Source organism: Lucilia cuprina, chromosome X (genome assembly GCF_022045245.1).
Source record: "Lucilia cuprina isolate Lc7/37 chromosome X, ASM2204524v1, whole genome shotgun sequence".
Lineage (NCBI taxonomy): Eukaryota > Metazoa > Arthropoda > Insecta > Diptera > Calliphoridae > Lucilia > Lucilia cuprina.
In genome coordinates this window covers 6,878,224-6,950,312 of record NC_060949.1, presented here as the reverse complement: position 1 = coordinate 6,950,312, position 72,089 = coordinate 6,878,224, and the positions used below count along the sequence as shown (strand labels likewise).

The following is a 72,089-nucleotide window of genomic DNA, read 5'->3' as shown; positions in this document are numbered from 1 at the left end:
TTAGTCTATTAAAATACGTAAAGAATGTAACTAAATACAAAGTGATTGTTTTTTACAGTAGTAATAACAATTGCCTTAGAGTTCTTCATAAATAAATATCTAACATGGTCAAGTCCTGTAATAAAAACTCTATTACACAAACAAATAACTATGTAAGTAAGTACATATGTTGGAATTTTTATCTCTTTGTAATTATACATACATATATACATAAATTTTTATTACCAAAATAAGAAGAAAAAAAAAACAACAAAACTAAAACTACACTCATACATACGTAACTAAATTTGGTAATGTATTTAAATATATAGTATACATATATACAAGTACAATATTATGGATGTGTAGTGGTGAAATAGAAACAAGGATGTTCTTTGTAGTGTAGCTTGTGATTGTCATAAATTTAAACACATCTAAGATGTGTGAAAGAAATGCTTATTCCCCAGTTGTAAAAAAACCCATTTGTTTTACGGAAATAATGTTGCCAGGCAAAAGCAACAATGAACTTGCTGCATTTACTATTTATTTTTACGTATATAGTTTTATTTTATTTCCTTCCATTTAAATGTTAAAATTAAATGAAATTTGGCCTATATGCGTCTTTATTAATATTTTTGGAATATTTTGTTACGAAGGTTGTATAAAATGTTTAAAACGGATCCGGAATTTATTAAATTCCAGACCATTTTTCGAAAATATATGTCCTCGCTATTTTCAATTCAATATTTTATTTAAATGTAATCGAAAGTTAATTTTTTATCAATTTAAAATTCAAAACTGATAAATTAACGAAATTAAACCCGATTACTATCATATTACAAAACACCTTGATATCAACTACCTCATATAAAATTATTTTTTATACCCTTCACCTTCGTGAGAAGGATATATATAAGTTTGTCATTCCGTTTGTAATTTCTATAATATAATTTTCCGACCCTATAAAATATATGTTCTGGATCCTTATAGATAACGGAGTCGATTAAGCCAAGTCCGTCTGTCTGTTGAAATCAGTTTTTAGAGGTCCCCAGATATCGGCAAGATCCGAATATTCAATAATTCAGTTAGACATGCTTTTAAAATGCTATTTAAAATCAGCAAAATCGGTTTTTAAATAACGGAGATATGAGCAAAAATCCGAGACAACCTCTGAAGATTTAATCAAAAAGCCACATTTTTTTCATGCTTTGTTAAAAAAGCAACAACAACACTGTGAATTGGATAAAGATGTACATGTGCGTGTGGAGATGTATTTGGTTTTATTCAGATGTGTATTTTTTTGTATGTTTGGATGCTGTTCTGTTCTCACGAAGGTAATTGGGTATAACAAGAACAAGGAGATGAAGCAGTAATATGTTGGTAATACAGCTCATATTTGTTTGAGGGTGGTAATACAGTTTAACGGTGGTATTACAGTACAACGGTTAATATTTCTTTCTGCTACAGTTTATATTTGTTTGTGTGTATGTTATGTGTGACATGTGTGCAGAGATACAAAATAAAAAAACTGCTTTTTAAAACATACTTGGTGAAGGGTATATAAGATTCGACACAGCCGAATATAGAAATATTACTTGTTTCAATATATATATGGTAAAATGGTATTAACAAAATGTATGAAAATTTTACATGTTTGAATATAATTACTTTATAATGAAATATTTTTTACACAATAACATGGAAAAATTCACTTTTAGATCCGAAAAGATAATAAAAATCGTTTAATTTATAATTTTCGTGTTTACACGATTGGTATAAAACAATAACAAAATAAGATGAAAATAGCTGTTTCACTTTTTGTAGCCAAATTTTCCTTCCGTATATCTCTCTCTCTTCATTTAGACGATCCCATCCGTACTCTTCTACACACATATTACTTGCGTGATCGTATAAATGTGATTTAGTTTTCATAATAAAGTATTTAAGTTGAATTGTACCTTGCCTCAGGCTTTTATTGTTTAATAAAACTGTGGATATTTAAGTAAAATTTTGAAGGGGGCTTTTTATAGGGGCTAGGGTCAAATGAGGCCCTATAATTATAAAGTTCATCAGCTCATTATCAAGGTTAGTATAGAACACGGTTTTGCAGCTTTTTTTTCGAGATACGAGTATATTAAACATAATTATGAACTTAAAGCCCTATTTGGCGGGTCTGGCCGGGACTGAAAAATTGATTAGAGTCTACTGTTTGGCTTAGTCCTTGCATAGATTGCCAGAGGTCAGACCAGAGCATCGCATAATCTGGTACTACGGGTGGCCAGTTGCCCGCAGGACTATGTTCGGGTTAGTCAGTTGGTTGAGGGAAACACGTTGTGGCTGTGGTTAAACCCAAATTTGCTGGGAGACTAAGTGGCGGTTAAAAGACTGATGCATGATAAAGTCAATATTTCGGGATAAGTTCGGTGCTATTGCCGAAAACAACAGATACCCCACAGAAGACTGACTGAGAGAAAAAATTGCCACCTGAGTTCTTCATTGAAGAAAAAAGAACGATGGTAGACCGTTCTCAAGTCTACCCAGTGGATAAAAAAGACCACCGTGAGATAAGGCCGTCAAGGCAGGTGCTCATGTTAAAACTCTTGACAGTCATATCCCAATATTATCAAAACTCCTTTTAAAAAATTTTACATCATATAAAAAATACATATTTTAAAAATTTTCTAAAATTAAAATTCTATAAAAAATGTGTCGAAAATTTCCTATAAAGAACCGTAAAATTGTGTAATTAGGTAACGGTACCGGAGGTCGTAAATTCCGTTCCCACCAGAGCCATTGGTAATAGAGCACACAAGAGGCTTTATAGGTGTAATTCATAGCCTTAGATGCAACATAACCATCATCCATTAAAACTGTGATACACTATTGTCGGATATTATAACGTTCACATCTATTAAAACTAACTAAAAGCTGTAAGACACGATTGTCAGATCTTACAAAATTGACAAAAAATATCTAACAATTGTGTGAACTTACAATTTTTATTGTGAAACGTTTTCAGAAAAAGCATTTCTGATTACGTTGCAAGACCAAAAACGTAAGTTGTTACGATTGTTAGACATTTTCTAAAAATTTTTTTTGACAATGAATGTGAATGTTGTATTCACTTCGATTAAAACTAACAAAAAGCTGTTATACACGGTTGTCAGATCTTACATCCATTAAAACTAACTAAAAGCTGTTATACACGGTTGTCAGATCTTACAACTTTGGCAGAAAAATGTCTAACTATCGTGTGAACCTACATAAATCGTACATTGTTACGATTCTTAGACATTTTCTAAACATTTTTCTGACAATATTAAAAGATCTAACTTGTTGGCATTTTTTTACCAAAAATACAATTGGTGTATTCAATACTTTTAAGTAACTGTAGTTTTTGCATATAAGCTGTTGTTTTATTGTAACACACTTGTAAAACTTAATAAAAACATCTTTATACCGTGTGTTTAAATCGGAGGTGAACACGTGACAGTAAAGTGTTTCAACATTAAAAGCTCTTCTATATAGGACTAGAGTGCATGATAAGAGAGAGTGGATGTTCTCCTATTTCAAATTTCAATCACTTCGTCTTTAAAGTTACTCACCTACCCATCACTTTTAAGAATCACTTATTCATAAACTTTATGCCACTCATATGTGTATTTGTTACTTATTTGAGGGTTGTTCGTGTTATTCCAGGCGATTGTAGTTACATACATTTATTAATACTATATATACATGTTTTTTTTTGTTTGTTGGTAAGTATTTAAATTGAATTGGTGTATGTGGGTTTATTTATGTTCAATTAGAGTGCTCCAGATATTCAATTTAAAACTCTGCAAAAACTTACCATTGAAGGTAATGAGTTTATTGCTTAATTACTTTGAATACTTACTCATTACTTACCATATTGCTTACAAATAACTACTTAAATAAGTAGCGATTTAATTTTCATTATAACGTTTGTTCAACAATATTAGCTTTCTAAATAGTTATTATCTTAAGTCACAGCCATTACAACTATTCTACAAAAGTCGTTGTATGGCAGTCCAAACTGATTTATAATAGAGTGTGTCCGTACGTAGCACTGATCCTTTTTCGATATATTTTGTTACCTGTTTTTAATTTGCCTTTTATCGAATTTATGTCTCATGGTTTTTACCTTCTACGTTCATGTGTAATACACTTACACGAATGTCGAGTGCTTAACGTGAAAACCTGCCTTGACGGCCTTATTTCACGGTGGTCTTTTTCGTTCACTTGGTAAACATGAGAACGGTCTACCATCGCCCCTTAATCCTTCAATGAAGAACTCAGGTGGCAATTTTTGTACATGGTTGTAGCGGTCCATGTACAAGAACTTTGCTAAAGTACTCGAGCTATCTAAACTCTTGCCATAGTAGCCCCGTTCCGTAATGACAGGCAGCGTAGGATCAAGCCCAATGTACACCCCGACATTGAAAAAGCAATCACTGGTCTAAAGTCAAGGGGAAGGGGAGACCAACCTCAACATCGGGTTAAATCAATCTTCCGGATATACCGGACTATGAGCACCCTTATGATGTCATGAAAGATGGCATTATTTAAAATGTAATCCATAACATATAATGACCCATTCAAGTGCATTCCTTAACCGCTTTAAGCCCGCGAAACCACACTACTGAGGTAGCTCTGCTGTTTCGGCAACAGCACCTTCCCCGAAGCGTAAAAAGGCAAAAAGATCGTACCGATCTTTCATAAATTTTCGCACCAGATCTATTCCTATGATCATAAAGATCACTCTACGGAATGATAGGCAATTATTAAATACTGTCCAGAATATACTGACGTCCTACTACGCGACCGGTAAGAAATACTGATCGGGTTCAGAAATCCACCATATGCTGCTTTGTACACAGACCTGTTCGAAGAAATAATTATGAAACCCATTAGGTATAGGATATATCAGTCCTTAAATAACATTCCCTCCCAGCGATTTTGGGTATTTAACCATAGCCACTACGTGTATCCCGAAGGAACATCAACCAACTAACCAGTTAGGACAAGTCCTGGCCATCCGTAGTACCAGATTATCTGGTGCTCTGGTTAAACCCCATTCCAATTGATTAAATGGTAAAGTCCTGAATACATTTGACATTACCAATTTATAATCCCGGCAGACTATAGGTATTGGTAACACCCCTTCCCCGGTAATTTCAATAACACCAAGGTGGAGATTTCACCAAGGTAACATGCCCCCAGAACATGTAGTACACATACAAGCCGATGCAAAATAATCGGCGGCGGCGCAACTATGTTTGGTCGGTTGCGGCGGCTAAATTGTCGGCTCTATTTAATTACCATTTACCATAAGATTTAAAATAGTGGCAACTCTGTTCAAAATGGTAAACGACTATAGACTAGACTATAGACTAGAATTATAGACTAGACTATAGACTAGACTATAGACTAAACTATAGACTAGACTATAGACTAGACTATAGACTAGACTATAGACTAGACTATAGACTAGACTATAGACTAGACTATAGACTAGACTATAGACTAGACTATAGACTAGACTATAGACTAGACTATAGACTAGACTATAGACTAGACTATAGACTAGACTATAGACTAGACTATAGACTAGACTATAGACTAGACTATAGACTAGACTATAGACTAGACTATAGACTAGACTATAGACTAGACTATAGACTAGACTATAGACTAGACTATAGACTAGACTATAGACTAGACTATAGACTAGACTATAGACTAGACTATAGACTAGACTATAGACTAGACTATAGACTAGACTATAGACTAGACTATAGACTAGACTAGACTATAGACTAGACTATAGACTAGACTATAGACTAGACTATAGACTAGACTATAGACTAGACTATAGACTAGACTATAGACTAGACTATAGACTAGACTATAGACTAGACTATAGACTAGACTATAGACTAGACTATAGACTAGACTATAGACTAGACTATAGACTAGACTATAGACTAGACTATAGACTAGACTATAGACTAGACTATAGACTAGACTATAGACTAGACTATAGACTAGACTATAGACTAGACTATAGACTAGACTATAGACTAGACTATAGACTATAGACTAGACTATAGACTAGACTATAGACTAGACTATAGACTAGACTATAGACTAGACTATAGACTAGACTATAGGAGACGGGAAAACTCCACCGAGAACATTATGTTTAATTGTTTTTGTAATAAGACTATATTCTATATAAGACTATATTCTACCTGTACTTATCATTTTAATTACAAAGAAAACGATTTTTTTAATTTCACGGAACTTTCTCCAATTAGAAAACGCATACGAGCTGCACTTGCATCAAAAATTTATTTATTTTTAAAAAATATTGTTTAGAAATGCACTTTGATAACAGTGTGCATTAGTGGTAATATATACAAATTAGAAAGAATAAGCACAGCTACAGTATTAGATTGTGTTTTCAATCGACAAAATCCGATATAAACTCTTAAAGTTATGAACCTGTTTTCGAACAAATTAACCCATTAATGCCCACAGCGATTTTTTCTATCTTGCCTTGTTTGGATTTTAGAAGACGTTACTTATAATTAACAGTAAAACAAAAAATTATTTGAAAATATAAAATTTTAATTTGTGGAATTTTGTAATTTATGTAATATCAATTTAAAGAAATTTGTATATTTTTTGCAGCAACAGATATATTGACTAACGTTACACATTTTGCATACATTTACCGAAGGTCCTTACCGCTAGTATCCTTGCAATTTCCCTAATAACCCGAGAAAATTTTCATAATTTTAAACCCATGTTTAATGTTTGAATGATAATTGCAATTATATTCCGATTTTCTAGTAAAAATATATATTTAAGATTCGCCAACTGCGCCTTGAACAAGTTCTAATACGGTCAAATGGCATATCGTTTACAGAAATTCTTAAAAAAATTATTTTAATTTTTTTAAGAATTTCTGTAAATCCACGAAAGGACGATTTAATAGAAATATTTACATTAAAAATATATTGCTTGTCATCAAATATCAATATTTCAAGAAAATAAATATATTGTTATACCCTACACCACTTTAGTTGGGAGGGTATATTGGGTTTATGCCGTTCTTATCTAGAATTGTTCTCTGTGTTGTAAAAATATATCAAGCAAAAATTGGGCATAAAGATAACAGATGACGCAAATGCTCTGAAGTTTCCAAGTGCATTTACAAGGGGAAAATATATATATTTTTTTCAGTTTTTACTATAATTTTGCATTTAGTAATAAATTTTTCACTTTTATTAAAGGAATCGTCAAGAAAAAAGAAAGCGTCAAATCGCGGGAACAGCTTAACTGTAAGAGTTATTGACCTATTTTTTTCACTGTTTTATTCCATACATATCCTGGTGATATTTTAAATTTGTTTAACAAAGATTTAAAATTTGTTTAACAAAGATTTAAAAGAACTGAAAATGGAGATTTGAAACTGCCGTGTAAACATGTTCATGATATATTTTAAGGTCGAGTAAATACAGATATTTTTTATGCAATAAAAAAAGATTTATTAGATTATTTTCCAAAATAAGTTAAATTATTTCCACATTTCCTAATCAAGTTATCTGAAACATTTTAATTTTTCAGTTTAACATCTGTTTGAAATGCTAAATCTTTGTACATTATGATTATTTAACAATAATTTCTAATATATACAAGGGGAAAATATCGATTTTATTCAGTTTTTGCGAAAATTTTGCCATTTAAGCCGGTTTTACTTGATCACACAAGTAATATGATGTGTCAAAATTGTTATCTTACTTTATTACACAAAAAGTATAAATCATACGACTTGTATTACAATCTTATTGGTTAAATTTAATAATAAGTATACAATATCTTCTTTTAATAATAAATATTTTATTATTGAAAAAAGATATAATAAATTTGTTTATTAGGTACATAAACATATGTACATTAGGGAGGATCCGTTTGTTTGATAGAAAAATAATCTGTCAATGTTCCCAAAGTTTTATTCATTCTAAGATACTGTTTTCAAAAATTTGTTGTCATGTAGTCAATATTTGATAAAATAGTCCTTTTTGAGGTTTTTATGATATCATAACTTTTCGGTTTTTCAAAATTCGATATAGATCGATTTTTTTTATTTTAAATAATTATTTTAAAAAAATAAAGCATTTAATTATTTCCGAATATTTTTTCTTATTGTTGAGATTTTCTAAAAGAGAGCTCATAGATCAGTAGGGGTAAATATGGGTCTATCCTTATAAATATTGGTAGATAAATTTACGTCTAACTTAAAGTTATTTATTTACGGTTTAATTCTAATATAAATAAAATTTTTTAGTCATTCTTAAATATTAACACAATTTATCATAAACATTATTTGTTATGCTTGCTTTGTTAATTACGGTTTATATGTTTATATTCTACACCACTATAGTAGGTAGGTATTATGCGTTTTTGTGTTTGTATGTAAGTATGTCTATATGTATGTATGTATGTATGTATGTATGTATGTATGTATGTATGTATGTATGTATGTATGTATGTATGTATGTATATATGTATGAATGTATGAATGTATGTCTGCATGTATACATGTAAATAGTTGTTGTTTGTGTATGTATTAAATGTATCTAATAGGTATTCAGATAATTAACAGTTAATCGTTTAATCGTTACAATTTAAGCGATTAACAAATGAAAATAAAAATACAATATAAATAATTATACATATGTCTAATAGATCTTTCTATAAAAAGTATTCATTCATTAATTTGTAATGGTTTTTGAAAATGTACCCTTTGTAATCGAGAATGAAGACAGTCGTCACTTTAGTGCAGACGTCGGCGCTAGTATTGTTCTGACAACGAAAATTTTCGGCAAATTACATGTACACAACACGATCGCATACGAACCTCTAAACAAGAGCATCAAAATTACAAATAATTAATTTAGTTGCTTGACAGCATTCAACAAAGCAGGTTTATGTCGCTTTGTTAAAGAAATTGCAAACACAACTTGAAAAAACAAAAACAACTTGCAAAAGCAAGAGCATAATTTACAAAAACAACGTACACTCTAAATAATTTTCTAGAATGCATAACAATGAAAGTAAATAAGTTAATCTTGTTTCATACATTTTTTGTACATTTTAATTAGAAATGTTGTTTCTATGTGAAGAAATTATCATTCATTGATTACACATTGTTTATAAATATTCGCATTTTACAGTAATGCAATTTAATCTTCAAAATTAAAAATAACCAAATATTTTTTTCAGTGCAGTTTCAATGAAAAAATGCCAATAGTGTGTGTGTAGTGGTGATTTTTTATCTGCCTCTCTATCCGCCGGTATATGCTTTAGTGTCCTCTTTGTAAGCGGGAGCGGAGACAGTCGTCTCTTTACTATCCTCAAGTAACCTAAAGATTATACTCTTAAAAGTAGTTTTTTTTTGTTGTACTTCCGAAAGTAGATATTTTACCCATCTTTTGGAGAAATGATTGTTACTTTCTACTAATATGCCACCATATGCTTGACTCATATTTATGTCTTTCGGGTCAATCGTCACATTATTGTCCCATAGTATTCTAGAGAGTAGACACTTGAAATTTTTAAATTTTATTTTCATTAATATCTTACCACCTGGCTGACTCCAATTCGTATGTTTTTGGTCTTTCGTCACAAATAAAATCTTTGTAATCGAGAATGAAGACAGTCGTCACTTTAGTGTCCCATTTGTAAGCGAGAGCGGAGGCAATCGTCTCTTTACTGTCTCTTTGTAGGGTGTTGAGTGACGATTGACTTCCTCGTAGGACAAGCCCATGTTAAAATGGTCGGTCACCTGGGTAGTCAGGTGGCTAGGGGCCACCACAAGTGGTAGGTTAAGTGGTCAGTTCGGGGCTGTCCCGTCGAACTGCTGGGCAAGGGCATGTTTGGCCAACATAGCTTTATACCCCGTTCACACGGTGCAATTATTCGTAATTCACGCTCTCATTCATCATTCAACCGCCAATTACGTACTGAATGACTAGGGTTCTATAGTTGAAACGAAAAGTCGACTTTTCGACTTTTTTCATTTAGTTATAAGTCGACTTTTCGATTTTTCGGCTTTTTTCATTTAATTTAAAGTCGACTTTTCGACTATAAGTATTTTATAAAGTATTCTATAAGTATTTACAAATTTTGATTATTTTCGACTTTTTTCCGACTATTTTTTAACTTTTTTCGAGTTTTTCCGACTATTGTAGAGGTTTTGACTTTTTTTCTCCTTTTTTTAAAATTTTCGACTATTTTTGACTTGTTTCTACAATTTTCGAGTTTTCGACTTTACGACTTTTTTGACTTATCGACCTTTTACGACTTATAGATGTTTTTTCGACTTTCAGACTTTTTTTTGACTTCTTTTAGACTTTTTTCACATTTTGGAACAAAATAGTCGACCTCGACTTTTCGAAAAAAAGTCTATTTATAGAACCCTATGAATGAGATGATTCGCCATACAAAATTTCAGCTGCGAAGATATAAATTTCACATAATGGTTTATTTGACTACAATATTAAAAGGCCATAAAAACCATAAAAAAGGACCTTTTTATCCTTTGATCCAACTCACCAAATATTAGAAATCTTACATATTACGAAAACGGTCTGTGATAGAAAAAATTTTATTTGATACCTGTGTACAATATTATTTTAATATGAAAAAAGTTCATATGACTACCATTGACATCATACTCATAATTATGAAAAATACTAGCGTTGTCCGTGATTTTAAATGATTTATTATATTAAGTCTATAGATCAATGCATTCAAATTAACATTAAATTAATATGCCCAAATTAAAATATATAATTCAGAACAACTTTTACAAAATTTACCAAAAACACACATTTTATTCCTTTTCAAAATTCGTTAGTTTTGAATGTAAAAAATTCCATTTAAATTTTCTAATTTCATAAAGATATAAAAATATTAATACTTAAAATTTCGGATTTTTAATCATTTTCTTCCTTCTCTCTTCAAAGCATTTGAATAGGTACCCTTACTAAAATTGAGAAAGCTAAAACCAAAATATATTTCCTCAAGAAAATATCACACTTTAGTCTAATGAAAAAGTAAGATAAAATTCCATCCGCATTTTTGTGCTTACATGGTATAAAACAATAACAAAGTAAGATGGAAACAGTTGTTTCACTTTTTTGAGATTACATAAAAATACATCACTGATCTAATGGGTCGAAAAGAGCCATGAATGTAAAATTGTTCATCCATATTTTCTCTCAATATGTTAAGGTTTCATTACATATTGTGTTTAGACGACCCCATCCGTATTCTTCTACACAAAATTTTAACGGATAAAACATATAGATGTAGACCAAATTTTGCAGGATTCCCAATAACACCCCATTAGCATATTTCGCGTTGATTTATCTAAAATTTTATCTAAATTGGCTCTTTGTGTTTGAATAAAATCAAATTTCCCGTTTTTACCCTCTTTTGGTAATTATTCCTCCAAAAAGGATAAATTCATATTTTTAGTTTTTCATTAACTGCCGGTTAATAAAAAATACGTAGTATCTGAAACAAAAGTTTCTATGTGTTAACATTAAGGAAACATCAAAAGAGAATTAAGAAAAATTGTCTTTAAAAAAGTTTCCTAGTGTGGACGAGGTCTAACTTATGAAAGAATTAAAGATGGGGTGCAAAAAAGTACTAAAATACAACTTTTACCCGTTTCTATGTGTTAACATTAAGGAAACATCAAAAGAGAATTAAGAAAAATTGTCTTTAAAAAAGTTTCCTAGTGTGGACGAGGTCTAACTTATGAAAGAATTAAAGATGGGATGCAAAAAAGTACTAAAATACAACTTTTACCCGTTTATTCCCTAAAGGGTCCGAATTTGGAAGAAGTACCAAACACCTGTGAGCTTGTTTTTTTACATTAACGACGATAAGCTTTAAACTGTTTTAGTATCTTTAATAGTTTAAGAGATATGAGACTACCGAATTTACACGATTTTACCGTTTTTATCCCCTAACCATTCGAGTTTCCAAAAAAGTCACATCTTATGCTATGTATACACTGTTTAAAAAGAAAAAATACACACGTTGCAAAATAAAAATTGGAAGTTCAGACGATTGTTAGATATTTTATGAACATTTCACTGACAACGTTGTAAGATCTAACAACCATGTATCACGGCTTTTAGTGGATATATTTGGTGGGAGACCAACCAGCTCTCCTCCGTAGGATGTGAGATAAGTGAATTTTTAAGCATTTTATAATAGATTTTTAATATCGATTATAAAATATAATATAAATTTAAAACACAAGAAAGGGTATAATATGGTCAACATTGCCCCACTATACATTCTTACTTGTTAGACATACATATCTATGATGTTCCACACACTTACCCTATTGACAAAATATTAACTAATACTTTTTATCGATATGATATTCCTACAGCTAAATTATTTACTTTTAAAGCATAATTTCTAAGTAGTTAATTTGATTATTTCAATAATAATAACCAGGGATACCAAAATATGCTAACAGTTTTTTTGAATTATGAATGAGACAATTTTCAATTTAATTTAAGAATTTTTGCATCGATTTGTTAGATCTTTTTTACATTTTTGGCAAATTTTGTCGTTTAATTTTTGATTTTTTGCATGTTATTTAATGGTTTTTTGAACGTAACACGGAATTATATTAAAGTAGCTAAATTCCTCTTTGAGAGAACATTGAAAATTAATGAAAGCCCCTTACAATAAGGGGCCGAAAAAGTACCGAAAAGTCGCCTTTTATAGATTCTCATTAACTCCGGGGTCTGAACATTTATTTTTTTTTTTTAATTTTAAGTTCCATATTATTAAAAACACAAAAAAAACTCAAAAGGTACCAATCCAAGATGAATTTATTCTGGGGTAAACATACTTAATTACATATTTTTAATTTAACATTATAGAAAATTCAAAAAGTACCTTCTTGGTATTCTTTGTCTCCCCACTTACGAAGTACACCTCTTGGTATTCTTTGTCTCCCCACTTACGAATTAAGAATTATATTCCAAAAGGTTGTAACATTGTAGTTAGTATGTATTCACATGTATAAGTTAATAAACCAAAAACAATGTTGTGTGAAAAAAGTACCAAAAAATATGTACAATATTAACTTAAACGTCCGAATATCCAAAAAGTATTAAATTTAAAAAGACGAAGTGCAACAAATTCCCAAAATACAGTTTTACTCGTTTATTAACTAAAGGGGCCGAATATGAAAAAAGTACCAGACACCTGTCCATTTATTTTTTTATTTTTTAATGAAACGAAATTTTTAAAACGAACTACGATAAGCTTAAAACTGTACTTGGATCCTTTCTAGTTTACGAGATATGAGGTTATCGAATTTACCCGATTTTACCCCCTAAACATTCGAATTTCCAAAAATCCAGTCTTAGTGGATCTATTTTTATACCTACAATCAAAAAAGATGGGGAGTATATCGAAATATTGTTCACAGACCCCATAAAGTATATACATTCTGTATATAGTGTCCACAAAAAACAGATATTGAGAATAAATTTTCTCAAAATATATTTTATTAATCAGAAATGTTTGGTAATGAAAATGGTCATAATCGGTCAACGATTTCACATCGCCCCCATTAAAATGTACCCCCCGGAATATTGTATAAAGAGCTTCAAACATTCACCAATTCGTTGTTAATGAAGCAAATACCACAAGTCAGTTTTTTAGACTTCTGATTTAAAGTTCTATCTATCTATTTTTATACCTACAATCAAAAAAGATGGGGGTATATTGATTTTGTCATTCCATGTGTAACACATCGAAATATTGTTCACAGACCCCATAAAGTATATACTTACCTTCTGTATATAGTGTCCACAAAAAACAGATATTGAGAAGAAATTTTCTCAAAATATATTTTATTAATCAGAAATGTTTGGTATTGAAAATGGGCAAAATCGGTCAACGATTTCACATCGCCCCCATTAAAATGTACCCCCCGGAATATTGTATAAAGAGCTTTAAACATTCACCAATTCGTTGTTAATGAAGCAAATACCACAAGTCAGTTTTTTAGACTTCTGAAATAAAATTCTGAATTATGGCGGACAAAGGACCATAATTGGCCCTGCCCCACCATATAAGGTCCCATTCTCTATACCAAATTTTATGTGGATCGGTTTATAATTGATCCTACCCCCCAAATAAGGTCCCCTTCAAAAACGAGTAAAGCGATGAAATCAGATATAAACATGACCTGTATGAACTAAGATCGTTCTACAAAATTTTACGAGGAACGTTCTATAATTGACCCTTCCCCATATAAAGCCCCTTCAGAAAATGACTTTAAAACAAAGTACTGGCTTAAAAACAATAGTACATCAATTAAATTCGACATAAACTAGATTTGTATGAGCTACCATCTCTCTACAATATGTTGAGGGGGGTCGGTCCATAATTGAACGTACCCTCCATTTAAGGTTCCCATCAAAAAAAAAAAAAAAAACACTTTAAAGTTCATTACTGGCTTAAAAATGCTTAAAAATAAAAATCGTTCTACGAGATTTAAGGATGTTCGGTTCATAATTAGTCTTAACCTCCATATAAAGTAATCTTAAGAAAATTACTTTAATTGGCTGGTATTACGAATACCCCATAAACCAATTTTAAGCTAAAATCTTTCTACCATATTTTATGAGGATCGATCCATAATTAACCCTAACCCTGTATAAGGTCCCTTTCAGAAAATGACTTTAATGTTCATTACTGGCTTAAAAATATAAGCCGAACTATGAAAATTGAAATAAATAAGGATCTTCTTACCGTCTAATCCAAAATCGTCGCTGTCGATAGTTGAACCCCTATTAAGAGAACTATTTGAAATATTAACCTGATGTTCACATTAGTATCGATATATAATAATAAAATATTCAAAATATGTATCAAAGTTTATTTATATGGCAGTGATTTGATGGTGGGTATATAAGATTCGGCATAGCCGAATATAACACTCTTACTTGTTTGATTTTTTATTGCATATTCAAAGCGCTTACAACACTTTTTTAGTGCATATTTTCGGTTTCCCTGGTAATAACAAAATGATGTGTAAGTAATTTATTGTGTAAATTTAATAAGTATACAATATCTTCTTTCAATAATAAATATTTTAGATCGAATTTTATTTTAATTTATGAAGACTTTACCAATGCATTGCAAAATAACATAAACAAAACAAATATGAATGTATAGTCGACCATGAAATACCATATGATAACCTACAACAGTCAGTATGTTAAAAATGTGGAATATTTTTTAAAAAATGAATATTAATATTTTTTCTTATTGTTAAAAAAAATCTACAAGAGGAATGACTCATAGCGTAGTAGGGATAAATATGGGTCTATCCTTATAAATGTTGGTAGAGGAATTTACGTCTACTTCAAAAATGCTTCCTCATTGCCTTGTCGGGGAAGGTATTTCACAAGCACTTTGCTTTCCTTTTTGAAGTATTCTTGCACATTAAATATTGCATTGCAAAACAAGTCCAAACAAACAATGGTATAAATCTCCACTTCGAAATAAATAAGAAGAACCTATATGTCTGCGATTACTTATAAGTTTTCAAAAGCTATTTTGTAGTTCGGTATACAGTATAAATATTTCACGCAAGTTTGATCCAAATCCACGTAATGGTTGTAGGCAGAATTTTGACCTTCAAGTTTGCATTGGCGAGGGTCAAATGAGCCCCGATCAGAACAAAAATTGGCAGTATTTTTTAAACATCTATGTTTTGCAGTTTTTTCTGATATAACATATTCTAACATAATTGTGAGTCCAAAAGCCCTACTCGAGGAATTTCTGCAAATAATCTTGAAAATAGCGACCTGTAGCGTGCACGACTCGGAAAGTGATTCTAAGCCGATTGGAATACCTAAGGGTGTAGGGTCAATATTTTTGGGTGTACAAACATCAGCACAAACGCCTAATACCCTTCTTACTATGTGACCCTTTAATGTTTAATATAGGCTTTGTAGAATGTCTGTTAAAATATATTATATATATTGGAAATTGAAATTTGGTAAGAATAAAACGACAAATATTTTTTTGCAGAATTATATACAGACTTCCGAAATATAAAGTGCAAAATTGTAAAACTCTAATAAATTGCCGAAATTGAGGCTACAGTGGCTAGCTACTGTAATTATACACGGTATGGTATACAATATCTCGATGACGCCCAGAATAGTAAATGCGTACAACAGACAGTTTTTGGAGCACCACACTCGCAGTTATCCTAATATACGTACATTATAAATTTCTTTGTAAGATTGAACCAATTTTCTTAAAATTTGGAACATTGAAAGATATATGTCTGGAAGCGTAGGTGAAAACGATGGTACTTTTGTGCATAAAAACTTATTTTTGGGTATTTTAATGCGAAAATATTTTCGATTTAGCATTCTAAAATGTCTGAAATATGTATTAGTTGCGTTGCGAGAGTTGGAACAAAACTGGGAAAAATGCGAGAAACTGGGAAAAATTGGGAAACGGATTTTTTATATTCTAACGCGAAATTATTTTCGATTTAGTTATCTAAGTGTAAAAGCCGTGATACACAGTTGTCAGATCTTACAAAGTTGGCAATAAAATGTCTAACAATCGTCTGAACTTACAAAAGTACTGTTTTTCCCCATGAAAAGTTATTTTGTCCTTAAAAAGATAAAAATACTCTCGATTAAGCTCTCGATTAAGTGTCACAAAAATTTATTAGGAAAGATTAGTTGCGAAAGTTGGACTAGGTGGATGGGTAAAAAGGGCAGTTTCGTGTTTTTCATAAGAAATTTTAAATAGAAATATGTCTTTATTTGGAAGTTTCAATTGGTTATATCATTATTCTAATACGAAATACGGAACGCGGTAAAATTATTATTTTTTTAATGAAGAAGCAAAAGTAATTTCTACTCATATACTTAAAATTTTAAAAATTTAATAAACTAAAAATTTACAGATAAAAGGAACGAATTTTGTTGTGTAATCTCAAAATGATATAAAGTTTTTAAATTTGTGTGAATTTTCAATTTATAAATATCAATATTTTTGACAAATTAAACTGCAAAGAAAATATTTGAATTTTTACTTCATTTTGTGATGCAATTACATCTTATTATGACAACGACTGAACAGAAATTTATGAAATTTGAACCACACACTTCAAGACTGTTTTGGTAAGCATTAATAGGCATTTTATAAAACATCAGTCAGAAAGGGAAACAGGTAAGAGTGTTATATTCGGCCATGCCGAATCTTATATACCCACCATCAAATCATTCTTATTAATAAATTTTGATATTATCGATCTATGTTGAATCATATGTCAATATTAGTATGAACATCAGGGAAATATTTGGAAGAGAGCCTTTAATAAGGGCTTAAGCATGGACCGTACTTTTCCGATTTAAAAATTTTAATTTTGTTTGATCCAATATTTATAACCATAAACAATTTTTTTTTTATATAACCACTCATATGAAGGGTAGAGTCAAAAATGGTCCTATCCTCGTCGGTTTATACAATAATTGTTTTGTGTCTAATGTCGCTGTACTCGTATTTTTAATTCAGTCATGAGGTTTAAAGTAATTTTCTGGAGAAAACTGAATATGGGGGTTTGATAGTTATCGACCGATCCTCATCAAATTCAGTTGAAAAATTTCAGCTCTATAAAACTACTGTAATTTGGAAGAACTTTTGAGCCATAAATGAGCGTTAACGTGATTTTCGGGAGTGAATCTTATATAAGGATACTTCTAAAATTTAGAACGATTTTTGTTCATACAAATGCTGTTTATGTCGCATTTTTTGAGCCAGTAATAAGCTTTAAAGTAATTTTTTAATGGGTAATAGGGGCATATGGTAGATGCTCATACAAACATGTTTATGTGGAATTTCATCGCTGTAGTAAGTTATGAGTCAGTTATAGACCTTTATATTTGAAAATGAGTTTTTGGCTAGTACAAAACTTGTTTATGTAGAATTTGATCGCTGTACTAGCAGTGCAGTGAACTTTAAGGTGAACTAGTAATAAACTTTTCAACTTTTTATTGTTATATGCTTCTTAAGGTAGATTTGAGCATTAAAGTCATTTACTGAAGGGGTCCTTATAAGTGGGTAGGGTCAATTGTGGACCGATCCTTATAAAATTCTATGAAGAGATTTACATGTTTGTGTCGAATTTCACCGCCATTGATGCTTCTCTAAGCCAGCTATGAGCGACAAACTCATTGTCTGAAGAGGACTTTACATGGGGGTAGGGTCAATTACGGACCGATCCTTATAGAATTCAACGAAGAGATTTATGTTTCCATAAAACATGCTTGTGCTGAATTTCACCGCAAGGCCTTATATGGGGGCTAGGCGAAATCGTGGACCGATATTGTCCATTTTCAATACCAAACAAACTGCATCAACTACAAGTGTCTGTGCAAAATTTTAGCTCGCTAGCTACTTCCATTTGGACTCCATCGTGTTTTCAACAGACAGACAGGTGGACAGACGGACGGACAGGGCTAGATCGTCTTAGAATTTAATAAGGACCCAGAATATATATACTTTTATGGGTCTTAGACGAATATTTCAATACGTTACAAACGGCATGACAAAAACAATATACCCCCCATCTGTTTTTTGGGTATAAAAATTAGTACACACTTTTTCTCTACGTCAATGAATATTATTTATTTTAAAGCCCCTTCATACGAGCACACAATATGATCTGTCAAAATTTTATGTAGAATGATACGGATGCGATCGTCTAAACACGATGTGTAATGAAACATTACTACATTGAGTGAAATACTGATGGAAAATTTGACATTCGTATGGCTCTCTTTGTCGTATTAGATCAGAGATATATTTTTATGTAAACTCAAAAAAAGTGAAACAGCTGTTTCCATCTAACTTTGTTATTGTTTTATACCAATCGTGATTTATACACAAAAAGTATAAATCATACAACTATTATTATCTTTTTTGAAATACGAATGGAATTTCATCTAACTTTTTCATTAGACTTAAGGTACATAAAGTGTGATCGTGTGAAGGCTTCTTGAGGAAATATATTTTTGTTTTAGCTTTCTTAATTTTTAGTGAAGTACCATTTCAAATGCTTTAAAGAGTTTAAATCATGCTTTAAAGGAAAAAATGATTTAAAATCCGAAATATTATGTATGAATATTATTTAATGCTTTGTTTCTAATTTAATCTAAAGGTAATTTTTTACTACTCAAGCCCAAAAATTTTTGAAAAGGGACAAAATGTGTGGTTTTGATAAATTTTGTGATAGTTGTTCTGAATTATATAGTCTGAATGTAGATTTGAATTCCGACATTTAAATTTTAGGAGTAAAAAGCTACAAAAAGCTAGTATAGAAAAAACTTTGAATTATTGCGCAAAAATATTTTCTTTATTTTGAAATATAAAATCGGAGGAGCGTGCAAAAATAATGTATTTTAAATTTGGTTGTATACTGTAAAAACGTCACTTTTATCTAAGCAAGATCCATTGGATTTAGGTGTTGGATTTTGGTAGTTTTTTTTGAACTCCATACATCTTTTTGAATTTAGTAATTTTTGGATATTTTAAGGGGTACTTTTTTATACAACATTGTTTTTGGTTTATTAACATACACATATGAATACATATTAACGGGTTCCCACTACAATGTTGCAACCTTTTGGAATATAAGGCTACATGGTGCACAAAGTTTGACAAAATTGCAAAAAAGATCTAACATATCGATGCAAAAATTCTTGGTTATTATTATTGAAATGATCAAATTAACTACTAAGAAATTATACTTTAAAAGTAAGTAATGTAGCTGTATGAATTTAGAATATATTTACAATAATATTTTGTCAATGGGGTAATCATATGTATGTATGTATGTATGTATGTATGTATGTATGTATGTATGTATGTATGTATGTATGTATGTATGTATGTATGTATGTATGTATGTATGTCTAAAAAGAATGTGTAGTGGGGCAATGTTAACTATATGATACCCTTTCTTGTCTTTTATTAAATTTATATTCCATTCTATAATCGATGTCAATTTTTTTGGAAATTGTAATGTTTAGGGAGTAAAAAAGGGTAAAACTAGTACAGATACAACAGGTTAGAGTGTTATATATCTTATATACCCACCATGAAATCACTGCCATATAAATAAACTTATATATTCGAATATTTTATTATTATATATCGATACTAATGTGAACATCAGGGTAATATTTGAAATAGTTCTCTTAATGGGGGTTCAACCATCGACAGTGACGATTTTGGATTCGACAGTAGGAAGATTTCAATTCCTTATTTATTTAAAATTTTATAGTTCTGCTTATATTTTTAAACCAGCAATGAACAGGGCTAGGGTTAATTATGGACCGATCATCATAAAATATGGTAGAGAAATTTCAGCTTAAAATAGTTTATGTCGAATAGCATTGGGTTATTCGTAGTTAAAGTAATTTTCTTATTGTTTCCTTATATGGGGGGTAAGACCAATTATGAACCGAACATCTTTAAATCCTCATAAAATATGGTAGAGAGATTTTAGCTTAAAATTAGTTTATTTGGAATAGCATTGGGATATTCGTATTATCAGCCAGTTTAAGTAATTTTCATAAGTTTACCTTATATGGGGGGTAAGACTAATTATGAACCGAACATTTTTAAATCTCGTAAAACGATTTTTATTTATATCATATTTATGTATAATTTACAACCAGTAATGAGCGTTGTAGCCATTTTCGGTAGGGTAATAATGGACTGATCCTCGTAAAAATTGGTAGAGAGACTGCGGTTCCTATATAACTTATCAGTGTCGAATTTCATCGCTGTACTCGCATTTTTAAGCCAGTAATGAGCGTTTAAGTAATTTTATGGAGGGAACCTTATATGGGGGTAGGGTCAAATATGGATCCACATAAAATTTGATGGAGAGATATTGGCTCGCATGAAACTTATGTGTGTCGAATTTAATCGCTACATTCGCATTTTTAAGATAGTAATTAGTTTTTTAGTCATTTTCCAAAGGGGACCTTGTATGGGGGGCAGGACCAATTATGGACCGATCCACATAAAATTTGGTGGAGAGGTATTGGCTCGCATGAAACTTATGTGTGTCGCTTCATAAACAACGAATTTGCGAATGTTTGAAGCTCTTTATACAATATTCGGGAGGTATGGGGGCTATGTAAAATCGTTGACCGATTTGCCCATTTTCAATACCAAACATTTCTGATCAATAATATATATTTTGGAAAAATAATGGAAAATTTGGCACCCTTTTTGATTTCGGACGTTTAAGGGGTGGGGAAAATTGTACCTATTTTAGGTACTTTTTTCATAAAACTTTGTTTTTGGCTTACTATCTTATACATCCACCACTATGATGTAACATTTTGGAATAGAATTATTTTTTCGTTAATGGTGTGGAAAATAGTACTTTTTTTATTTTATCTAAGCACAATGAGCCAATTTAGATAAAAGTTTTAGATTTAGAAACACTAAGGGCTAATATTTAGGCGAAGGACTAGAGATTAAATTAAAATTAATTTTCGAAAGTTGTTTTTGAATACTCAATCATCTAATTTTGTTTACTAGTTTAACCCTCTGGGACCGACGTGGATTTTCTATAACTATTTTACTGATGTGGTATCTGCTAGACACAATTTTTGGAAAGCTTATATTTTCTAAGATCTCTTTTAAATACCTATTTAAACTATTTTTGTTTATAGTTTAAGGGACTATGTTGTTATATTATAATATTTTTTATCTTCGAGTCAACAATACATGTTAAACTGTGTTTATTGACAAGGTACAAATTGAATAATCGAATTTTTCTGATTTTTTGGTGTCTGTCAGACTATCGCGTCAGTCCCAGATGGTTAAGAGCCCAATGGATAGGTTTAAACTTGAGCAAGAAATGCAAAAGTTTAAACAGCTGATCCTCAAAAAATTAATACAATTTTTATTAAAATATACATTAAAATGATTGATTTGTCGATTAGTATTATAGGGATTTTACAATATATATTTTTGTTTTAAATTTAAATATTCATTAACATGCATTGTTTTTTATGGCAACACTATTTCATTCTCCAACTGGTACATTTTGAGTTGAACATGAAATTAATAATAAAGAGATGTTCGGTGCTTTTTCCTTCTTCGATTGGTACTTTTTGAGTTTTCTGTAAAATTAAACTTTGAAACATGAAATTAAATATGTATGTAGAGCCCGTAGTAAATTGATATTTATAAAAGGGGACTTTTAGTACTTTTTCATTCATCGACTGGTATATTTTGAAATTTCTATAACATTGAACCTAAAAACATGTAATTAAGTAAGAGCCCGGATTAAATGGGACTTTTTCGTTATTCTAAAGGTTCTTTTTGAAATTTCTGTAACATTGAACCTAGAAACATGAAATTATTTAAAAAACAAAAAAGGGACTTTTTTGCACTTTTTCGTTCTTTAAAAGTTACTTTTTGAAATGTTTAATATTCAGCCTCTTTAATGCTAATTTTAGTTTTTTATATACAATTTAGCCTCAAAATGTATGTTTTTGCTTCTGGCTTACTATAGCCTTTTTCTGCTTTCTTAGTTATCCTTAAAAAGGGTAAACGTTTTTGTAAGAAATGGGTTAATTGTTTTTCATATTAAATTTTAATTATAATTAGAGTAAATGTTATGTAGATGAGCTACTATTTTAAATAAACTAATTTTAGATTTTGTAACAGAAATGAATACACAATTAATACAAGATTATATAAGATTCATTATTCGCGCTTGACCGAACATATAAGTTAAAGCAGTTATAAGCAGAATAATATGCTCTAAAAAAGAGTTTTAGCGCTTAAAATATGCAGTAAAAACTCAAAATAGGGTCTTAAAATTTTTTAAATATTCTCTAAAAAATTTTCAAAAAGACTGAAAATGTAATGAAATATTTAGTATTTAATAGAGTATTCAAACGATTAATCCTCGTTCGGTTAATCGATTAATTTTTGACGATTAATCGTTCGAATAAGTGAAAATTGACAAATTTCAAATAACGAATAAACCGATTAATTTCTATCCATTAACCGATTTAGAAAAACTCACTATTTAGCAGAAAAATTACCAGAGTAGGCATTTTTTGCACTCGTGATTACAATTTTATTTATTTCTCTCGTTTTACAACTCAGTTTCACGAGATTTATTTTTAATCTCGCGAGATCTATTTTTTTAAACTCTTCATTTTTATGCTCACTTCATGAGCGATATTTATATATATTGTTTTTTTAATTTCTCTCACAAGAGATATCAAAATGAATAGAATTTGAATAAAACTCGCACACAGAAAATGTGTGCAAGAAAACCTGTTTAAGAAGGATGTATGTCAGACGTCGGCGCTAGTATTGTTCTGACAACGAAAATTTTCGGCAAATTACATGTACACAACACGATCGCATACGAACCTCTAAACAAGAGCATCAAAAATACAAATAATTAATTTAGTTGCTTGACAGCATTCAACAATTCAGGTTTATGTCGCTTTGTTAAAGAAATTGCAAACACAACTTGAAAAAACAAAAACAACTTGCAAAAGCAAGAGCATAATTTACAAAAACAACGTACACTCTAAATAATTTTCTAGAATGCATAACAATGAAAGTAAATAAGTTAATCTTGTTTCATACATTTTTTGTACATTTTAATTAGAAATGTTGTTTCTATGTGAAGAAATTATCATTCATTGATTACACATTGTTTATAAATATTCGCATTTTACAGTAATGCAATTTAATCTTCAAAATTAAAAATAACCAAATATTTTTTTCAGTGCAGTTTCAATGAAAAAATGCCAATAGTGTGTGTGTAGTGGTGATTTTTTATCTGCCTCTCTATCCGCCGGTATATGATGTATGTACGTACATATGTATGTGAAAGATGGATGTGTGTGCGGAGAAAAATGTTTATTTGTAAAACAAAAACTTGCATATATTTCTGAGCATTTTATTTGGGTTAAACACTAATTTATAAATATTTAATAAAGATATTAATGGGTTATTGTAGGAATTTTGTATGGAAACGGGTATAATTGTATTAGTACGGGGATAATTAAATAGCTGTCAAAGTATTGATATTATTATTATTATTATTATTATTATTATTATTATTATTATTATTCAAATACTCTAAAATATTTTATTACATTACATATTTATTTTAAATATGACTATGCAATTATGATGATACATTAGAAAAAATGCTAATATTAAAATGCCCTTTCAACAAATAAATAATTAAATCCAATAAATGCAAAAAACCCAATTTAAAAAAAATGGAATTCAAAAAATTCAAAATATTATTGACCTGTAAATTTTTATGAAAAAACAAGTAAGAGTGTTATATTCGGCTATGCCGAATCTTTTATACCCACCATCAAATCACTGCCATATAAATGAAATTTGATATTTTTAATATTTTATTATTATATATCGATATTAATGAGAACATCAGGGTAAAATTTGAAAGATGTCCATTATTGGGGGTTTTACTATTGACAGTGCTAATTTTTATAGGGAGTTTAGCCCAGTAATTAATTTAATTGATGGGGACAGTATATGGGGGTAGGTCAATTAAGACCCTACCTCGTAAGAGGTTAAAGTCATTTTCTGAAGGGGACGTTATATGGGGAGTAGGGTCAATTATGGACCGATATACATAAAATTTGATTGAGAGATATTGGCTTGCATGAAACTTATGTGTGTCGAATTCCATCGCTATATTCCCATTTTTAAGCCAGTAATCAGCTATTTGGTCATTTTCTAAAGGGGACCTTATATGGGGGGTAGGGCCAATTATGGTCCTATGTCCGCCATAATGCAGAATTATTTTGCAGATGTCAAAACACTGACCTATGCGAAATTTTGTGGTATTTGCTTCATAAACAACGAATTTGTGAATATTTGAAGCTATTTGTACAATATTCCGGGGGGACATTTGTATGGGGGCTATGTGAAATCGTTGACCGATTTTGCCCATTTTCAATACCAAACATTTCTGATCAATAAAATATATTTTGGGAAAATTTCATCTCAATATCTCTTATTTTGTGGACGCTATCGTGCCAACAACCGACAGACGGACGGACATGGCTAGATCGTCTTAGAATCTTACGAGGTCCCAGAATATATATACTCTATGGGGTCTTAGATTAATATTTCGATGTGTTACACACGGAATAACAAAATCAATATACCCCCCATCTTTTTTGATGGTGGGTATCAAAAACAAAAAAAATTGCATCAACAAATGTTTTTTTAATACAAAAACTTAATTGACACATCGTATATCCTATTTCTTACTTCAATTACAATAACAATTGATATTTCTATTTGCACACGTGCATAAAGATCGTAAAAAGACATAAAATCACCCTGCCAGCAAATTTGAGTTTAATTTTGGATACATGAACTGAATAGTCACTATAAAGGCTCAATTTTATGTTTCTCAGTGCTAAGTTAAAAAATTTACAAAAAAAAATACAGTACTTTCTAATTTTGATCATAATTTTGTTAAATTTTAGTGCGTTTTAATATACTAAAAGCAAAATTAAATGATAATAAGTAGATAGAATAAAAATTTCAAAAACTAACACTTTTTAATACTCTAAGAAGATAGTTTAATGCAGAATCATTCTTGCTCTCAAAATTCAGAAGGAAAAGTGTTTGCACATTTCAGTAAATATATTTATTTCATTGTGATCAGTTGTGTGATATATTGTGAAATTTAGATTTTGTAATAAATTGTGTTAATTTAAAATTAATATATCTAAAACATAGTTTAATATAAAATAAGCATCAGTGAGAGATTAGTGAGTGCAAAACAGTATAATAAAGGAGAAATAAAAAAAATATTATAAAGTCGCTTTTATAACATAAAAGAGTATAAAATCATAACACTTTCCAGCTTCTCTATTGTTATGCCAAAACTGGAAATTTACTACATTTACGAAATTTTATGTTATAAAAAAGTGACTTGAAACTGAAACGAAATGGGCACATCAAGTAAGTATTAAACAGGCGGAACAGTTTCTTTCAAACGGGGTCACTTTTCATTCACTCAGATTATATCAAATTAGATTGTTTTAAACATTAAGCTGTAACGATATGGTTACAATTTGGATATAAATTGTTGGCAGGGAATGCACATGTATGCTTACACACTCACACATAAAAAGTTAATTTTCATTTTCTTAAGATTTACAATATTATAAAACTCATGAAATACTCTTTTGTACTCGTTTCATGAGAGAAATATATTTTCCGCTCTTTAAATTTAAATATCACTCGTGAGATTAATTTTTAAAAGTCACGAGAAAAAAGATAAATTAACAAGAAAGTAAACAATTTATTTTGCTCGAATTAATATCACTCGAGAGAGAAATCAATTTGAACGCTCTTCCTACTCTGAAAATTACTATGTATTTTCTACAAAATTTAATATTTTCATAATAAATTTTCTTCTTAATTTCTTAATCAATTTTCTATAATAAAGAAAATTTATTTGATGATTTTTGAAAAGAAAGCATGGAAATAATTATATCGCTTTTATTTTTACAACCAGTTTTTTTGGGTACATTGTTGTGTACTTAAGTATTTCTAATAAGTTTTTAGCAACAGTTACAGTTGAACTAGCGTTCAATGGAAAGTATGAATTCTAGAACTCTTTAAAAATCTTAAAAACAGTACTGTCATTATATAGAAAAGCATTTCACATAAACAGGAAAAATTTGTAGTATTTGATAAAAAGCTAAACAAAGAATTGAAGTGAAAGAAGTGAAAATAATATTTTTGTTTATAAATCGTGCAAATGTTATTTTCGAACATAAAATAATCTATGCGTACAGGAAACTGTGGACCATTAGTATTAACTCTGTGTACTCAGTTTTTCATAATCAGCTCTTATGCTCCTGTAAGAGGACTTTAAAGATTAAAAGACATCCAATTTCAAAAGATGGAATTCCAAATTAATATTAAAAAGTTGGTATTAATATTAATTTAAAATGAAGCTGAGTTAATCTGCTTCGAAATAATATAATTTTTTTCAAATCATCAAGAAAGAATTGGAAATCTTAAAGAAAATTGTCACAAAAAAGTAGTTAAAGGTTTTTGATTCGAAAATGAAACCATTTTAAATTTAATTTCTTTTTCGTTTTTTCTCTAAGTGAGACATGTAAATAATATTTGATACCAATATTAGCATTATAAAATACATATCAATATTTTAAATATTCGTTTGTAGTCCTTTAAACTTTGAAATCCTTTTATAAGAACATAAAGATCGGAGTACGCAATTCTATAAGTGGAATCTATTTTCACATGCTTATCAACTTTTTCATGTGTGAATGGTTTTTTCAAAATTGAAATGAAGAAAATTATTGTTAAGAGCAATAAAAACATCTAGTTTCCTTTTTTCGAATAATCGAATAATTTTTAATTATCCGATTATTAACCGGCTAACGTAAAACCTCAAATAATTATTTGTCGAATAAACCGAATAAGACAAAAAAACCGAATAATTGAATACCCTAGTATTTAATGTCATATATCATGGTAAAAGATTTTGATAATTGATTTATTTTATAGTTTTAAGAACTAACAAAAACAAAATCTACGTCTCGTCAATGTTTACCAGCAATGAATCAGAGTCGACCGGCTTCGAGTCGAAGCTTAGCCGCCGCCGAACTATATTTAGTTGCTTGAGCCGCCGCCGAAACATTTGGCTTAAATCGACCCAAATTTTTTTTAATGTTTTTATTAACTAAACTGTAAGATCAATTATGTTTAAAATACACTATGGTGAAGGGTATATAAGATTCGGCACAGCCGAATATAGCACTCTTACTTGTTTTAATTAAAAGAGTAAAATATGCTCTAAAAACTCGAATATATGCCTTAAATATGCTACAAAAATCAGATCATGCTGAATTATGCTCTTTTGGGTAAAATATCCTCTAACGAATCGATGCCAATTTGCATAGTTTGGTTTCCGTGGTTGTAAATATAATTAAATACAGCTTTTATGTTAATTTGTTTAATCCGATACATTTAAACAATTTAGTGACGACAAACTATTTTTTTTAATAGAAGCTTACTGTGGGGTCTAGGGCCAAATATACTGAATTTTGTTTATAAGTGAATTGATATTCTAGTACTTTTCGGAAGGGCGCTTTGTATGAGGGCTAGGGTTAACTTAAATGATTATTAACTTTTTGCATTGGCCTCGTCTTATTGATACGTGAGAAATTTCATCAAATTATATTGCGATGCACAGTGGGGCAGAATTGAAATTTTTTGGAAATAAATCTGGCATTTCTAAACGGCTGATCCGATCGGGATAAAATTTGGCGTGAGCGTAGCCAAGGAGTATTCGAGTTTAAGTTTTGAAGATGAACCCTGCAGATGCCCCAGGGACGGCTCAAAGTAAGGTACCTACGACATGTAAAATTTTTAAACTCGTGCCAATTTTTTGTTTTTCACAAATGCGCTCGACGACATACTACTTATCTCTCATAATATCCGAGTTATAGGCATTTAAAAATTTAGTTATACACAATTTACCATACCTTGGTCCGCCTTTTTTGAATACAGGGCGTAATTTTGGACCAATAATATACAAAAAATTTCAGATCAATATCATTTACAGATCCAAAAATATACGTTTTTTAATTTAAAAATTCAAAAAATTTTAGATTTTTGCCGTTTTTTTTTGCCAAAAATGTGTCTTAAATCTTTTATTAATAAAATAAAATTTTCTTTAAGAATATATAACAATTTTATAGTTTTTTAAAAGGTATCTTTACGCAGAATGCTTTGGCGTAAAAAAACTTGTCCTATTTTTTGAAAATGTTGCCACTGCGTTCTTCCGAATATGACCTATTTTTTATCAAAACTTCAAATCTAAAATCCCAAAGCTGGTATCAGAAAACTGAAAGCAGTTTTAGAAGCCTCAATATGTTTTATATTTACTCCAAAAGTATTTTCTCAGCCCTGAAAAAATGTGGACCCTATGGGCAAAAAAGTAAAAAATCCCATTTTTTAGATTTTCATTCCTATTTTTGGGAATTGCGGGATGCCCTTTGACCTTTTAATTTTTTTTTGCATTTTCTTATTTGAAATGATAAATTTAACAAGCGTTGAAAATTTCATTGAGTTATGTTTATAAATAAAGATTTTGTCATATATTATATATTTGTTAAATTTCTAAAACTATATAAGGTCCCCTTTAGAAAATGACTAAATAGCTGATTACTGGCTTAAAAATGGGAATATAGCGATGAAATTCGACACACATAAGTTTCATGCAAGCCAATATCTCTCAACCAAATTGTATGTATATCGGTCCATAATTGACCCTACCCCCCATATAACGTCCCCTTCAGAAAATTACTCTAACGCTCATTACTCGTTTAAAAATACAAGTATAGCGATGAAATTTCATATAAGTAAGTTTCTTATTAGCCAAAACCTCTCTATGAAATTTTATGTGGATCGCTCCATAATTGACCCTACCCCCCATATAAGATCCCCTTCATGAAATGACTAACGCTCATTACTGGCTTAAACAAACGAATATAGCGATGAAATTGGATATAAATAAATGTCTTACCAGCCAAAAAATCTTTATGAAATTCTATGTGGATCGGTCCACCATTGACCCTACCCTCATATGAAGTCCCCTCCATAAAATTACTATAACGCTCATTACTGGCTTAAAAATGCGACTATAGCGATGAAATTTAGCAGAAGTAAGTTTTATACGAGGCAAAATCTCTCTAACAAATTTCCCAGAAATCAGTTTTATACTAGGCAATATCTCTACCAAATTTTATGTGGATCGGTCCATAGTTGACCCTACCCCCATAAAATTTCTTTAATACTCATTACTGGCTTAAAAATAGGATTATAGCAATAAAATTATACAGAAGTGAGATTTATACAAGTCAAAATTTACCAAATTTTATGTGGATCGGTCCATAATTGACCTTTCCCCCCATAAAAGGCCCCCTTCAGAAAACGACTTTAACGTTAAAATTCGACTCAATTAAGTTCCTTGGTAGTCAAAAGCTCTTAACTTAATTTTATGTGGATCGAGCATTAATTGACCTAACCCCAAAAAATTTATTACTGGGCTAAAAAACGAGTAAAGCGATGAAATTCGATATAAACCTGACCTGTAGGAACCAAAATCGTTCCACAAAATTTTACGAAGATCGGTCTATAATTGACGCTCCCCATATAAGGCTCCTTCAGAAAATGACTTTAAAGCTCAGAACTGGCTTAAAAATACTAGTAGATTAATGAAATTCGAAATAAACTAGTTTCGTGTAATCTCTATCTCTTTTATAGGAACCGAAATCAATTTTTATGAGGATCAGTCCACAATAACACCACCCCATATAAATTCCGCCCCAGAAAATGAGGCGAAAAATACGAATACCACAGTGCAATTCGACATAAAACAATTTTGATTTACAATCTCTCTACCATATTGTATGACTTTAATGCTTCTTAATGGCTTCAAAATACAAATAGATCGATGAAATTTTAAACAAATAAGGAACAAAAATCTTCCTACAGATTTTTATGAGAATTGGTCCATATATGTATGTATGTATAAATAACCCTATTCCCTACAAAAATTAGCACTGTCAATAGTAAAACCACCATTAATGGACCTCTTCAAAATATCAAAGTTCATTTATATGGCAGTGATTTGATGGTGGGTATAAAAGATTCGGCATAGCCGAATATAACATTCTTACTTGTTTTAGTTAGATATATAAATTCTCGACCCTTTACAAAAAATTTCAAGCCAATATCTCAATTACATTCAAAAATATGTTAATTTAAACCTGTGTTATTTAATTTCAGTTCATTCTGTTTCGTTTAAGATCATGTAGGTAAAAATATACAGGTAATGATAATTTAAATAATCCACTAAATCTTTTGTTGGTTTCTTTGACTCCTTTATATATTAAAATCCAATGGGTCTACAAAAATTTTTTGAACCGGGAGTTATATTGATCCATATATCTTCAAATGAATTTCCGATGCTTGACGATGATGAATTCGTAATGGCACTAATGATGACATAAATACACTTTTGTAATCTGCTAATGTCCGACTTCTACAAGCTTGTTTGTATTCTGGAAGTGCTGATAAACATCCCCACTTACACATTAAGACAATATCACAGTTATGAATTTTCCTTAGTTGCTCTTCTGAAAAGTCTGACACAATTCTTGATGCTGTGTTTTCGAGCAAAGATGATATATCAATACAAGCTTCCACATCATTAACAGCAATAGGTGATGGTAGGATAATTTTTTTTTCCTGGATCGCCTTGTATGATGGTAATATATTGTGTCCTTTTTCATGCAGAGCTTTCCTTAATATTTGGTACTTATTTCGACTGAGACCCAGTTCCAACATAAGCGCTATTGCTCCCTCTTCAGTAAAATTTGATTGTGATGTTGGAGTTGGTATACTTTCCACAATTCGCTTAAGTCGTTTTGGTGATGCATTAGGAAGAATAGTTGCAATATGTATGGCATCCATAGGTTGGTTTTCCTTTTTCAGCATTTCGTTAAATGTATCAGCAATTTCCTCATTTGAAATTGAAAAACGTTTTTGTGTGACCCTCTTTTTTTATGTGTTGTAAGTTGAGATTTCCGTAGTAGTTTCCATCCAACTACAACATTTTAATCGAAATTTCTTTTGATTTCCATCCACATACTTACTTTTTACATCAAAAAGTTTTCAATTTTTGTAATGCCTGTTTTGTCTCCATAAAACGGAGCACAACTCTTCGTACTTTAATGTAATCTTTATTGTAGATTTATTAAATATGGTACTTAAAATCTAGAAGTCTTTTCCGATACAGGTATTCCAAAGTAAAAAAATTACGAATTGTCTACCTATTAACATTTGGGACTACATTACTATAACCTGTAATTCAGTCATTGATATTTCTTAATAGTGAATGAATGTATATTTTTACCTACATGATCATAAAGGAAAAAGAACGAACTGAAATTAAAGGATACAGGTTTAAATGAACATATTTTTTAATGTAATTGAGATAAGTATTTGGTTGAAATTTTTTGTAAAGGGTAGAGAATTTCCATTTCTAACTAAAAAAATATTAAGGGTTAAATATGGACTAAATTGTTGCAGCTATCTGCGACCCTATTAAAATTTTGATATAAATAATAGTTTTAGAAATGAAACAAATATGTAATATACGAAAAAATCTTTATTTATGAACAAAACTCAATGAAATTTTCAACGCTTGTTATATTTTTCATTTCAAATAAGAAAATGCAAAAAAATTTGGGATTTTAGAACATGTCGCCCAAATTTGAAATTTTGATAAAAAATAGGTCATATTCGGAAGAACGCAGTGGCAACATTTTCAAAAAATAGGACAAGTTTTTTACGCCAAACCGTTCTGCGTAAAGATACCTTTTAGAAAACTATAAAATTGTTATATGTTCTTAAAGAAAATTTTATTTTATTAATAAAAGAGTTAAGACACATTTTTGGCAAAAAAACGGCAAAAATCTAAAACTTTTGAAATTTTTAAGTTAAAAAACGTATATTTTTGGATCTGTAAATGATATTGATCTTTGTTGTTCAACTGTTGTCCAAAATTACGCCTGGTATTCAAAAAAAAAGCGGACCATGGTATGGTAAATTTTGTATCACTAGATTTTTAAATGCCTATAACTTGGATATTATAAGAGATAAGTAGTATGTCCAAGCATGTTTTTCAAGATCTCGTCGAGCGCTTTCAAAAATATACAAAATATTTGTATTTGGGTGAAAAACAAAAAAATGGCACGAGTATAAAAATTTTACATGTCGTAGGTACCCTACATTGAGCCGCAACAGCGCCGTCCCTGGGGCATCTGCAGGGTTCATCTTCAAAACTTAAACTCGAATACTCCTTGGCTACGCTCACGCCAAATTTTATCCCGATCGGATCAGCCGTTTAGAAATGCCAGATTTATTTCCAAATAATTTCGATTCTGCCCCACTGTGCGATGTTTTTACGCAAGCTTAACATGACCTTTTATTCAGTAAGTCGGACAGATAGACTTAATATGTGGCAAATGGTAGTTTTATATCATGAACCTATTCTAGGTCTTTCTGAAGTCATTGGTTTATGGTCGGGAATGCACAACTATTGGTCACTTGTTTTAATACAGATTTTTTAACAATAAAAGTTTAGCCTTTTTATGGCGTTATTTTTTAATTCTTTTAGCTTTTTCTTTAATGTCCCATTACCCTTTTATTTCTGAAGCTCCTGACAACACAGATTATATTGAACCCAAAAACATGTAGATCCCGGATTATGTAAGAACCTGTAAAAAGGAATCTTTTTATAAATTCGGCCCCTTTATTTTGGTACTTTTTTATACAACGTATCTTTTAAAATGTTTTTGTTTTTGATTCCTTCATAACATAATAAAAAAATATGAATTTAGTACTTTTTGGATATTCGGATGTTTAAGTGATGAAAATTTGGAAATTTCCTTAAGACATCTTTTGGATATTCTTTATGACATGTCATAATCCATGATGAATTCGATACACACAAAAAAACTTCATGACTCCTCCTGACATTTTCATATATTTAGTCAAGACAAAATCATCATATTGTCAACAGTAATGACAAATGCTTAATATCATAAAGATGTCCAAAAAAAGATTTGACTTTCCCAGGAAAAACTTACATTGAAAAGTAATGAGTTAAAATGCTAATAAAACCTCTTTTCACTACTTTTACTTTATAATATTTTTTTATTGAGTTTTGTTCAGTTGTTGTTTATTAACTTATTTCCTAATTAAACAAAGGTGTTATGTAAAACTATTAGACAATGTACTAATAATTTATTTTAATATATTTATTTTAATATCTATCAGAGTCTAATGCAGAGAACATTTTCCATTTGTAATCGTAGTGACATTGTTCTACTATTCTCTACAGTATTAAACCTAGAAGTTTGAAATTAGTTATGTAGAGTCTAAATTAAATAAGAACCTTATTTTTTGTTTTTTGGTGTTTTTTTTTTTGATCTTCAAAAGGTACTTTTTGAAGTTTCTAAAATATTGAACCTAGAAACATAAAACAGGGAAGTTTTTTTGAATTTTCTTTCCTCGACTTGTTAACAACTTTTTACTTTGCCATACAATTTTCCATTATTATATCCTTCCCAACCGTCAGTGGTGGTAGAGGGTATATATAAGTTTGTTGTTCCGTGTGTAACACCAAGAAATATTCATCTAAGACCCACCAGAGTATATATTATGTGTCCTTGTGAAATTTTCAGTCAATCTATGTTCGTCTATTTGTCTGTCTAAAGATATCAACCAATTTCGTCGAAAATATTTGTTATCCTAAGAATTTTGGTAATGAAAATCAGTTCACGACATAAAAAGTAATAAGTAAAAATATTGAACTACCTCCAAACAAAATTACGGTTTTTAAGGAATTTTCTCAGAAAATACAAAATATAATTCGATGAATTTTGTCACACAATTTTTCTATCAGGGATCAAGTATGTTGAACATCATCAAATATATCAGTATAAATACAAAATTTTGTAGATGTAAATATCATACGAAACAAATCATACTACCAAACAAGATTTGTATCGGTCCACAATTGGCCATAGCTCCCATATAAGGTCCACTTCCGAAAATCACTTAAACGCACATATTTCATTAATTAATTTATTTGGATATAATTCGACTTAAATATGTTTTATGTACACATTAATCATTCTTCCAATTTTTTTTTCCGGATCGGTTCATTATTAGTCATAGCTCCTAATATTAGATCCAATTGCGAAAATCACTTAAACGCACATATTTCATTTAATCATTATTGGTCTACTTCCGACCAATTCGAATTGAATTTATTATGTATGCATATAAATCATTATGCGAAATTTTTTCCATTTGGTCCATAATAATCTAATATTGACTATACATATACAGTAGAGTGCTCCAAATAAATGAAGTTGCGAACTATGTCATGCAAAAAATTAGGCTGATAGAATAACGTTAACAGGTGCCGCAACGGCTCTGTAATAAATTTTGAATTCTTAACTCCTAAAATGTGGAGTTTAAAGATCAAATTAAAATTGTCAAAATATTAATTATTTCATTTTTGTTTTGGGGGGTTATTTCGTGGGGAGATATTTTTTGACGCTCGAAGAAAGTTTCTACATATGTATAAATATACTTCGGCGTCATTTTAAAATTAGGAATTTGTTTCATATGAGATAAATCCCCAAAAAAATGGGGTGTTATTTCATTTTAATTTAGGAAGTTATTTAATTTCGTTGCGGCTTTTTTTATTTTTAAATTGGGAAATTCATAATGAAATAAGTTCCCATATTTGAGGACTTATTTCATTTTTGTTTTGGGGTGTTTTTTCATGACGCCGTAAAAAACTTACTTGTGCAAAATTTTGGCGCTAGACCGGTATATTTTTTCTTGTAATGGGCGTTAAAGTAATTTTTTGGAGGGGACCTTATATGACTTAGATATTAATGGCGAATTTTATTGCTATACCTGCATTTTTAAAATAGTTATTATCGTTTAGGGATGCCAATCGGGACTGGCTTTTACAAACCCCGGGATTCGGGATTTTGAAAATTGCAATCCCGGGATACCGGGATTTTACGGGATTACAATAATTTAATTATTTTATATATGAAAATCTTCAAATCATCATGTTTGTAAAGAAAATGTTTTAGTTTTTTGAAATTTAGTTAACAAAATATGTATTTAAATTAAATCAATCTAATTAGTTATAATTTTTAAATAAAAACTTTTAGAATTTCATATTTTCTTAAATTCGTTAAATACACACTTTCTAATTAAAAACAAGTAAAAAATTATAGTCGGAAGAGGCTGACCATATAATATCCTACACCTGTTACAAAAAGTAAAATGTGAGTTGGTTTTCATAATAAAACAATTAATTTTAATTATACCTTGCCTCAGATACTTAAGCCATTTATTGTTGAATAGATTATAATAGGCTTTTTGTAGGGGCTACATGAGGCCCTACAATTATAAAATTCATGAAGGTGGTAAAGGCTAGTATGGAACTTGGTTCTTTTTGTCGAGACACGAGTATATTAAAGGTAATTATGAACTTTAAAGCCCTTTTCGGCGTGTTCAGTTGTATGGGGGATAGTTGAAATAATGGACCTATGGTAACCATTTTTAATAGGCTTCATCTCCGGAACCATAAATGATCGGACAGGTGAAAGGACATAGCTAAATATAATAATATGATTCGTCGCTGGGACAGCGACCTGTAGTTTGATTACATTCTAAGCCGATTGGTATACTTTAAGGTGAATATGGGACCCTCCCACTAAAGTGGTGTAAAACCTCATACGGTTCCACGCGTACTAATAATTATAACAGAACCTATTTCAATTATTCGAACATCAATATTTTTTTATGAAAAAAAAAATAGAATTTTACATAAATATATATTAGTTTTGGAACATAACATATTTACATAACGTATTTATTGAAAATTTTTACTCAGATCAGTAGAAAGTTTGAAATGCAAAATATTGTAATATATTGAAACTAATTTTTTCGGAGGAGGTTCTATTATATCTTCTTGCCTCATTTTTTGTCCAAATTTGCAGCTCAAACTCCCATTTTCAACTTACAGACACAGAACGTGTATAGTTTTTGGGTCTATTGCCAACGAAATGAATAAATCAATTTATATGTACTATGAGTATGGAAAACTTTTAAATAAGTATAAAAGCTGAGCTGAATTTTGTATTGCATAAATCAGAAATAAAATAAGATCGCAATTTTATAAAAATTTTGGCTTAAAAAAGAAGCAAATCCCTTGATTTATTTTGAAAAATCCCGGGTTTCAGGATATCCTAATCCCGAAAAAATTACGGAATTTATTATGCAAATCCCGGGATTCGAGATTTACTAATCCCGAAAAATCCCGGGATTTTTGGGATCGGGATTGACACCCTTATTATCGTTAAAGCTGTTCTTCGGTGACCACTCGTATGGGGGTATGCGAAAACGTAGACCGATATTGCCCATTTTCTATTCCAAACAAACCTTACCTATAGAAAATATTTGTGAACAATTTCAACTCACTAGCTCATTCCGTTCGGACTATATCAACAGACAGACAGTCGGACTTTAAAATCAAACTCAATTTTGAGTAGCAGCCATACACTAGAAAACAAGAATTTATTATAAAAAAACAGTGGATACGATTTATAAATAATGTTTTTATATTCTTGAGGTCCATGACTAATTTTTAGTTTTTTTCGTTTCTTCACACACAAATCTATGAATTGTTTTTTAAGGAACAGTTCTAGTATAGTTCTAGTTCTACTTTAGTTCACTTGTAGTTCAGTTGTAGTTCAAATTATAATTAAAATTATTGTGTATATTTTTAAACATACATATTTAATTTTACTTTTTTTAACTTTCACTAAAAATTTCTTTTAATTTAAAGCAAGATAATTAAAAATATTTTATTTAAAAACTTCGTTAAATCTGTGGTCGACTTTCGATTAAATTTGATGAGAATATTTCTCTAAGACTGAGACTAAATTCATTAACAATTATCCACATTATGATGATAACGAATGAATATTTACTTTAAAAATTAAATGATACGCAACCATTTAACTATCTAAAATTCACAGCAAATATACATACAAAGAAGTTGTTGCAATCTGGAAGCTTTACCGATTCTACAGATTTTTAAATATTGATTACCTATATTACTCGTTAAATTAGCTAGCAAAACTCTTTCTATTAGTTTAATACAGGCAGTATGGAACAATAAAACTAGTCAATAACAGAACTAAGTAATGTTATATTTCATCAGAACTACAATCATCACTTTAAAATTAGCCTTAGTTAATTTTTTAGTTTCGGTGGAAGTGACGTTGAATAACTTCCATGTTAAATACATGTAATTCATAAGTTGATACCAATCAAAATAAAATTTTGCAGTTGAATAGCTTATTTCAATAAATAAATTTTTTTGTTAATTTGGTTTAATAAATATGAAGCTTAGAGCTCTTTCGGAGAAAACGGATATGATATACCAAAAAAGTTAAATAGAAAATAAGGAGGAAATTTCCAAAAATGACCTTGTTAAGGCAGAAATTTGTTCTTTTATTCTATTAAGAGTGGTTAAATCAAAGGCGAAATTCATGGAGAATAAATTTAAAATGGGATATTACTATTTGTATGATTTAACACCACGAACACGTTATTTTTTCCAGACATATCCATTTGTCATTATTCTAGATAATAAATCTTTGAAATGAAATGAGTTAAAATGAACAAAAAAATCGACTATGTAAAAAAGGAAAATAATTCCTCAAATTAACCATTAATATATCCCATAAACATACATATATTGGTGGAAGGTGGGTCTTCAAAAATAAGGTTTTCAAAATGAAAAAACACAAATGATTAGGGATTCTGTATGTATAGGATACGTTTTACTTCAAAATTTTAAGTGGCGACATGTCACGTCCACATTTAAAATAAGTGTTAAAAGTCGGGTATCTCAGAAACTGCAAAACTTAGAGTCATCAAATTTTGTATGGACAACTTTGACATCCATAAAAATATTTTTGGACAAGATGAGCGGAATGGATATAGTTGTTTGAACTTTATAGAACCGATTTGTCTGAAATTTTCACAGTATGTTCCTATATGTCTGAAGAAAATATAGGATACGTTTTACTCCAAAATTTTGAGTGGGCGAAATGCCACGTCCACATTTTAAATAAGCGTTAAAAGTCGCATATTTCAGAAACTGCAAAGCTTAGAGTCATCAAATTTTGTATGGACAACATTGACATCCAAGAATATTTTTAGACAAAATGGGCGGAATGGATGTAGTGGGCGTGGCACCTTTCATGTAAAGAAAATATTAAATCAGTATATTTGAAAAAATATAACAGATAGAGTCCTACAATTTTGAAGGAATTACTTTAGTGTCAGTATGATTACTTAAGAAAAAGAGAGTATAATGGGCGGACTTTCATGGAGGACTTGGCACCTCCTATATGAATTAAATACAAAATTTCGTTTATCTCTCAAACTAATAGAACTAGATTGTTCAAATTTTTCACAAATTTATTTAATATTCATCTGAACATTTTGGAGTAAAAAGGGCTGACTTTCATCTAGGGATCTCTTAAAGCCCATATATGAATTGAATAGAAAAAATCATATATCTGAAAAATTATTAGAGCTAGAAACTTCAAATTTAGCATAAAGAACTTTGACATTCATGTAAACATTAGAGAACAACGGTCGAGTTTTCAATGGGAGTGCCCTCACATATATGAATAAAATACACAATTTCGTAACCGGTATCCCTAATATGTACATCTGAAAATCTGTGAAGTTTCCGCAAAACCAATATTATGGGAATTATTTCATAATGGAAAAACATACAAAACATTAAATGTGAAATAATGTCCCAAAATGTTAATTTAATCCTCAAATTTCGTTCCTGTTGATTTTTGAATAAATTTTTATGGAGTTATTTTATGACGGCAAATATGTATTTAAATAAAATAGAAAATGGTTTTAGTTTTATTATTAAATTTCACATTTTCACATATCTCCATTTAATAGTGCATATTATAAGCACATATTTTGCATTTTTAGTACATGAAAATCTTGACTTATATTTGATGGTTTTCGGAAAATGTTGGTAAATTTTTTTAGGATCAAAATTGCTCTTTTGGCAACACTGGTTATTAATTTGAGAAGCTGTATATTGTAAGATCGCGCTGTCGTGTTTTCCTCTTATTATTGCTGTATTAAGACGATCATTAAGTTGTTACTTTTCGTTTTCTGGTTGTTCCCACTGAATTTAATTGAGAGATTGAATGGTTTGAAGAAACGGTTGAAAGGTTCGATGGTGTGTGTACAATGCTCAATGTTTGATCAACAAACTAAATGGTTTGACGTTGCTATTGATCAACGACTGGATGACTGAGCGACAGTCGACTGACCGTCCGACCAACTAGCTTACTGTTTAGTAAGTGTGTGGGTTCTCGTTGTATTTTTATGTGTGCGTGTATGTATCTACAAATATACATATTCATCCGTTTATATTTATGTTGTTTGTTCTCTGCTGCTCTAGCTACTTTAAGCAAACCATTGCAAGTTGTTTGCTCTTATGCATCCTTGATTAACACTTTAGTACGGAAATAACTTACTTACTAAACACACGCGTTCATTGCTCGTTACATTATTACTTTTAAGAAAAAAAATTAAAAAAATAAATAAGAGATTTATTAAAAATAAATGATTTTACTTTGCGGAAAGTGCCATGCCGTTCTGTGTATATATAGTAAAGATCAAAAAGTCATAACAAGTTTAAATAAAGTATTTAATGGATCAATCATTTAATTGATTTTTCTTCAGTCATTATAGTTTCAATTTAAGATATTATCACCACTTTAAATAAAATAATGTATTTAAAATAACATAACAAATAAATGTATCTATAAATGAAATGTAATTTTTGAGTTTCATTGCTGCACGTTACATTGTAACCAAAACGATCTTTATATTTATTTTTAAGTCACTTACAAAACACAACGCCGACGGTTAATCAACAACAAGATTCTTTAACATCAGCAACAGAAACAAATATTTATCGATCAATATCGCAATATAAGTGATAAAATATTAAGAAAATAATAATTTAATAAAATAAATATTAAAAAAATACAAAAATATATGATGATGAATTTGAAATAAATAAAATTATAGGAAACTAAAACGAAAATAAAAAATACTAAAAAAAATAAATGTCAATAAAATTAAAAACATATTAATTTCATTCTAACCAAAACAAAGAAAAAGTTAAATAAACTTTTTTTACATGTGTACATAGAAGTGTGTGTGTTTTTTTGATATCAAAAATTTTACTTCAGAAATTGGGGAATTTTATTTTAAACCAAAAGCAGACATGGATGCCTATGCTTTGCCGCCGTACTTTCCCCTAGCGTAAGTAAAATAGTATTTCAGCTTTTATATAAATCGATTTTAATAATTTGTTATGATCATGCTTATTTGGTCAGAAAACAACTGCCGAAAAGCCCTAAATAAAAAATATCACAGGCAGTGGCTTTCAACTGTTGTTGACTGATCGATCAGTTTTTAAACAAAATGTTTTATTTGGGCGCGTATTTTGGCAACGGACGAAAAAATAGAATACTGTTTTATTTAGGAAACGTTTTCCTTCAATGTAATTTTATTATTAAATACAGAAATGATTAAATCATTTTCCACCATTACACTGTGGGATCAATTCCAAACTAATCATGTAAAATTTGCTGTATTACATACTACATAGGTACTTTTAAACTTTCTTTAAAACCTTAATTTAAAAAGAACTTGTAATTACAATTTTTGTTAGTTTGAAAGAAGGATGTATATACATCAAATCTTAGAGACTGTTGTGCGATCCTTTATCAGTGCCTCAAGTGGGAATCGAACCCTAGGTCTACCATACTAGAACACTAACCTACCGGATGTAAGCGACAATAATAAAAAAAAAATCATTTAACTTTATATTAAGGCATTTGAGCAATTTTATAATATAAATGTATGAATGGCTTCTATAAGTTTTTATGTGCTTTTTATAAAATTTTATTGTAATTAATTTATATAGCGATAAATAGAATTTGTATTTTAATAACAAAGGTGTAAATGTGATGATAAATTTAATTTTTATTTATATAAGTAATACAAAAGTTTCAAATGAATATAAACATTTATTTTTAATCGGCCCACTGGGAATTTTATAACTTTAACAGTTTCATTAACATTCAAATTTCGTATATACATATGTATTTAGTTAGGTTAATTTCAATGGTTTTGATTGTTTTTGTTGAATAGTAATAACCTGGGATGTGATTTTCAGGTAATTGTTAATCCATGTAAATTGCATTTCAATACAACTTTGAACAAATATTTATTAAAACTTGTGTTATTTTATTGTTTGCATTATTCTTTGTGGTGACACGAAACCTATTGTAAACATTTTTTATATTTAATTAGAAAAGTTTTAAAGTCCCATTTTTTGAGGATTTCTTTCATATGAAACAAAATGAAATAAGTTCCCAAAAACTAAAATAAGTCCTCAAATTTGGGGAATTATGTTATTATAAAATAACTCCTCAATATAAAAATAAAAAAGCAGCAACGAAATGATATAACTTCCTCAAATAAAATTAAGTAAAGTCCCATTTTTTGAGGATTTCTTTCATATGAAACAAATCCCTAATTTTAAAATAAAATAAGTTCCCATTTAAAAACTCGAAATCTGGAGATAAAAAATATAGCAAATTTTGGAAGAAGTCTATTTAGTGACATTTTTTTGAGAGAGGCTCAAAATTTTTATACATTTTAGTTTAATCGTATAATAAAGATTTTGTAAATAGCCGGGACTTTAGGCAAAGAATTATCCACTTGCTTAAAAATGATTGTTGATATTAACATATAATGGTAACAGTTAAAGGGCTGAATAGGTATTTTAGCAATAGCGGGAGGTAACGATAGGCAAAGACGAATACAATCAAATTATTTTAATAAATATTTTAAATACTGTAGATGGTGTTCTAGTCTGTCACACTAGAGGTCGTGGTTTCTATTTCGATAGTGGCCTAAGTTTTGATATAGCATACACTTTTTTTTTTATCTTGACGTGAGGACAAAATGATAAGGCCAGACTGGTATACAGCGCTGCGCAATCCTTTTAATGAATATTTTGTTCTGTGGATTTTTTATTTTGTTGAACTTATTTTTATAAAAATAATAATTTGACATATATGTATGTATTGAAGAACTATTTTCTCTGTTTACGGGCTTTTATTAACATGTTTCCCTACAAAATTCATGTATGATATTTACATCGAATGATATGGTCCAATTATTTAAATGGAGTATAACATTATCCATTTGTATGTATATCTACGTGGTTTAGAAAAGATGACATTACAGAAGGAAATTTTGCCGCATACAGACTTTCTCGTCACTTGGTAAACCGTAGCCAAAATCAAAGCCCGATCAGTTACTTTTGTTTATTTTTATAAACTCTTTGCTAAAGATTTCACATTTGTTAAAATTGCAAATTTTAAAATGTTTATTAATTAAATTATAAAATACCATCATGTTGTAGTAGAGAAACCTGTAGAGTAAATATATATTTATTGCAATAATTAAACTTTTGTTCTTCAGATTTTAAACCGTCATTTTTCTTATGATAACTTCCGGCCATTTAATGAAAGTAAGTTTTGAAGCATAGGCCGAATAAAATAAAAATATATACAAAAAGTAAATGTTTTTTTTAATGCGAGGTTGACTGGTTGATTGGTAGTCAAAAATTTATTTACATACATACACATGTAAATAAAAATGCATGTAAAAATGTGTAAATAAAAGTAAAAACATTGTATTTATTTTCTAAAAATTATATATATTTTTATATTTTAAGGTTGTGCACATTAGTGTAGAAATATTATTTATAAAAATAAATATAAATTAATTTGTTAATTTTACAGTTAAAATGTGAACTGTATATACATATATTCCCTAAAAAATATTACCCTAATATACGTATTTACTTTGTATTTATATGCAAACAAACAGATCGACAGACATGCGTAAAATTATGGAGAATATGCAATGTGTCAAGTTATTAGTTGACACAATCGAACGTCGCTTAAACACACCAACTATAGACACACTAATTGTCTGGTCGTTTGTCGATCTTTCTTTACCTTTACTTTTACATGCCTCTTCTTATTTATTTATTTAAGTTTCTACGTCTCTTCTGTATTGTGTCTTTGCTCGTATTGTATGTACATAAGTATGTGCAGAAATGTCTGCTACTTAATTTGAATCGCTCAGCAGTGGATTAACAGAATATTGTATATCTGGATGTTTAGATCACATACAGACAAATGCGTGCATACATATATAACAAATACAACAAGGCCGTGTTTTACTCTACAAATTTTAAAAATTTGTAAATATTACACAGTGGTTGACGTTCTCAAGATAAGTTCATGTTATGAATTTAATACAAAATCACCTCATTGGGAATGTTTAGAAATATCCGCAGACGCCAGATATGTATATTATTTATCTGAATCATAACATGTATGAAAAATAAACTCAGGAGCATAAGTTAAATATTTATGAACACATGCTTACATTGTATGTTTATACATGAAAATAACTTATGTAGTTCGTTTTCGCCCATCGCAGGGCTTTTTTTATAGATATTTGTATAAAAAAATAAAAAAAAACTAAGGAAGAGCGGAATAAATTTTGATACATTTTGGTTTAGAATAGAAAAGTATTTCCGACTATTTAAAAAATATATACCTATGTATATCATTTGAATTAGTTTTCTTGATTTGTTTTTTAAATTCTTTTGTTTTTATATCAATTGGCAGACAAACTTCTTGTTCATTTAACATAAATGGTCTTTCTCGAGTAAAGAGAGGATCATGTGTATTTATATATATATGTATATACTATATCATACACATGCATAAACGTAGTTCATAAATAATTTTTTAATTTTCTTTACAAATTTCATAGAATTGTCAGCAGTATATCTTTCTTCGTATATGTTTATAAATTACAAAAAAATAAAGAACAACACAAAAACGTAATGAGGAAGAAAACACAATTAACAAAAACAAAATAACTCGAAACACATTTGTTTGTAGTAGAAGCAGGTACCTTTACTCAAACCAACGCTGTCATCATCCATCCCTATTTCGAATATATAGATGTTTTCAAATTACATTTATATACCTAAATATGTATGTATATATATATTACATGTGACTATATGTATGTACGTACTTACAATGTTAAAAGCATTTTATGTAAAACAACACACAAATAAAAATTAAAATAAAACAAATGAAAACAACACATTTAACTAAATCTATAAAATTTCAACTACCTATAGGGCCCTAAAGAGCGGGGAATGTATTCCAAGTAACCGGATTGAAAACCAACACATTGAGAATATATAAACTGCATCCTTTTCTCGACATTGTTCGGCGTTTTTGCAGAGTTAAAATATATACATTACAAATATTATTAGTAAACACAAAATTTTCAATTACCAACATTCCAATAATATTTTTGTATACTTCTAAAACATTACGTTGTTATTTTGGCTTTAGCATTCGTTCGTTAACTGGATAGTTTTCAAAAAATCTGTTATGATGATTCTCAGAATATTTTGAGTCTAAAAAATATATGTATATTTTTAGTTTATTTTATTTATATTTTAAGTCCAGCTTAAGATTGAATGTTGGATAATCAGATATTCTATTTAATATTTTTAGATGTCTCTGATAATGACTTAATTATGCACTATAAGGATCTTTACAGTGCATCATCTACATCATTTGAACGTATAATATATATAAATATAGGAAAAATTAACGTTGTGTTGTAGGAGCCCTTCTGTGTTTATACTTTTTTACACTTTTCTTTTTATTAACCTGCAGAGAAGTGCTGTTGTCGGCTGCTGCAATGGGACAGACAGAAACTAAATATTCTACGGGTATACTCAGAACATCTCTCTGTCAAACTGATAAAATTGTGCTCTTGTGCTAATGAAGTTTAAAATTTATCTTTGTGCACACAGACACCAACACATTTTATATCTTAGTCAGTCCCGTTGTTGTACGTATTTCATGGAATGCCTTAATAAAAATAACAACCATACAAAACTATGATTGTCATAAATTTGACCCTCAATAACAAGAAACATAAAATTGAACAGAATAGAGGAAAAAACAACCAATGGAGTTGTTTCTTTAAAGTTAATAGCACAATTCACGATTTGAATTCTCATGATATAATAAAAACATTAACACATCTACTATGTGTATATTTCTAAAATTTCAGCTCACAAATATTTCTAAAAAACTAAAATTTTAATACTTGAACAGTTTCCCACTATAATATGCCTAAAGTATATATAGACATTAGAGGCACCCAAAAAAGATAAATTTTACTTCACATTTTCCTCATTAGTATCGAAAACTAACAGGTGTAATATGTGTGTAAAATCGCATAACGGAATCCCGTACCGGAAATAATGTTTTATTAATAAGACTTTTTAAAATTTGCAATAATTGTGCAAATTTGTTTTTGTTAACAACAGTATATTAGGGGTGTCGAATATAGTCTTTTTTCTCGGATTAACTTCTAAAAGTGGAAATATGTTGTATTTTTACCTCAAATGGAAGAATGTAAAATATTATTCAAATATTTTGAAGGTAAAAGAACTTTGTAAATGCGTTTATATGGGAAAAATTACACTTATGATGTTAACATCATCATGCTCTTATTTCTTCAAGAACATAACATATTCAAATTTTTATTGACCAAGGCTTTTAGAGGGTTAATGATTTTTAGTTGCGGAACTTTAATTAGATATACCTTTCCATGGATTTTAAAATAATAATCGCAATTTACTTGATTAAAATTAAGCAACAATTTGTAATAATATAATTTTTACTTAATTATTGACAAAAATTGCTTTTTTCCTGAAATCCTTTAACTACACATCGGATTTTTGGATATGACTTTCAAATAATGGCCCGTTTTCACCACAGACTAAGCGTTATCGAATTTGAACAAAAATTCGTACTAACACATTTATGAATCATATAAACATAATAAAGTCTTTTGTTTTGGAAATGCAATTTTGTAGACATTACGAGTTTGCTATAAAATAGTGCAATAAGTACTCATTTTGTGAAAAAAAACTCTAGAAAGTATCATTATCAAAAGGATATTTTGTGTAACAATATGGGTTTATAATAGGGTTGCCAATTATTCTTGTTTAAATATTAAAAATTTTTAAAATTAAATAAAACTTTCCAAACAGCACAAACATCTTAAGATACAGGTAAAATAAACTTTATGACTTATAACTTAAGTGAATCTCAAACTATTTTAAATATCTCAAGCTGAAGCCTTTAAAATAACATATACGACGTTTAACTTACGTTGAGAAATATGTCTGTATTTCGTCAGTTAACTTATTATAAATATTAGATTTGCACCGATTTCCATTTTTGCGGATGATTAATATTTGATTCCAGCAAAAATAATTGTCCGATACTAGATTAAAATATTCATAAAAAGTATTTTTAGAATATTATTCGAATATACGATTAAACGACAATCATTACTCTAAATCGGGAATTTTTTTATTCATTCGAAGAAAAACCAAAATTTTTTATCGATTAATCCAATAATATTATTTCAAATGACAGCCCTAGATAATAGCGCTATGTACTCATGTTCTGTTAAATCATCATATATATCATCACGCACATTCTCAAAACAACTTCATTAAGCTTTTTGTTATTAATCATCAACATCTTAAACATGCAGATACGCAACTGTTTCTTTGTTGTTTTTCTCTTTTTGTACCCTGCAGTTCGTCATAGCTACCTCGAACTAGAGATTTTACAAAATTTGTGTATGTAGTCTTTTGATCTTGAAGATACTACACAATATTATAGATTACTTCTGTTGGGTAAAATAACTACTTTCTAGTATGTAATATAAGGCACATAAATATATTTGTATGTATATACTTAGGGTGGCCCATAAAAGGAAATTACTAATGCACTAAATTAATATTTTGTTTCAAGGTTTTCACTATTTTCTTCATATTTCTTATAAAGGAAATATGTATACGCAAATTTAATACCGCATAAAAGGCGCGATTACATGATGTATGCGATTACAGCATATAATTTAATCGTTGTTGTTCACTTTATTAAGTCATGTTTCGAAATGAAATAAGTTTTGAAAATATTGCATCTCTTAAGGTCCTTCTTATATTAAGTTTCATAAAATTTTTTTGCTTGGAGTATTAAAAAATATTTTAATACTTGGAGTATTAAAAAATATAATATATATACCAAAGTATAATAAGTAGTTCGACTCTTTGATAGTAGTACTAACTTTAAATATGTGTTAGTAACAGAATTGTATTTGGATTGGTGCATTCTAAAGAGAAGAGTTTTATAAAAAAATAAAATTTTAAATTTGTTTGAATTTCCAGTACAAAAAATTTAAACTCTATTTGTCAATTAAAATTCAACAATAACAACAAACGTTAAATGAGTTTAAGAAAATTAAGCAAAATTTTATTTTAAAAGAGTGATAAAACTTTTTAAAAAATTACAGATTTGCTGTAGGTTATTGTAATTTGCGCACGATCGTTTAAAGTGGTAAAAAAGTAAGGTAAACATTTGAGTGTGCTGACAAGTTTAAATTTCTCACAGGAGAGCCGTATTCAAACAGCACTTGTACATGTGAGAGAATAATTTCCTATATGTGAAGGTCGGACTACTCGTTGTACTCTGATATATAGATAATATATACACACATTTCACAAACTCAAATCATTGAATTTTTTAAGATATCTGAGAAAACATAGCCTAGAAGATACATATTAACGCCTTGTAAAACTGCTGGATAAATTCATACATACATTTCAAATATGTATGTATGTATGTATGTATGTATGTATGTATGTATGTATGTATAAATGTATGTATGTATAAATGTATGTATGGATGTACTACGTTACTTACATTACAATAAACACGGACAGAGTATACAGTGTAATTAAGTTATTATAACTATATTTTGACCCTTATTTGTGTTAAATGTTTTATAAATTCTGCAGATTATTTAATGCAGGTATTAAAATAATGCAAGAGAGATACCGATAAAGTACCTGAACCACAATTTGAAGTAGATTTTGTAAAAATTTTAAAATACTTTCATCCCTCTTACAGCCTTCCTTTGGTATTAAGTACAATTGCTATTGATCTTTTTTCTTTAAGCGTTTTAGGAATATTGTGTTGTTAAAACAAAATCTGTGTTAACAACGATCAATTATTTATTACAAAATGTATATAATTCTAATATAGTTTTTACATTTTCCTGAAGAAAAAATATAATAAAATATTACTTTTATATATTTAGGTATATGTAATAATATGTAGCTATTTTTCAAAATTATATAAAATTCATACTTGTAATTTTAAATACAAATGAAGGGCTTATTGCAGTAACTCAATATGCCAAAACAATAAAATTTTGAGTAAATCGACATTAAGTTTAAAAAATTCTCAAAAACTTTGTTTTTTTAAATACATATGTACTTTAAACACGCTTAATATTCATATTAAGGCGATCACTATCGAATGAATATCATAAATAAAGTGGAAACCACTATTTTAGCAAAAAATTGTGGCTTATCAAGTTATTGTTAAGTTAATTGAACATATTTTATTTTCAAAAACCAAGTTCTAATACATTTTCATAGAGGCTTGTCATGTTCTTGAAGCAAAAAAAATATATAAGTTTTATTTTCAATACTAAATGTATATTTTGTTGTATTTTTAGTTATTTTTTCATATGAGAATAAATTTGGCAAAATATAGCTTATTATTCTGCAGTAAAATACAGGTCCTGCAGTATGATTTGGTATAAATAGACAAAAAAATATTTTAAATACAATGACAAAACACATTGGTTTGGGGTTTGCACTGAATATTCAGATTAAAATTTGAGATAATCTTGCTTTTATTCATCATTGTTGATTTTCTGCTTCTTGAATATCATTTTGAACATCTAAACCAATTTCGATGCATGTTGGATTTTAGAAAATTCATGTACATTATTCGAAAAAGGTTTCGATATGCACTTTATATGACGGGCGCTATAATTTGTATAAGCTGATACTTGTGTCATGTTTTATAAAGATTATTGGATATGCTGCAATGTCTTGGGCAATTTGGTACATTATAAAAGATAATAAGAGTTAATTTATAAACAAAATCGAACATTTATTATAAATGAAATTGTTTTTGTGCAGTAACATGGAAAGTAAAAAATTATATCTCGATATTTTGGCCAAAATAATTTTTTCTTAGTATAATGATACTTGTCTTACCTCGTTATATCACAACAATATAAAAAATTATCAATTCCGCTTTTATCGTCATCATTATAAAGGACTTTCTTAAAAAGTGTAAAAAATATATGTATATCAAGTTAACGAAATTAAAATTCTTACAAATAGTTTAAATTTAAAAAGGGGCATGACTCTTATATCAATTTACAAATTTACCATAATATTCTAAAAATCTTTTTAGGGACAATAGATTCCTAGCAACTTAAAAAGCTTAAAAACGAATAATGATGGTAGGTGGCTTATCTAGTTACTGCAATAAGAGATAAAATATTATAGATGTCGCAACTGCATTGTAGCATACTTGATCGAATAAAATTTATCGTAATTTTTCATTTTATTATAAAAACATTTAACATCGTCAACCGACGGCCCTTACGATGCACTGCTACTAAATAATTATAATAATTATATAGAAATATCTCTATACTTATGGGCCACAGGGATCATAAGTATATATAATCTGTTTTTAATACTAATTTATATTATAATATATATATATATATATATATATATATATATATATATATATATATATATATATATATTATATATATATTATATATAATATATATAATATATATATATATATTATAATATATTATATATATATATATTATATATATATATATATATATATATATGTATAAGATTCCAGAGACATAAATTACCTCAAGATTACCAATTATATTTTATATCCTTAAAGGTCTGTTAAAAGCATTAAACTCACCAACTTTAAATAAATAGTTCTTTATATAGTATACTTCAGCAATGAGTGCTTTTATTTTCTTCTGTGAAACAAAAGTGGATTAATCATTTAAAATATTCTATAGTGTTTGGTAATGAGATTCGTTACACTGGAACTGAATTGGTTTCCTTCTTTAACAAACACTGTTAAAACGAATTTTTAAGTATTAAGGAAACAGCAACAATAATTCGTATCATTTTAAACAGTCAATTATAAAAGAAAACAGGTCATCTCCTTAAAAAGTATGTATGTGTAGATATAACATCAATTCATAAACATGTACAGAGAATCATCTTAAAAAAGTGGGAAAGGCTATAAAATGTTTTAGCCAGCAAGGCAACCAACCAAACTATACTAGCTCTAAATCTGGTTAACTTCCATTTGTCGATACCCATTCAATGGCAATGAATGGTAACATTGTTACACTCACACGCACATAAAGTATCTGAATGCAGTGTATATGTATTGGTTGGACATATAAATCCATCGAACCATCCACATACATACATTAAACGAACATGCACCGTAAGTATTATATATAGGCCTTAATGATGCTGAGATGCTTAAAAACAATTGGTGGGCTTTTAATGCTGCAAGACAAACTCGATTCGCAATTGGTTGATCATCGATCTACCACAGAGCTAAAACAAACTAAAACACAAAAAAGGTTTAATAGTGGAAGCATTTATTTGTTTTCAAAATCTGATCAGATGTTGGAATATAAATGTCCATTCTAATAACTTAATCATTCAATTTTTGCATGTTGTAATTAAGTTATTAAACATGACAGAACAAAGATGTTTACAAACATTTTATGTTTTTCTTCTTTAAACTTTATTATACTTTATGCGAATATATACATACATACTTATTTATATACACATATGCTTGTATATACATACCAATGTATTAGTGTATATAAAAAGGTAGATGTAAACTATGTAAGAGATTTAATTTAATGTGTATATTTGTGTAGGTTTTCTTTGATATTTTACCGTATAAATTTACTGATTGAGATCTCAACAATAATCACATTGAATATTTGAACGTAAACGACTTAATCATCTTCTAAATTATCATGCATGTCCAGTCATTCAATCAACCAACAACTACAACGACAACATCAGCAGCAACAATAATAAAACACACAAAACCAGGCCTACAGTAAGATATACAAGTATATCAAAAGATATAGACACACAACCATACTTACCTACATATAATTAATGATAACCCAGCAATCAAACTGTCATAGTATTTTTCTTAAACATTTTTAACAGCATAAGACAAAAAGAACATAATTTTTCTTCGCTCTAGTTTTTTTAATAACTAAAATAACAGCATATACAGGTGGCTACGTTACTACAATGATACAAAAGCAACACGTACATAGTTATTTAGTTTTTGTATTAGAATTGGCTTAAACAATTAAAGGCTCAGTTATTTCGTATATTTCGCAATCTCAAACCGAGAGAAAGGCTTAGTTAGTCTCTACGTTGTAAGTTTGACCGTAACATTGATGTTGCATTGCGAACCTGTAGAAAATATAATAATATGTCTGCTGGGTTATACTAAAAATGTATACATTTTTAATCACAAAAACAATAATACATACATATGTAAATGTACAACAATACAGTCAAAACGATTCCAACAATTAACAGCGTCATGATCAATTTTTATACTTTTTTATTTAGTTTTAATTTTATCCAAAAAACCTGTTTTTGGTTAGTGTGCTGTAGCAGTTGTTTCATTATACTTTATTCAGGTACACAAATGTATCAACTTGATCTCAACTCGGGTTAGTGTATCTTCCAAAAATGACAGACCACGCTAAAACTCGATCGAGTGTGTAGCTGAGCAACGGAGGGAAAAATTAATATTATGTTGATAATGTTTAATAAAGCAGTCTTCAATAGAAAGCAGAGGCCTATCGCAATGTCCTGAAATGTTTTCCAGATTAAACCTTTTTAGTCGGGAAAATCTCATTAAAATCTCTCAAATTTATTTATTACAGTTTAATAGTTTAACGATTAATTAATTAAATAATTTGCTAAAATTATGATATATCAACTATTCGCAAAATCCAATAGTAATACTAGAATCTAATGTTACTGATCAAATGTTCTGTGATTTATTGTATATATTCCATATTGTATCTAATTGTTGAATTTATGGTTTAGACAGATTTAAAAGTCAATTGCTGTAGACCTTAAGTGTTTTTGAGCATTAAAGTGTGAATTAAAGCTCATGCTTCAATATCTATAAAATATATATTTTTTTTGATCTGAATTAGTTAGTATACATGTAGATTAAGGAGTATGAATTCAAAGACCTAAGTATGTTATTATTTACGATTTAAAAATATATATGTAACATATGTATGTATGCATGTATTCATCTGGCAACATTTTTTGAAATCTTCTATATTGACAGGTTTATATTAAGACCTAAAATCTTTTGTACATAAGAAAAATTTAGTTTTATTGCCCCTTATTCAGTCAACAACAACAAACAATATAATGAAGATATTTAAGGTTTTTTACTGTTGTCAAAAAAGTAAAATAACACACACATATAGAAACTGTCAGACAGACAAACATCTGTCTACAGCATGAACCAATAAAATCCAAAACAAAGAGGAGTAGGGGGTCGAACAACAGGTATGGATGAAATTACTGAATAAGACACAACAAAATACCTATAACATCACCACCATCACAATTAACTGTGAAAATTATGTTGTATGTAGAAAAACTATATTTTGTATTTTTTTGTATTTTATTTTAAGCAACTTATTTGTACAATAAAATCAGCATAAATTACAAACAGTTAAAACTTTTAATATAACTTATGATCTAGAATTAATGACATTGGCACATAACTAGTGCGTCGACTAGTTCTTTTGAGTATAGAATGGTTCACTTTTCCCGCCAATACATTTTTAAATGGTATTTCAAATCCACTTAAAGTACAATAAAAAATAGTGCCTTTGTGTCAATAACAGTTAGGAACTAATCACAGCAGATTCGGTAATATTTAGTTTGAGTTATAAGTGCAATAAAAAATTCCACGGACTTAAGGGACAACCTCCGCACATTTGTAATTGTATTAGCTGGAGTCAACAATATTGTCGTTTTATGATCATGGATTCTACATTGAAGTATTTTATGCCTTTTTATGCTGTTTTGCAGTTGTTGTAGTTTTATTTTTCATTCCCTATTAATACACTATGACAGATATTTTAAGACATACATTTTCGCGTTTGTTTTTGCTTAAATGATATAAATATAGAGAGCAGGAATGGAAAACAAATAAGAAATGGGACGTGTAGTATTTTAATAACATTAAGTAAATTGACGAGAAATATTTAAAAACTTTCTTTGGATTCTTTATACACTATTTTTTCCTTAATTGAACATTAAGAAGTTTTGTTATTTGTTACAAATTTCCAGCTCTGATACAGCCACACATACATATATACATACGCTAGTGTTAGGGATGCCAATCCCTATTCTTATATATATATATATATATATATATATATTATATATATATATATATATATATATTAATTATATATATATTATATATATATATATATATATATTATATATATATATATATATATATATATATAATATATATATATATATATATATATATATATATATATATATATATATATATATATATATTATTCTTATACTTTATATTTTAAAAAATTTTCTTTGTACCATAATTTTATGAAACTAACTTAAAAAGTTAAGACATTATTAACATGTTCGACTGTCTGTTGATAACACGATAGTAACAATTTTTATGATCTAATAATCTGAAAACGATGGCGAGCATTTTAATCATTCTAAAAAATTTAAGAGATACTGTTAAACCTAATTTACATGGTATTTTAAATAAATATTGCGAATACATTTCTTTTCAAAAAATGTAATCTCGAAATCCCATAAAATCCTAAATTCCGGTATTTACAAATGTCAGTTCCGATTGGTATTCCTAATAGATACCCTGCATTTCTAATGGCTATTTGAATTTGGGGTTTTAACTATAACTAAACATGTACCTACATATATATAATTGCAAACCTAACCACTTTATACGGTACGGACGAAATTGTAAAAAAAGAGATTTCTCCAGATTACTTAGAGAAACTAAAGTAAACCGATTTAATCAAATAGTTTATGGAATATACATATGTGTGTAAGTAGGTATTTTTTTCTTTGATTAAAGGCATATTTTAATTCCGAGTAAAACTACATGGTATGTAGATACATATATATGTATGTTCTTTTGTACATCAACACAGCTGCGCAGAAGACATAAGAATAAGTAAATTAAAACTTTAGACTCCGTCAGCTTACTTCATTGATGCTACAAACAAAATTCAGCATCAAAATAGCAAAAACAACAACTGACTCCAACTCTGACTGCACAATAAACATACGAACAAACAAACATAGATAGCAGAAACAATATTATAAAATGACTTTATTAAATCATATACTCACTGCTGGAAGGGCCGTTGAAATCCTTAATTTTTAAAATGCAAGATAGAGAGTTTAAACTGATGAAAAAGTTAAAAAAGAAAAAAAAAAAACACGTAAGTATAAGAAATAGCTATAAAAAGCAGACACAATGCATTAATTTGCGTTTGCCACTAAAAGTCTTGTTATTTTAGCCTTCTGCGAAATAAAGAATGCTGACTTGTGCATACACTGGGGTTCATAATTAAAGAGTCAAATTTTGTAAATCTGTTGGAGTCTGCAATTTTTTATAACTTATTACTGTATTTCTCTATTAGAATTTTCATTTTACTTATTTTTGTATTTTAATTTCTTTGAAATTTGAAAAAGGAGATTGAAAATTGCAACCACAATCTCCAGCGATCTTTCTAAGAATCGATCTATAATTTTTAAAACTATTGGTGTCTGCAATTTTTTATTACTTATTACTGTATTTTTTTATTAGAATTTTCATTTTACTTATTTTTATATTTTAGTTTCTCTGAAATTTGAAAAAGGAGATTGAAAATTGCAATCACAATCTCCAGCTATCTTTGTAAGAATCGATCCATAATTTTTAAAACTGTATACAGTTAATTGCATTCAAATTTTGTTTTCGGAAGTAAAGTTAATATAACATTTACTGCTGTCAACTTCTGAACATGTTCAGATTTGTACTGGCTAATGCTACTGATATCTAAAGAAATAATACATAATACAATTAAATGAATAAAAAATCCGAAATTCAACAGAATACCTGATATTTACAAATGTAAGCAATGCCAAATAATGAAGAAAATATGGTTAAAGTACGAAAAATAACAGTAAATTTAGTTTTTACGGATATTTTTGTTGTTATTTGTTATACATATAAGATTCAGCATAGCCGAGTAAGACCCTTCTTCCTGACCTACATTCGTACTCTGCGCCACATCTTTATTTATTATCTTCCTGTTAGAATGGTTTTTATTTCTGTGGAAAGAACATTATTTTTTACATAATTTGAGATACACATTTAAACATATGTATATTCGCTAACAGATTTGTATCTAGATTTTCTATTAAAAGCAATTAAAAATTTCAGTTCAACGAAAACAAGAAAAACATCTGTATGCTAGCTAATACGACAAGAATGTTTTTATTTTTTAATTCTTTTTTGATTTTCAATAAAAATTATGATCAAATTTTAAAAACAAAAGTAATTACTAAAGTTTAATATAAATTCATGGCACACATGAAAATAAACAATGAAACAAATATTTGAATAAACGGATGTGGTTGCCAAAAGACGCTCGTGGTACCCACAATACATTTTTTTCGGTGGCTGCATTTACGCATGTACAACAGACGTATCTCAATAGCGTATTAAAACATATGGACAAAGAAATAAACACATTAACATCTACACATGCATGTACAATGGACATATGTATCCCATCATTACTTTGCCATTTCGAGGTAAAATTTTACATTTTACAGCAAGCCTCAGTTAATAATCTTATCAAAATTTGATGTAAATAAACAAGAACAATTGTATAATTAAATGGGTATATTATAATTGCCTATTTTGTTAAAATAGTCTAAATCGATCTAGTTATTCAGACATTTTAATTGTAACCCCCATATTAATAAACAACGTTTAATATTATAAAAAGGCTAAAAACTTGATTTCGATATGAAATTTGATTTATAAAAAAAGGCCGACAAGATTTTGTTTTTCGGCCTTTTTTGTAGTTCTTGGTAAGACAATTTTATATTTATAATATGTAACTACTTGAAGGAAACTTACCAAGCATTTCACTGAAAATCATCGTTGTTATGGGCCAACCTAATGAACGTATGCATACATAAATGCAGATATTAATATGCACATTATGTGACCAACCATTTAGTTTCTTTTTTTCAGTGAAAATTCTAAATCAAATCCTGAAGCACGTACAAACTCTTAACGATCATATAAAAAAAAATATGTTTTCTGCTTATTTATTCATATTCTTTTTTCTGAAAGTTTATTAACCCGTTTGCAACACAATCGATTAGTACTTTATTTAAAAAAAAAAAATACTTATTTCAAAAGCTTTACAACATTCGCTGTCAAATGCAAATTTTCTGTTAATTATTCGCAAGTTCCTATTAAAAACTGAGCTTAAATTACTATTTCTGTATTGTACAATCTAATAGCAAGAGAAAAAATTATGAATAAAATTCAGTATGTTGACAGACTAGCTGGTCATTCATATTAGTTCTTATAGCCGAATATTTCACATTCAGATGATACTTACAAATGCACTTTTCTTTATTACTTTATTATTAGTTGTCTAGAAAAATATTTTACGAACAACAATCTTTGTTTGTATACATTTAGTTAAATTCTTTAATGTTTTAAGATTAACCATTAAAATTTGATTTAAAATATTCATATCGCTTATTTACAACAATAAAACAACAGAAGTCGTTTCGAGAAAAACTACTTTTAATGTTTTATGACGTTTTACTATTTTTGAAATAACTTTTAAATGAATAAAATAAATCTATATGAAAAACTTCAGTATGACAACATTTTTGTAGCCCTAAATTCAAAAACAAGAACTTTAAATAATGCCAGTCTTGCAGTAAATGAGCGATTTTTGATTTTTTAAGATACTATAAGCCATCGATTTGGTATATTAGATTTATATTCGAATTCAAATGGAATATGAAGTTGTTATCAAAAACCATTTATGTCGTATAATCAAATGTCTAGTTTTTCGTTTTGTTTTGACATTGTATCTTCGATTTAGTATATTTATACCTTTATAGCTAATTATAAATATATATATATTATACATATATAATTCTCTGTTATAATATATGAAAAAATAATAATACCAAATATATTGTGTATATACCTAAATATTGAAATGCTTTTATTTTAGATATTCAGATTTACAATATTTGGCATCTCGAAGAGCAGCAGCCGTTGCTGCTGCAACTGTATTGCCACCGCCTCCACCAACCCAACAAGCTGCATTAAATGGTACTAATGGTGGAAATGGTATAGATTGTATGCCAAATGGAACACATACCTCAGAAAATGATAATGCACCCCCTGGACAAACAGCAAATAGTCAGAGTCCAATGATGTCCGCACATAATACTCATCTTGGTCACGCGGTACATCACCATGCCAGTCATGCTGGTTTGCATGCACCACCACCTCCACCACATGCTGCTACTTCGCAAGCCCATGAATTTCATCCAGCCTATCGAATTCCAGGTTATATTGAACATCTATATTCCTTGCAGCGTGTAAGTCCCACTTCTTCTTTTCACGGTTAGTATTTCAAATTGGTGGTAAATATCGCAAAAGATTTTCAGAAAAATAATATAAAAGAATGTACTTTAAATTCAATTGAAATATTTTGATTTGCAGACCCGTACTCCAATTGTGCCACAGCGTTTCATTTAACTGGCTTGGGACTTAATTCTGGAGATTATTTGGGTGCTCGAGGCGTTGGTTCCTTAGGTGAATTGCATCCTGCAGCAGCGGCTGCAGCAGCAGCCAATTCCCTAGCAAGCACTGACTTTCATTTTAGCATTGACAATGCCAGACTCAGTTCGTCACGTACAGGCAGTATAAGAGCAAGCATTAGTCGAAAAAGGGCTCTTTCATCCTCTCCCTATTCAGATTCATTCGACATTAATTCAATGATTCGTTTTTCACCTAATTCCTTGGCTACCATAATGAATGGTTCGCGCGCTAGTAGCGCTGCTAGCGGCTCTTATGGTCACTTGTCAGCTGGCGCCATGAGCCCAATGCATAGTGCTATGTCACCACATATTCAACAATTACAAGCTCATTTGCTCAGAGCTAGTGCTGGACTACTGCACCCTCTTCCTACACACCAAGCGGCAGCCGCTAACATGCTCTCCATGGGTCATGTACATACATTGCAATCAGCTGTTGCTGCTGCCGCTGCATATAATGCGGCAACCGCCGCCAACGGAAACCCCAGCAGTGCTAGTGGCAACAATTCTCCTTTTCATCCTCCAATAAATGGACACACAAATAATCTAGCCCCTACCGTAAATAGTAATCAAAACAATATGATTAATAGTACTACTAAACAAATGGTAAGTAGCTCGACTTTTATCTTGTAATCAGATTAATTAATAATTCAAATTTATTATTTATAGCATTATGAAGAAGTGTGTACGGAACGTTCTAAGAGTGAACAGCCTTCTTCCACCTCGCATAACGATATCACTCAACAGGAAGCGGATAGTGCTTCGGCTAATTCGACAACGGCTCGAAGACAGCATCGTCCTAATAAAATCACAACATCTAGTAATTCTGCTACGCCAACTACTACCTCAACGACATCGCAACACCACCATAGCAACAATAATCATGTGCAGTGTGGACCACCAACTACAACTACGCCACATAGCGATTATGACTGTGCCACCGTGGACACGACAGATATAAAAGATGAACCAGGAGATTTCATCGAGACCAATTGCCATTGGCAAGATTGTGGTATTGAATTTATGACGCAGGACGAATTAGTAAAGCATATAAATAATGATCACATACAAAGCAATAAAAAAGCATTCGTCTGCCGTTGGGAAGATTGTTCACGCGGTGAAAAACCATTTAAAGCTCAGTACATGCTTGTTGTACACATGCGTCGTCATACAGGAGAAAAACCGCACAAATGCACGGTAAGTAAAAAGCAACGATCATGTAGGTACCCAATTGAATTAATTTCAAGGTGAAGGGATCGGAACAACTGCAAAGTCGTATCCTGACTGAACTTCAATGTAAATGTGTTTTTATTGTATTATTATTCTTTTGATTTATTACAGTTTGAAGGATGTTGCAAAGCGTATTCTCGATTGGAAAATTTAAAAACTCATTTGCGATCGCACACTGGTGAAAAGCCGTACACTTGCGAATATCCAGGATGTAGTAAGGCCTTTAGCAACGCCAGTGATAGAGCTAAACATCAGAATCGCACCCACAGCAATGAGGTAAATTGGTCAACATTAATTTTGCACTTAGATTGTTTATATTACGTTCATACATATTATTGTTTTTATTTGTAGAAGCCATACGTTTGCAAAGCGCCTGGATGTATCAAACGTTACACTGATCCAAGTTCTCTTAGAAAACATGTGAAAACCGTACACGGTGCCGAATTTTACGCCAACAAAAAACACAAAGGCTCTATTCATGACAACGATAATTCCGGAGGAGGTAATAATGGTGTGGGTAAATTAGATTCTCCTGATGACTATCGTTCGAATAAAGCAACTAGCTTATCAAGTCCCAGCATTAAGTCTGAATCAGATGCTAATTCACCACCGCAGTTATCGGTGCATAGTCCGACCATTTCGCAAACTGGCAACCAGGCAGCTCATAACCAAATGCAGTTCAAACCAGCTAGTGGTATTCGCATGGGGCCAGGAAGTGAGATAGGTGATGTTATGGGAGCGTATAATAATCATGATGATTATGGAAACATTCCAGCAAACGACGATGAATCATGGCTTTATGATGATGATGTAGATGCTGCAGATTTGCCTATAGTTCTAAGGGCTATGGTTAGTATTAGCAATAGCCCCAATAATAGTATGGTTACAAGTGGTGGTGGATCATCCTCGATATCTGCCGGAACTATGCGTCAGCGTTTTCGCTCGCGTTTACAAGCCAAAGGTATTAATCTTAATGCGCCAGCTTTATCTAATATACCCGAAATCAACCGCAACATTGGTATTGGTGAGCTAAATCAGCGCATTACAGACTTAAAAATGGAACCAGGTACTGTTGGACTACCCTCAGCAAAACATACCGATGCGAAGAATCCCGCCACTTCATCAACTAATTTGAACGATTTACAAACACGTTTATACTCTAACGCAAACACTATGATCAGCAATTATGGTGGTTCTTTAATGCAAGCTAATTTGCGTCGAGATAGTCAAAATTCAAATGCCAGTACATATTATTGTAGCATGCAGAGTAGGCGTAGTAGCCAATGTTCCCAATTGTCGTCCATTTCGACGATGCGGCCATGCTCGTACAATGCTGGATCATTGTACGATCCAATTTCACCCGGATGTTCTCGTCGCTCAAGCCAAATGTCCAACGTGACTACCGGAGGAGTAAGTTCCCCAGCTGCAGCACTTAGCAATGGAACCAATAGAGTTGGTGCAAATTCAATTTGTAGTGGCAATAATTCTTGCTTAGGAAGTGCATTTAATTCTACAAATAACCCAAGCTTGCCTCCACCTCCATCTTCACATTTAATTTCCACACACTTGCAACGTTTACAGACATCTTCTTCATCTTCGGCTTGTTTGAAGCATCCCCATGAAAGTGGACGTTTTTCTATACCAAATGCTCTAGCAATGTCTCATATCGGAAGCCATATACCGCAGCAAATTAATGAACAAAATAATAACAAAACTTCTGGACGACGACTTTCGGAACCTGTTCGACAATCATATGAGCGTCTCCTACCATCACAATCAACATTAATGGGTACTTTCCAAAATGTGGGCTTAAATAACGCGAAGAAACCAGTTACTTCTAATAATTCTATTGCCTTAGAAGCGGGAGCCAAAGAAACTACAGAAACTTCTTTGGATCACCATCCCAATGAGAAAGTGAACCTTGATGAGGTTGAGGAGGATGAACTTATTGAAAATAAACTTGTATTACCCGATGAAATGTTGCAATACTTAAATCAAGTAGCAGACAAGACAAGTAACAACATGAGCAATAACTCAGCCAAAGAATCTGCACACGTTGTTTGTCAACCGCCTATGTCTTCGCCGAATATTTATCCCAACAGCCCTGAGAGTCCGTCAACCATTACTCAAGTTATGTCTCCCCAATCTGGCCATACCATGTCTGCATTAGGAAGTCCCTATTCTCAGCGAAATTACGATCAGCGCTCTCAAGCTGATACTCATCGTCGCCAATATTATTACGATTACTGTCACGAACGTTCTGAGAATGCAAATAGCCAAGGTATAAATACTAATAATTACTTCTGTTCTCAACAGCCAACAATAAAACCGATTCAGGAAGTAAACTCAACATTCACTCAAAATATCACAGCTCCCGCTGATAGTTCAATGACAAGTTTACCCGATATTTCTAGTAATAGTAATACTACAAAATCCAACTATTTCGGTAATCCCTCGGCTCAATCTCAGTTGCCTACAACCCATACAAAACCTGCGCAGCCCAGTAACACCACGGTGCATAACGAAATACAATGTCAAGATATCACTCAATCTCAAATGTCACCAGCAATTGTCAAACCACATTCAGGGTCATGTAACAATAACATGGATATTAGTTATTCACAAAATCAATTGTCATTTAATCAGTTCATGCCACCAGCATCAGCAACGTGCTACAATGCTGTCAATAATAATAGCGCCAAAAATAATAATACAACAACAAGCAGCAGCAATATGTGCACTGATGCTTATCAACGCACCTTGGAATACGTACAAAACTGTCAAAGTTGGTTACAAACTAAAAAAAACCCAAATCAAAATTCGCCAAACAGTGAATTTGTCATGCCTCCAGTGCCAAATACCAATCGCCTACAGTCAGTCCATCAACAACACCAACCAGATGTTACGAGTTCTACCCATCCATCTCCAAATATGGTTATTAATGATATGACCACATCACTTAGCTCTCTACTTGAAGAAAATCGCTATCTACAAATGATTCAGTAGTCTATTACAACATCTTCACCCATTTAGGTATACTTATATGCATTTTCATACTAAATAAGTGTATTCCGATAATTTAAATGATTTAAAAAAACTCTTTAATCTGCTTTTAAATATTCTAAGTTTAGATACATATGGTCAATAATAATTAATTACTATAGTTTTTCTGTTGCCCATACTTAGGACCATGTTTTCTGTAAGTACAAAGTTTTATAACATAGTATTTCAGAGTGGAAAATGCATACTAAAACGTATTTTGTAAGGTTTATTTTAGTACAAAGTTTTTTTTATTTTTTATCGTTTAGTTTCATTATTACTATTCTGTAAGCATTTTTTTGTAATAGAAATCATAATAATTTAAAATTTTTCACATTGTCGCCCGACAAATTGCAGTTGCTTTTAAGTGATTCTTTTGTTCTGGTGGCAATATAAATTTAAGAACACTGTCACTTAATTAGAAATTTTACGTACATAGATCTATACCAGAGAATGCTGCCTCAATAAATATAGCAAGTGAAAAACTAAACATGTGAAGAACTGCACATTTACGTATCTGGAAATTATTTCTTAAATTTATTATCGAATAGCACAGTTCAGATTTCCACTGATTTTAACATTTATATATTTTTATGTAAATTCCCAATTGAATAATGCCAGTAATATAAAACACACATAATAAATATTAACATCATCTTTCATACACGTAATTTTGTACTATTGTAGATTTAATTCATACATATGTATGACAGTTACATTAAAAGTGAAAACATGCATATGGGCAATTTCATGAAAAGATTAATCATGTTTGACAACATAAACACCCTTAAAACGTTTGCATTTTTAGGATAATGAAACAAAATTTTGCGTACGATTTGTTGGTTCCACGCAAAAATTATAATACTATCCCATCGAAAATTGACAGATCTATTATATATATAATCCTAAATTCATAACTCCATTATAAGCACTATTATTATGAGAACATTTTATATAAATAACGAGCTATTTCAAGTTTGCTCTGCTACACTAAAAACAATATAAATAAAATACCAAACTTAGGATTTTGAAGATGCTAACTATAATAGTTTTTATATGCAAATTATGCAAATTATTGCATGTTCGCCATTTTATCCAAACGTTTTTCATTTTTATTTTAATGTAAGGTATGAAAAATGTAAATAATATTGTATTGGTCATATAGGAGATGACAATTCCCCATTGAAATGAAAGTCAAAATTCTTCATGTGAAATGTGAAGAATCTAGCTGCTATAGTGCCTCAGATACATACATACATACATACATACATACATACATACATACATACATACATCCATACATACATAAATACAAACATACATACATACATACATACATACATACATACATACATACATACATACTCTCTGATTGTAACAGAATGGCAAAGTTTTTCTTTGCTCCCATTTTTCCAAAATCTTCACCACTCTAAAAGCGTACATACGATTTCACGGAATTGCTCATATGACTCCGATATGTTAATATTTTTAATCAAAAATAATTTCAAAGAGAAATTAAGCGATCTTCAATGAACGGTTTTTGATTGTGATGAAATATAATATATATTTCTGATAATTATCGAGATAATTACAGAAAGAACTGAATTAAATTAAAGTACTCATATTGAAAAATTAAATATACATATATATTTCTTAATGTATATACAGGAGCGTTTAATCTGGCTTCATTTCTGTTATTAGAATTATTTATTTTTTAGTATGTATTAACATAATATAACTATTTTGCATTTACTTTACGACTTACTATATATATATTGTTAGATTATATGATCGTTTTACATGCATATGATGATCAAATAAAAATTCAACCCACCCAAACCTCGTTCAACAAGGTTCTCAGAGGTACAAAAATCGACTTTTATTGCGTACATTATGTTTAAATGCTACTGTTAAGATATATATTTTAAATATTTTTTATGATCGTGCTTCCATAAGTAATTTAATATATTTTTAACGTTAAGTTTTTTTCATCGTACTACCATTTAAATACATATAATATATATCCGTCGAAATTATTATTATTTTAACATTATATTTTTGTGCTTCCATAAATAAAATTTTTATTATTTTTTTAATAAATGTCTTCCAATATAATAAAAATACATCAAAAAAATTTTTAATATAATTTGATTTATTTTTTTAACGAAATTTTGGGTTCGATTAGTGTCTGTCATATCAAAGGCACGTAGAAACAAAAGTAGCTTTCTCACTTAAGGTGATTTCTTTGCGCTTTGTTTCGGTTTTATGCAAAAATGTTCATACATGCATATGGGTGTCTAAACAGGAAACATTTTTTTCAGAAATAATGACGAAAAATTTCGGGTATTCTATTTAAAGTTTGCTGCCTGAAGTATATAAGTTGTATTAAATTTATAAACAGCTTTCAACGAAACACGTAATATGTATGTGTTTTTTCGATCGATATATATTGGAAGTGGACGATTTACATGATTTAGATGATTTCATTTAATTAATAAAAACGATTCCCAATATGTAGTTGTTTGTTGAAATAAACAAACAAAATAATTTTTATAGACAAACTGTTATTTTTTTAAAATTTTTTCTTTAAATGGTTCTTAGCAAGCAAGGTTGAAAATTGGTAATGATTATGTTATGTTGAACTGTAATTTGGAAAAGTAAAATCTATATAACATTGTCATTCCGTGTGTAACACCAAGAAATATTATATATATATATTTATATATATATATATATATATATATATATATATATATTATATATATATATATATATAATATATATATATATATATATATATATATTATATATATATATATATATAATATATATATATATATATATATATATATTATATATTCTGGGGGCTTTTTAGAGGGGCTAGGGAGAAATGAGGCCCTATAATAAGAAAGTTCATCAGGGTCATCAATATTGAAAATGGGCAATATCGGTCCACGTTTTCGTATAACCCCATTAAAGTAGCCCCTCAAAAAGTAGCTTTACCAGTCAAAAATTGTTTAAAAATACGAATATAGCGATGAAATTCGACATAAGTAAGATTCTTATGATCCAAAATCACTTGCAAAATTTTATGAGGATCCGTCCAAGTCCTTTACAAAAGGACTTTAACGCTCATTGCTGGCTTAAAAATACTAGTATATAGACGTGTCAAAATCTATCTAAAAAATTTTATAAGGATCGGTCCATGATTGACCCTAACTTCCATATAAGGTCCCCTTCAGAAAATACGAGTGAAGCGATGAAATTCGACACAAATAAATTAAATACGAATCAAATTCTGACTACCAAATTTTATGAGAATCGACCCATAATTGATCCTACCCCCCTATATAAGGTCCCTTCAGAAAATTACTTTAACACCTTAAACTGGAATAAAAATACGAGTATATAGATGGAATTCGACATAAGTAAGTTTCATTCGAGTCAAACGAGGTTTAATGGTGGGTATAAAAGATTCGGCACAGCCGAATGTAATACCCTTATTTGTTATATGGACATTTCTACCGAAAAGTCTACCGTGGCTCAAAAACTAAAAGTCATCAAAAATAAAATTTCAACTTCTATTATTATAGAAAATGATTACAATTTTATTAAATTAAAGACCACAAAAATTTTCGTAACCACTATGATGAGAAATCTGAATAAAAAGTTACAATAATATTTCATTCCTATTTTTGCACCTTTAGTAGCATTTGCTTTTAATAGTTTTTAGATTTATCCCGATAACCATTTTTAGTTGGCATTCAGAAGTATTCAAAATTTTGAATTTAAATCAAGTTTAGTATATAGAACTCAATTTAAAAAAAATAATTCTAAGGGGAGTTGTTTTTTACAGATGTTCAAAGTTATGGTTATTAATGTTAATTCTTATATTATTCTTATACGGGAGCTATTTCCAACTAAAATGTTATTAAATAGCTGAAATATTTCTCCGACTCCAAAAACTTTCAACAATGTCCGTCCAAAATAAATCTATGGACTAATTAATTTTCAATAATATTGCAAATTCCATCATTGGAAGTTTATGTGTCACATCACGTCACACATAAACTTGTACAAAAAAATCTGAAAACAATTTTTTAGTTCTAAAAGCTGAAAAGCAATCAATATATATATATATATAATATAATTATATATATTATATATATATATATATATATATATTTTATATATATATATATATATATATATATATATATATATTATATATATTATATATATATATATATATATATATATATATATATATATATATATATATATATATATATATATCTCCATCTTTTATGTTGAATATTACCATAATTCCAAAATATTTAAGCAAATATTAACCAAAAATTTCTAAATCCGATCCTCCACCGATCCTCGGTAAATTTGGGAATTTAAATAACAGTTAGTTTTGTTGAGTTTCATTGCGATACAAATGGTTACAAGTCAATATTATACGTTTAAGACTTTTTTTGAAGGGGGCTAGGGTCAAATAAGGGCCGATCCTTACGAAAATCTGCAATGTCATTTATACATATATAAATCTTATTTGTGCCAATTTTTAGAGCGATAATTGAATATTTGACGTTATTATGGCATAAAAAGTTCAAATCAGAAGGTACGGTTGTATGAGGGCTAGGTGAAATAATGGACCGATTTCAACCATTTTCAATAGGCTTCGTCCCTGTGCCAAAAAACGTGCTTGGTCCAAATTTCATTAAAAAAATAAAGCATTTGGTTTGTTTTTTAACTTTATTTCGGTATATTTTTATTTTTTTGCAAAAAAAGATATTTTTTACAAGAGGGCTCAAAGGGGAGTAGGGCAAAATTTGGCCTTATCCTTAAAAATGTTGGTAGGGAGAGTTAAGTCTTCTTCTATGTAGAATTTAAAAGTGTTATAGTGTTTGTAAGTGACCTTTAAAACATTTTCTGAAGGGGATTTTGTATGGGGGATAGGGTCCAATGAAGCCCGATCATTATAAAAATCGGTAGTGTCATTTAAAGTTCTATAAAACCAAGTTTTGTTGACTTTTGTAAACAAAATAGATCATTTAAATTAATTATAAGCCAAAGTGCCTATTTGGAAGCCCATTTTCAATAGGCTTCGTCCTTGGGCCAAAAGAAGCGTGTGTGCCAAATTTCATCCAATTGTCTTGAAAATTGCTGCCTGTACCTTGCGCACAAGGCGGACGGACATAGCTTAATCGACTCAGAAAATGATTCTAAGCCGACTGGTATACTTTAAGGTAGGTATAGGACGAATTTTTTTGTATGTTACAAACATCAGCACAAACCCAATATACCCTCCTCACTAAAGTGGTGTAGGGTATAAACAGCGATTGAAATGTTAGTTTACAAGCTATGAATACAAAGGAGAGAAATGTGTCAAACTTTGTAGTTTGAAATTTGTTTTTTACACATGAACGTAAAACGAAATTCTTTTAAAATAGTTTTATATTTTGGAGTTAACTGATAAATGCGTCTAATTTGTTTATTTATATTATTTATTTATTATTCTTTTTTTGCTGGGTATTTGCGATTTCCTTTTTATACCCACCATCAAAGAAGATGGGGGTATATTGATTTTGAATTTTTTCGTTAGTAACACATCGAAATATTTGTCATAGACCCACAAAAGTATATATATTCTAGGTCCTTGATAAATTCTAAGACGATCTAGCCATGTTCATCGGTCTGTATGTCTGTTGAAAACGCGATAGAGTCCGAACGGAATGAGCTAGAGGCTGAAATTTGCCAGAAATATTCTCTATAAACAAGGTTTGTCCATGCAAATGGACCCTCGAAAAACAACCTTAACCGGAAGATACATATGTTTGAAAAGTGCAGCTATAACAATGAATTGGATGGATTTTTAAAATTTAGCCCCGATTGGCATCCCTAGTGGGGAGGGTATATTGGATTTGTGCTGATCTTTGTAACGCACAATAATATTAGTCCTTTACCCATCTTAAAGTATATTAATCGGCTCAGAATCATTTTCTGAGTCGATTTCCATGTAAGCCTATTGAAAAAGGTTAAGATCGGACCATTATTTCACCTAGCCCTCATACAACTGAACCCCCGAATAGTGCTTGTAAAACTTGTTATCATATTACAAGTCGCAATTTTAAAGATAATTCAATGAAATTTTATACATGATCTTCTATGGTACCGTAGACGAAGCCTATTAAAAATGATTAACATCGGTTCATTATTTCACCTAGCTCCATACAACTGAACCTGCCCAAAAGGGCTTTTAAGTTCATAACTAGGTTTATATACTCGTATGTCGACAAAAAGTTGGAAAACCAAGTTCTAAATGTTCACAGTATTATCGTACTGAATGTGCTGTCAGTATCGCTCTTTGTTTAAGCAAATAAAATTTGACGAAACTTAACGAAACTCTCTTAATTACATTATAGTTTGTCATATACGTTTTATATGTGTTCGCACAGTTGCTTAAGCTGACTCAGTTTATGTAAGCATATTATAGTTAGGCCTTAAGCCATTTATTGTTTAATAAAACTGTAAATTTTCAAATGAGGTCAAATGAGGCCCTATAATTATAAAGAACTTGGTTTTGCAGCTTTTTGTCCAGATACGAGTATATTAAACATAATTATGGACATAAAAGCCCCATTTGGCGGGTTCAGTTGTATGGGGTCTACGTGGAATAATGGACCGATGATAACTATTTTCAATAGGCTTCGTTTACGGTACAACAAAATATACTGTACTAAATTTCATTGAATTATCTCCAAAGTTGCGACCTGCAGTTTGATTAAAATGTTTACAAGTTCTATTCGGGGGTTCAGTTGTATGAGGGCTGGATGAAAGAATGGACCGTTGTGAACCATTTTCAATAGGCTTCGTTTACGGTATCATAGACGATCATGTGCCAAATTTCATTGAATTATCTCAAAAATTGCGACCTATAGTTTGATTAGAGAGTTTAAAAGCCCTATTCGGGGGTTCAGTTGTATGGGAGCTATGTGAATTAATGGACCGACCTTAACCATTTTCAAAGGGCTTCGTCACAGGGTAATAAAAGAACTAAATTACCAAATTTCATTAAATAATTTTCAAAATTGCGACCTAAAGTTTAATTACAAGGTTTACATGGACGGACATAGCTAAATCGACTGAAAATTATTCTGAGCCGATTGGTATACTTTAAGGTCGGTATAGGGCCAATATTATTGTGCGTTACAAACATCAGCACATACCCAATTTACCCACCCCACTAAAGTGGTGTAGGGTATTATTAAAAAGAAAACAAGTAGGAAGTTATAGGCGGACGAGGCCGACCATATAATACCCTACACCAGTATACGAATAAAATGTGAATTTGTTTTCATAATATAGCATTTAGGCCATTTATTGTTTAATTAAACTGTGAATATTTAAGTAAAATTTTGATGGGGAATTTTATAGGGGCTAGGGTCAAATGAGGCCCTATAATTACAAAGTTCATAAGGGTAGTATAGATCTTGGTTTTGCAGCTTTTTGTTGTATTTGGCGGGTGAAATATTGGACAGATGTTAACTATTTTCAATAGGCTTCGTCTACGGTATCATACAAGTCCATGTGCCATATATCAAAAATTGCGACCTATAGCTTGATTACAGTTGGATGCGGAAAACACACCAATTAGGGATTTAATAGCAGCTTGACTATCAATATAAATTCTGATACCTGCTCGTTCTGCAAACCTGATCCGAGTAAATTTCTCGTTTAAAAATGGATTTTCTCATTTTCAAACCTAGTACACAGATCTAGTCGAAAGTAAATAGAAAATTTTATCATACTAAATAATAAATTTTTGGGTTTTTAATACAATTGTAACTTAAGGTAAATGCTATGTACGTTTTAAACTCATTCTCATGTTTATTTTTCTGAATTTTACATTCCAATAAAACTTCTATTTACAGTACACTAAATTTAGTTTTAAAAGCTTCTCTGTTATGAAACCGAATCGATTTACAGAACAGACATGATAATATCGGAATTTTCTCCTTATAGACGGTTTCGGAATACAGTAATCAACAATGACAGTTTATTGTTATACATGGTATAAGATTTTTAATGTTAGCGAGAAGCAGTATTTCAACTTGCCAGTAAGACTCAATCTGACTGCAGTAGTTATAGCCAATTGCCCGGCGGGAAGATCGACCAAGAGCCAGTTGAGCACAGTTAACAACGCCTTTGAAGGAATTATATATGCATGTTAAGAGGCAAAGAGAAAGGATCTGCCAATCGAGGCCTTATGTAGATGTCGATAATCCTTTCCAATGTTTTCAGCATAAATGATGCCAGACTTATTGGTCTAGTGTGCGGATTTTTACACCCCTTGAGAATACAAATAACATTGCGCTTGGTCCATCCAAATAAGCACTCAAAAAATTTTAAATCAAGTGCTTGATATTTAATTAGAACTCAACTTTAATTCCACCTCTGTTTTCAATTCATAGTAAAATATACAATTTTGTACATATTTTGCCTTCATTTTATTTTAAACCATATAGTGTTCTCATTAATTACTTTAGCAAACAGTAAGTATGTATTTACATATATTTGCCGAAGTAAAACAAAAGCCAAACTGCAGTACTAATATTGAAAATTTCTTTTACTTAGTCTATATTATGGTACACTTCCTATTTTGATCGGAATTTTCCAAGATCCTTGCTGGTTTGCAGGTATAAATATGTATGTAGTTTAGCTGTAAAGAGTGTTTTTAAAATGATGTGAATAATTTGAACATTTATGT

The 72,089-nt window shown here is 29.8% G+C and overlaps 1 protein-coding gene across 1 annotated transcript; it reads left to right on the top strand.

The window, feature by feature from the left end:
• Positions 1-41,057: 41,057 nt before the first annotated feature.
• On the top strand, positions 41,058-65,376 carry LOC111683435 (transcriptional activator cubitus interruptus). The gene is made up of 6 exons (XM_023445506.2): positions 41,058-41,229; positions 58,453-58,850; positions 58,950-59,650; positions 59,714-60,241; positions 60,386-60,550; positions 60,626-65,376. Exons 1-6 carry the CDS (start codon positions 41,192-41,194, stop codon positions 63,278-63,280), a joined length of 4,485 nt encoding a protein of 1,494 aa, XP_023301274.2. The 5' UTR covers positions 41,058-41,191; the 3' UTR covers positions 63,281-65,376.
• Positions 65,377-72,089: the final 6,713 nt, after the last annotated feature.

Excerpts from the sequence above, each read along its gene's own strand:
- LOC111683435 (XM_023445506.2), top strand. The coding sequence starts at position 41,192 with ATGGATGCCTATGCTTTGCCGCCGTACTTTCCCCTAGC. Across the intron at positions 59,651-59,713 it reads ATAGTACTACTAAACAAATG|CATTATGAAGAAGTGTGTAC; the intron begins GTAAGTAGCTCG and ends TATTATTTATAG. Across the intron at positions 60,551-60,625 it reads ATCGCACCCACAGCAATGAG|AAGCCATACGTTTGCAAAGC; the intron begins GTAAATTGGTCA and ends TTTTATTTGTAG.